The sequence below is a fragment of the Dioscorea cayenensis genome, chromosome 17 (genome assembly GCF_009730915.1).
Source record: "Dioscorea cayenensis subsp. rotundata cultivar TDr96_F1 chromosome 17, TDr96_F1_v2_PseudoChromosome.rev07_lg8_w22 25.fasta, whole genome shotgun sequence".
Classification (NCBI taxonomy): domain Eukaryota; kingdom Viridiplantae; phylum Streptophyta; class Magnoliopsida; order Dioscoreales; family Dioscoreaceae; genus Dioscorea; species Dioscorea cayenensis.
In genome coordinates this window covers 15,275,517-15,347,605 of record NC_052487.1, presented here as the reverse complement: position 1 = coordinate 15,347,605, position 72,089 = coordinate 15,275,517, and the positions used below count along the sequence as shown (strand labels likewise).

At 34.1% G+C, this 72,089-nt stretch overlaps 2 protein-coding genes, 1 non-coding gene and 1 pseudogene across 5 annotated transcripts; 1 reads left to right on the top strand and 3 right to left on the bottom strand.

The window, feature by feature from the left end:
- Positions 1-17,925: 17,925 nt before the first annotated feature.
- LOC120280579 (cyclic pyranopterin monophosphate synthase, mitochondrial-like) lies at positions 17,926-30,069 on the bottom strand. 3 transcript variants are annotated; one of them, XM_039287451.1, is made up of 5 exons: positions 29,780-30,069; positions 28,598-28,720; positions 28,039-28,117; positions 19,852-20,032; positions 17,926-18,643 (listed from the first exon to the last, which is right to left on the bottom strand). In XM_039287451.1, the coding sequence occupies exons 4-5, from the start codon at positions 19,951-19,953 to the stop codon at positions 18,062-18,064; spliced, it is 684 nt and encodes a 227-aa protein (XP_039143385.1). In that variant the 5' UTR covers positions 19,954-20,032; positions 28,039-28,117; positions 28,598-28,720; positions 29,780-30,069; the 3' UTR covers positions 17,926-18,061. The 3 variants fall into 3 exon arrangements, with proteins under 3 accessions (XP_039143385.1, XP_039143384.1, XP_039143386.1); XM_039287450.1 differs by lacking the exon at positions 28,598-28,720; XM_039287452.1 differs by lacking the exons at positions 19,852-20,032; positions 28,598-28,720.
- On the top strand, positions 22,567-24,680 carry LOC120280581 (annotated as a pseudogene).
- Positions 30,070-57,301: 27,232 nt separating the features above from the next.
- On the bottom strand, positions 57,302-59,076 carry LOC120280007 (uncharacterized acetyltransferase At3g50280-like). The gene is made up of 2 exons (XM_039286703.1): positions 57,594-59,076; positions 57,302-57,500 (listed from the first exon to the last, which is right to left on the bottom strand). The coding sequence occupies exon 1, from the start codon at positions 59,007-59,009 to the stop codon at positions 57,612-57,614; it is 1,398 nt and encodes a 465-aa protein (XP_039142637.1). The 5' UTR covers positions 59,010-59,076; the 3' UTR covers positions 57,302-57,500; positions 57,594-57,611.
- A 10,465-nt stretch (positions 59,077-69,541) lies between these two features.
- LOC120281506 lies at positions 69,542-69,648 on the bottom strand. Its single transcript, XR_005542645.1, has one exon. It is a non-coding gene; the product is annotated as a small nucleolar RNA R71 (small nucleolar RNA).
- Between the last annotated feature and the right edge of the window lie 2,441 nt (positions 69,649-72,089).

Sequence of the window (72,089 nt, the reverse complement as noted above, 5' to 3'; positions counted from 1 at the left end):
ACGGGCATCACATCTCCCATGGTGAGGCCGTTGTAGAGCTGATTGCTATAAATACCCTAGTTTTCTCTAAATTCAGGGAGATTCTTTTGCCAAAGAGTTAGGGCGGCCGAATTTCCGGAGAGCAAGAGCATTGGAGGCAATTTTCATTGATATTTCAGTAGATTCAGGCGAGTTTCTCAAGAGAAGATCATCGATCATCATTGGAGTATGGCGCGCGTGACACATGTCATTTGGACGAACTTGGGATCCAATAATTCCCAACCTTTGGAGAACTATTGGAAGAAGTTAGTCTAGGAACATATTGAATGTTTATTTATTCGTTATTTGGTCTTGTGGCTCTCTTTGTACTTTGATGTTTTATTTTCTTTAATCCATGAGAACCTAATTTGCGGGGAATTTTATATCTAGGTCCCTTGGTTATTGTTTATGAATATTGATTGATCAATATACATATCGTTCTAGTTTTCCTTGCATGCTTTAATTATTTATGTTTGTTGATTTGGAAGAGGAGGATATGCCCCCACATTAATGACACCAATGCCATGATAGATTTATGCATGTTCTAAGTTGTTAGGTATAGCTAAGTTTCCGGATTAAGGATTGATTAACCCTTAGACTTAGGGTTTGATTGATTTCTTCTCATAGGGTTCTAGTACTTAAGGCAAACATAGGAGACTGAGGTAGATTAGATTGCATCTAAGTGACGGGGTGGAGGGATTCCATCTTAAGTCCCTAGTGATTTAGACCTACTCGCCCTAGCTTATTGGGGCTAGTAGGCCTTTGAATTCTCCCTGTTCGATCCTAGAACATAATTAATACTTAACGCCTATCATAATTAGTAATCAAGATAACCTTCATACATACTCCCACTCTTTCTAAGTGTGCTTAATGGCATCTCCATTTGTATTGTATCCATAATTTGTACAATTAGACTAAAGAGAGAACTTAAACATTTAGTCTATTGATTAAGTGAAAAGAAAGTAATATGAGCCTCTCGCCGTTTCTTGGGAAATACAACCTTCGTGTTCATCCACGAGGTATTGCTTGACGACCAATACACTTACAGTATTATGAACTTTATTACGATATTTTATTATGTACTTGCATACTTATATATTCATATATTCATATTTTCACACACCCAACACTAATAGGAAAGTGTTCATCAACAGCCAAAAGTACGAAGATGATCATAAGATAGAGAATAAGAGAAAAAAAATGCTCATAAGGAGCAACAACAAGAAGAGTAGAAGAATGTGTTCTATTAATGAGATAGATGGATGTAAGAACCTCAGCCCAAAATTGTGTAGAAACAGAAGAGGCAAAAAAAAGGGCATAAGTGGTCTCAAGAATATGGCGATACTTGCGCTCAGCAACACCATTTTGAGCAGGTGTGTAAGGACAGGACTGATGAGAAAGGGTGCCGTAAGAGGAAAGTAAATCATGAAAAGATGTAGATAGATACTCTTTAGCTTCGTTAGTGCGAAGAACTTTTATCCGTTTGCCAAACTGAGTATAAACCATTTGTGTTAAGTGAGAATAGATGGTGAATACTTTAGATCGAGAATACATAAGGTAAAGACAGGTATATCTAGAAAAATCATCAATGAAGCTTATATAATAAAGAACCCAACAAGAGAAGAGGAAGGAGCAGGACCCCAAACATCAGAATGTACAAGATCAAAAGCAGAGACAGAAAAGGAGTCAATAGATGAAAAAGGAAGAACCGAGTATTTAGCAAATTTATAACCCATACAAGAAGATAATGAGTCTGAAGAGATAGAACCAAGACAACCTAAACTAGCTAATAGTTTCAAGTGATCATGAGATACATGACCTAAGTGAGAGAACCAACGATCTAAAGAACAAACATAAGCAACAATAACAGGAGTACATATAGAAGAAAAGGGTGATACATGTATGTGAAGAGACTCAATGTGATAAAACCCGCCAACTCTACATCCGATCCCAATCCTTTGGCTTATAAGATGGTTCTACACAAAACGATCAGAAGAAGAAAAGGTAACAGTCAAACATTGATCTGTAAGCTGACTGACAGAAATAAGATTTTAAGCTAAACCGAAAAATGGTGAACTATGGGAATAGTAAATAAAGAGGACTGAAGGTCACCAGACTCCGTGACAGAAAGAAGACTTCCGTTAACAGTATAACCATTAGAAAACAGGTGAGTGCTAAAACGATGAACTAGGGTAGTGGCATCCGCAGTAATATGATGAGTAGCACCAGAGTCTAAAATCCATATGGAGGAAGACATAACAAAAGCAGCAAACATAACAGAGAAGGAGCTGGAGTGCATGGCATGCAGTTGCTCTGTAAGCTAAGAAACCTAAGAAGCAAGATCCCTAAAAGAATCAGGAGTCAGAACTTCGACAGTAACAGCATGAGGTGAAAATGAAACACAAGAAAATCGCTTAGAAAGACGATGCTGCTGTTGTCGTTGCTAAAGCTTCAGACAGTGATTCTTACATGCCCTTGGCACTTGTGGTATCAACAAAAAGAAGAGGATCCAGTAGAGGAGGAGACTGGAGCACTGGGAGTAGAGATTTAAGAAGAGCAGAAAGAGGTCATAATTAGAACTGTGTCCGTAGAACTGGGGACGAGAGGATGAGAGTGCATGCAGCCTGGTCTCCTTAGCGATAACACTGCACACAACATCATTGAATGATGGAATAGGGTCCTGATTAAGTAATTTGCTACGAACAACCTCATAGTCAAGACGGAGATGCATCATAAACTCAAAGGTCCGCTATGTCTAGCAAGACTGAATGCAAGCCTTACAACACTCGCATGTCAAACAAGTGGATGTCTCCAAAGAGCCTTTTGTCTCTAAAGGACACGTTATGGGTGTGTAAATTATGTAATTATATAAGCATGCAAGTGTGAACTTAATACTACAATTTCTTATACTCTTTCTTTAGTTTACTTGTACAACACTACTAAACAATACAATTAGAGACGTCGTTGAACACAATTAGAAGAAGTTGGGGAGTATGTACTATAGTTATCTTGATTATTAATTATGCTAGGCGCTAAGTGTCAATCATGTTCTAGGATCGAACCCGGGGAATTCAAAGGCCTACTAACCTTAATAAGCCACAATGACTAGTCTAAATCACTAGGAACATAAGATGAAATCTCTTCCACCCCAGCCTCCTATGTTTGTCATAAGTGTGGGAATCCCACGAGAAGAGACCAATCAAACCCTAAGCCTAAGGGGTAATCAATCCCTAATCCGGAAACCTAGATATGCCTAACTTCTTAGAACATGCATAGATCTATCATGGCATGGGCGTCATCAACATGGGGGCATATCCTCCTCGTCCACATCAACAATACTAAGCAATTAAGAACATACAATGATTACGGAAATTAGAATAATTTGTATTAATCAATCAAGATTTATAAATAATAACCGAGGGACCTAAACATAAAATTCTCCTTGAAATAGGTTCTTATGGATCATAACAAGCAAAGTATCAAAGCACAAGAAAACCACAAAACCAAATAAAGAATACATAAGCTTTTAATATATTCCTAGACTAACTCCCTCCATTAGTTCTCCGAAGGTTAGGAATTTAGAGGATCCCAAGATTGTCAGGATGACATGTGGCACTCACGTCTTCTGATGATGATCTTTGAAGATGCATGTCACGGGCAATCCTCTCCGATAACGCTCGTTGACGTACTCTTGAGAAATCCTCCAGAATCTGTTGGAATATTAAAGAAGCACCGTCTCCCGCCGCTCAGATCTCCAGAAATCCAGCCACCCTACATTGTTTAACAAAAGAGTCTCCCCGAATTTAGAGAATACTGGGGTATTTATAGTAATCGGCCCCGCCACGGCCTCACTGCGGCATTTTAATGCCCGTTGTGAGTATGTTATTGCTTGGGTGTTATGTGTTTGAACAACAGCCGTTATGAAGTCCACAACAACCGTTGTGAGGTCATTGTGGCTTCTTTGTTGATATTGGCGAGTTCATGCTGTCATAACTTGATTACGGCAGTGGTAAGTATAGATAACGGGCATGATGAGTTTCCATAACACCAGTTGTGAGTCGTGGTGCAGCCTTAATTCAGCAACTTGATTCATTTTCCTTCAAAGCACCTTTGAATTCGCTTCTTTCTTCCTAAAATAGAGATAAGGGCCGTTGTGAACAAAAGAAATAAAATTTCTTACTAATGAGGTGCTAAACAAATATAATTTTATGCTAAATACAGTGTAAATGATATAGAAAATATGGTTAGTTTAGCACTTATCAGTCACCATAATGATCGCAACACAGTAACATATTCCCGGACAGAGAGCTCCCATTACTGGATATAAGTGAGATCCTACAAAATAGCATATAAACAAGCAAAATTGGACTGCTCAAACATATGACATAGTTAATCCCACATAGTAAGGGCAATCGGAAGATGCCCAATCTCCATGCCAATGTCAACCTCGCAGGACTGACAGATGAGGGTCATGGCGCAATGATCAACAGGAAACCATGAAGCAAATATACTATCAATCTCTTTGGGAAGGGGGATGTACCATCCACATTGCCAAGTAGTTTTAGTCTAAGTAGAATGATACATATAGTAGTGTACCCCTCTTTAAAATTGAAGCCCTTTAACTTGACATTAACTGGAGTAAGAAAATTTGGAGATGACGTAGAAGCCATGCGGGGAAGGTTATTTTTTGTTAATATATATATATATATATATATCAGCTAATGTGATGGAGAATATAATAAGGATAAAGTGGAATCACGTGAGCAATCATGGGAGTAATTTGTGGATCTGGCCGACTGAGTGGGTGGATTAATTGGAAAGGGTAATGTCTCCACTAATAGTTATCGGCCAAGTCATTTTAAGTAATTGTGGCTGGACGCCATTGACGAGGAATGTGGCTGGACGTCATGCTCTACAACAGCGAAGAAGACGTCGATCTCATCGATGATAGAGAACTCTTCGGTGATGGTCAAGGCCAGGACAATGTCGCTAATGGCAATAATGAAGAAGGGAAGGACGGCAGCGGTATTCGATCAGCAACGACAACAACGAGATCACCGATGTGGGAATAACCTCTTGGATAGGCTGGGGAAGCTAGTGAGGCAGTGTAGTGGGGAGGCTTAGGATTCGGTGTAGCCATTGGTAGGCGAGGTGGGAAAGACGCCGGAGTGAAAACTTCGAAGCTCTTGACAGAGAAAAAAAATGCCAATCAAGGCTCTAAAAGAAAATCCGGCCAAGTAGGCACAGATCCGGCTAATATCAAACAAAAGTTCACCAGAAAGACTTGCCGAAAAACCTCTTTAATACCATGATAGAGGTTGATAAGGAATGGGATAAGTTTCATTAAGACAAGAGGTCAATAAATAGATACAATTGGTATAGATACAAGACTAGATAGTATAAACATAGCATGTACAAAGTATAAGTATATGTATATACTAGTACTCTAACAACATCAAAATTAAATAGCATACGTTGTGATTAATTATGATTAATATAATAATTTTGTCCGTGTGGATTTTATCATAATTTTCATGATTAATCAGGATATAATTATGGATACAAATTTTTTTCTTTCATTTTGATGAATGAGGAAGTTGCAATAAATTTGCTAGATCCTATGGTGAGCTTTCCCCAAGTTTCTTCAATTAATTATATTTGCCAAAACCTTGAAATCTATTCATTTTCAACTTTTTTGGATAAATAAAGCCTTCATCTCTTTGTTCAACAAATCAATCATCTCTTCTAAGATCCAGGGTATGAAGACATAATAGCTTTGGTACCATTTCAAGGGAATATCAATAAAGATAGATTTATTTTGTTTATATATTAGCCTATAGGCAAATTTTGAAGATATTGATTCATGCGTTCTTTCGATATTACTAACATTGGTAAGTATATCAAATTCTTTTTATGCCTCAAGTTTAGTTTGATAACTATGTTGATTGTTTTCTTACAGTGATACAATCTATAGCTTTTGATTATAAATGTGATGTTCCTTTATTTAGAGGTGATAATTATACTATTTGGAAAGAAAGGATCCTTCTCTAATTAGATTACATGGATTTGATTATACAAGTAAAAAGAAGGGGCCACCTATGCCAACAAACACTAGTACTCTAGATGTTAATGCTTTGTATGAATAGTTGGAGCAATCTAATCACTTAAGCATGATGTTTGTTAAGACACATATCTACAAGTATCCATTGTTCTATTTTAGAATATGCATATGTAAGAGATTTGTTGAAGGAAATTGATGATTAAGATTGGCCTCCAAGATCTCTCTCTCTCTCTCTCTCTCTCTCTCTCTCTCTTTCGAAAAGGAACAAGCCGAGAGGAAAAAAATTGAATTTTAAAACATAAAAACCCCTAAAAGCTAACAACTGCCCAAAAAAATATTATTATTAAATTAAATAAAAATAATGATGTGGGTGATCTAACGGATCTCATTAAGTTAGTAGTCATGTCAAAGAAGGCCAAAACAATAATATTAAATAAAAATAAGGATGTGGGTGATCTAAGGGATCTCACTAAGGTGGCGTTTGGTTAACGGTAATGTGAAAATATTACCGGAAATCTGGTGGTAATGTGTTCAGATTACCATGTTTGTTTACTGTAACAGTGGTAATGTTGATGGTGATGTGAGATTACTAATAGTGAAATATTACCAAATAAGATGGCAATATGATTACCACCAAAATAGATGTCCATCCAGATTACCAAGTTGGTGGTAATGTGTAATGTTTTTTTTTCCAATTATGCCCTCACTCATTTAATCTAATTCCTTATTACACTCCCTAAATTTTATTTTTCCTTATTATTTTTTATATTATAATTTAATTATTTATTTATCTAAATACTTTAAATTAAATTTTTCAAATTTTTATATGTAGGGGTATTTTGGTAAATATAAAGAAATTTTAAAAAATTGTGAAAAAAATAATTTTATTTATTTATCTAAATACTTTAAATTAAGTTTTTCAAATCTTTATACATAAGGGTATTTTGGTAAATACACAGGTATTTTAAAAAATTATAAAAAAATAATTTTTAATATTATAATTTAATTATTTATATATCTAAATACTTTAAATTATATTTTTCAAAATTTTATATGTAAGGGTATTTTTTAGTAAATTTGATATATTACTGAAGTGATTACCATGACTAACCAAACATGGTAATGAAAGATTATCAGTAATATAAATTCTCAAACAAACATGGTAATCTTACATTACCACAACATTCCCAGTCATATAATATTCCTGATTACATTACCACGGTAATCTCATTACCATGGTAATATATCATTATTGTGAACCAAACGTCCCCTAAGTTCGTAGTTATATCAAAGAAAATACACTCTAAAAACACAACTTTATTAAATATAATAATAATAATAATAATAATAATAATAATAATAATAATAGCCAATGCCTAAATGGCAAGTTTTGTCAAAGAAGGTTGGAAGAGGCTAAAGGATGTGGGTGATCTAAGTGATCTCACTAATAATAATAATAATAATAATAATAATAATAATAATAATAATAATAATAATAGCCAATGCCTAAATGGCAAATTTTGTCAAAGAAAGTTGGAAAAGACTAAGACCCCATTTGGATGCAAGGAGTGATCCCCAATCCTTGGGGATGACTCCTTGTGGCATGTACAAGCCCATGATTGGGCATGTATAAGATGGCATGGGAAAGGAAAGAAGGGGAGATATATGCCAAACCCAGCATGCTGGCTCCCCTCATTTTGGTGGGTTTGAACAAGCATGGGTAAGGAAGTTACTAATATACCCCTAACAAATAAATAAATGACATTGTATATATTTAACTCTTGCCCACAATCCCTAGCCTCTTCCTCATCCAACCACTTTCAAAGAGCTTTCCTTATCCAGCGCACTTCAGAGATCTCCTTGTGGCACACTTCATCACCTCACCGGTGCTCCATCATGGTCATCACTTCATCGGTGCTAAATAGTCTTCCTCACTCCACTGAGTACATCCCTTTCTTTTGTTTTTTTTTCCCATTTGATATTTTTTCAGTGTGTGTGTGTGTGTGTTCTGAGGGCCTCTTGATACAAGGTTGATCTATCTTTTTAACCTCTACAATTCATAGATTTTATGAACCTATGAACTGTTTCTTTCTTTCTTTCTTTCTTTTTTTTGGTAGCTTTTGTTAGTGCATATTATCAGTAGGGCGCGTTCTTGTGGATCCTTATCTATGAGTTTAGTAAAAACTGAATATGGATAAAAAGGTATTTTATTTTTACAGAAATGTAACTGTGTGTGCACATGTGTATGGTCTAAACTAAACTAGAGAGAATTTTTTAAAGCAGTAAAACTACCCGGACTGGCAAGAGATTAGCAGAAATTTAAATTAAAACAATATAGATTTTATTAAAATTTATAAGTAGCACAAGTATTCAAAAACCACTACTGATTAGAAAAATATTTATGAAGATTTATATAGATTTAAAAATATAAAGAATAATTAAAAAATATTTAGATGAGTGGATTCCTAAAACTAGACTGAAAACAAAGAAGCATAACTTAGATTGCAAATGTAAGCCTAAAGTATCTGAGTTTGGCAGGTATTGTCACTAAAAACAAAAACAAAACAGCATGGTGTTGCTTAATTTCTTGTGTGTTGACATTGATTGTAGAAATCCAGTTTGGATTCTTCCATGGATTTTAGCAGTGAGATAAATCATAATTTCTACTACCTGAGCAATTTTCTTCTGTTCTTACCATTCCGTTTGATCTTTTGATGTATGTTAGCAACTGATGGTAGTGCTTTGGTTAAGGCTTGTAATGCTCAGCAGTTTCATGCTCAGTTCCTAGAATATCTTAATCATCTTCTGATGTGGTCTTTTGTGTGTTTGTGTGCAATTCAGTAGTATGGCATCATTACATGTACATGAATCATCATTTAATATAGCTTAGCTTTATTTTAAGTGTAATGAAAATATATATGTGTGTATATATGATTGATAAACCATATATACCTAATATTAATTAAACTTATTAACATTTAGAATAAACACTAGAGATTTGGACATGAACCATGAATCTGAAATAATTTCAGTTATCCAACTAACATATTCAGTTGATATTACACAACTACTTTGCACATCAAGTCATTATAAGTTTATTTAACTCTGTTAGCTTTTACACCTGTTGTTTATTCATTCCAAAATTAATGGATTGTTAATTTTCATTTTAGAAATGGACAACGATGATATGGATGAGTTGGAAGAGCTTCAACTATATTCAATGTTTATGTGCTACTTTTTTGTAGTAAATGTTATAATCATGGCATGTGCGATAAGGCATCGTGCTCGTAGAAATAGAGTGATTGAACATGAGATTGGGTCAATATCTATTAGGCGACACAAACAACTTGACTATCTTCACCGCGTAATTTACGAAAGTGATGTAAAATGCATTGATAAATTACGCATGGATCGACGTAGTTTTCATCGATTATGTCAACTACTAACTACGATTGGTGGACTACGAGGCATAAAAAATATCATGGTTGAAGAAATGATTGCGATGTTTCTCAATGTTCTGGCACACCATGTAAAAAACAGGGTAATCAAATTTGATTTTATCAGATCTGGTGAGACCGTTAGTAGACATTTCCATGCAGTTTTGAAGTCAATTATACTATGCTATGGTGTCTTGTTAAGAAAAGGAGAACCCATCCTAGAAAATTCAACTGATCCTACTTGGAAGTGGTTTAAGGTAATATTGAAGGCTATTATTTTTTAAATAATCATAATTATTTTTTAATAATAACATTTTATTTTTATTTAATATAGAATTGCCTTGGAGTATTAGATGGAACTCATATTAGAGTGAATGTGCCGAAATCCGATCGACCAAGATATAGATCACGAAAATCTGAAATAACTACCAATGTACTAGGTGTCTGTAGTCAAGATATGCAATTCATATATGTATTGTCTGGCTGGGAGGGTTCAGCTCATGATGGTCGAGTTCTTAGGGATGCGATAACAAAGCACAATGGACTAAAGGTTCTACATGGTAAATAAATTATAATCACATTGTTTTATGGCTGCTATTAGTTAGTCCTACAACCAATTCTTAACAAGAATTGTTTGTTTTTTAGGATTTTACTATTTGGTGGATTCTAGATATGTAAATTGCCCTGGATTTTTTGCACCTTTCCAAGGACAACGTTATCACTTGAGTTCTTGGGATGATGGACGTCAACCACGCACACCTCAAGAGTTCTTTAATATGAAACATGCAAGTGCTAGGAATGTAATTGAGAGGACCTTTGGTCTTCTTAAAATTCACTGGAAGATTCTATCTAGCCCAAGTTTTTATAATATAGCAACCCAACGACGTATCATTAATGCATGTTGCTTGTTGCATAACTTTATTAGAAGAGAGATGAGCGAAGATCCTGCAGAAAATGAACTTGATTCCCTAAATTCGGAGGAGAACATGCAAGATGATACTGAGAATATTACAGTTGTTGATCCTACAGATAAGTAGACCCAATTTAGAGTTGACATGGCTACAAATATGTTTAATTCTTGGAGATCAAACTAATTAAGTGATAGTGTCTAAGTTGTGAGAGTGTTTCTATATAAGTACTTCACTTTTGTATTAAAGTTTAGGTTAAGGTATGTTAAGGTATGTATCGCTACATTTTATTATTTGATGGTTTAATGGATATATGTAACTGATATCACTCTTTATCTTATTTCATGCAATAATGTAGAACCATAAAGAAGCGGCTGGACTTTATGGAAAATGTTTTCCATTTTTCAATGATCTTGCTCCAGTGTTTACAAGGGATAGAGCACAGGGAACTGCACGGGGTGATATTGGAGATGATGCAGGACAATATATGCAAGAAAACATTAGTTTGGATGAGGACATGGGCTTCTCTCAGTTGCCAACTGATGAGTTTTCCATGCCTATGCAGGAACCTGAATCATCTCAATCACATGTGGCATCAGAGGGTACTAGTACTGCAAAATCCAATCGAAAGCGAAAAAGTATTGCTAGGGACCCCTCTATGGACACATTGAATGAAAATTTCCGTAACTTTGTGGAAACAGTTGGACCTGGATTTAGGACAATGGCCGATGCAGCTACTAGAAAAGATGCTAACCGTGTAGAGCATGAAGAGAGGAGGAAATCACTACCTCAAATACTTCCATTGGTTGAAGGTCTCTCTATCCATGAAATGATGTTTATCTTGCAGGTTTTACCAAAACATGAAGATGAACTCAAAACTTTTATTGAGTTACCTGGCAGCATGAAGCTACCATTTTGCCATGTACTTCTAGCAAGATTGGGATATACACCACCAAATGTATGAACCATGCATATTACTAGAGTTTCATTTCAAGTCAATGTTGGATGCTTTATAAATTATGTGTAATGGTGTTATGTTCTTTGTTTTAATGCATGACAATGTAATGGATCCAACATGTTATGTTAAACTCACCATTTTCATTTTTCATGTAATATGTATATTTTCATGTGATATTGTGTTTCAGCTTGGAATTGGAGGTTATGTAGTATGAGTCTAGTAGGGGATTGATTCAAGCTTGGGATTTTTGTCTCCGTTGGTGGTTCAAATTTTCAGGCAATTCATGATGCTTCTAGCAGGGTATTGATTCATGGAGATGTCTCAGTTTTGGTTACCAATAAAGCAGTGAGTGCTTATTTACCTTACCATTGTATTAGCTCTTCTAAGAAGTCGAAAGGCTCTTGTTGGCAAATGATGTCATCAGCAGGTTTATGTTGTTCAGGTTTATCTTTCCCATGCAAATTACAATACTTTGACATGCATATTGAGTTTGAGTCAATCTTGCATATTTTGTTATAATTTCTAGCTAATCCATAAAGATCAAGGGAAGATATGAGTATTAACTTTTCTATGGAATATTGTATAAAGGAACAACTTGGCAATTCTGTTTATTGATCTAAGAATAAAATTCAAGTCAAATTATATGATTTGGACATTTGTTTATTTTAAGTAAAAATACTTAAATTATATTCTTCAATTAAAATGTATAAATTTTAAAAATATTTAATTATAAATACATCAATTACTTATGTTAAATATTTAATTAAAATATTTCATATACATAATCTTTAGTAAAAAAATAAATACATCAATAACTTAATATATATTATTTGATTAAAATAATAGAGGGTATAAAAATAATTTTATTAAAAAATTTCTCTATACCCTCTTCTATTTATATCTCCATTCCTTCCAACCAAACATTACTTTTAGGGTCCGTTTGGATGGGGGGTAATGAACCCCCATCAATGGGCATCATTACCCCCTTAAACCCATGCCCATGTTTGGATGTAGCCAACCAAAAATAAAGCTCCAAATTGAGGTTAATGGGATGCCTATCCGTACATTAATCACATGACTCCCAAATTTGGTGGGATTGGAAGGGCATAACATGGAAATTTCTTTTTTACCCTTGCTTTTCAATTTTTTTTCATTGATTATGACACAATCTCCTATGTTGCATGCAATAGTTTTATTGATTCATATATTTATTTTAGTTATTTTAAAAAAATGACATGGAATTTTTAGGTTTCATTGGATTCTGAAGAAATATTATGTAGTATGAGTAAATTGTTTAATTTAAATATTTTTATTATTGTGATCAAATTATATAATAACTAATTTTTAATTAATTAATTAATTAAAAATTAAAAAAATATAATTAACGGGAGATCCAAAAATTATTAAGTTAATTCTTACATTTAAATATTTAATTTTAATAATTAAATGAATAATTATATTCAAAATATTTTATAAATATCAATTTTTATTTTCTCTTAATCATAATGCATATTTTCACATATTTTTATATTATTTATTATTCTAAGGGTACAAAAGTAATTTCATAATAATCCTTACTCCACTTTTTCTTATTCCCAATACCCATTCCTTCCAACCAAACAACTTTTTCATTCATATCCCCATAATTCTCATTCCCATTAACATTACCTCATTTCCATTTTCATTCCCATTCACATTCCTATTCCGTGATCCAAACGGACCCTTATTTTCATCCCCAATCCATTTCACTATTTCTATCCCCATCCTCATATTCTCATTCCCTCCAACCAAACAGGCATGTGGGTGATCTAAGGCTCTCACTAAAACACAATTTATTACATAATAGTAAATCATCAAAACTTAAAAAATAAAATAAAATAAAATAAACGTCAAATGGCTCAAGAAGATTGGAAGGGGAAAAACTTTATTTAATGTATATATTATAATAATTTTAATAATCATACCTATCATCATTTTTCTATCAATATATATCCTTTATGGGATGACCACCAAACATATCAAATTTAAGAAAAAACATCACATTAATTTAAATCTCCACATTACCCTTCGCCCAAACGCCCCTTCTTTCTTTCTTTTTATTCATTCTGCTCATTTAAAATATCAAAAATAAAATAAAATGAGGATTAAGGAATAATCCGATGCATCTTTATTCCCAGTCCATATGCCTTCTGGAATATTTTCAAGCTTATAAATTAAAAATCTAATTAGCAAAAAGGTTTTAGTTTATTTTTATTAAATTAAAAAGGAAAAAAAAATTAATCATGTACCTTATCCTATTATTCTCCCAGTTTTAAGTTTTAAGTTTTAATTTTACCAATTGAATCTTAATTCTTTCAATTTATAAATTTGAAACCTTTTAACAACAAATTCTAGAATAAAGTACACACACATTGAAATTGTAAATTTATCAAAAATTTATATTTTCAATTTTGATTATACAAGAAGTCTAAAAATTAGAGATAGGGCATCTTTACATTAACAGGATGGTAATTATTCTGGTCCCAAGTGACAAGTTGACGGATCAACTCTTTTTTGCAAACTTTAATTGGAATTAGTGATTTGTCCACCTTCTCAAAAATATAAAAATAATGATAATAAATATTTTTGAATTAATTAATTAAAAATAATAATAATAAATACATTTACTATTGCGCTTGTTCCATGCGAAAAGCATATGGTCAGATGATCAATTCTTGACGATGCACATGCTTGTGACTATTGTGTCAAATTTGTAAAAAAAATAAAAAATAATTATTTTCCTTTTATACTGCGCATCTTGATAATTTGACAGAAAATTATAATAAATATGAAAATACAAGATTTAATTACGAAAAAAATTAAAACTGCCTGCGACATCTTTATTAGATGACAAACTATGAAAATGAAAATGATTAAAATATATTTTCTGATTTTTCTCAACAAAAAATAAAATAATTTCATGTCTTTACAAAAGGTTAACGGGTCGGGTTTAGTGGAATTCGGAGCTCCAACAAAAAATAAAATAATTTCATGTCTTTACAAAAGGTTAAAGGTTCTTCCTCTCAAGTTCCATTTTTCCTGATAGTTTCATAAGGTCAAAAACACTACAAGAAAATTACTGTTTAGAAACAGCAATTTCCATTTCTAATTCGTTCCTAAAGTGAATTAGCAACGGATTAGAAACGGAATTTATCTGTTTTGAATACCCTTGTTTCTAATTTGAATAGAAATGGAAAAATATTCCGTTTCTAAATTTAGAAACGGATTGGAAACGGAAAGCATTATATTTCTAATTTTTGAAAAATTAAAACGGAATAAGATGTGTTGTTAATCCGTTCTAAGTTACAAAAATAGAAACGGATTCCAAACGGAATATTTTTTGTTTCATTTTTGTTCCCCTGTTAGAAACAATAGCTTTTTTGTTCCTAATCCGTTCCTAAAGTTTTTTTAAAATTAAAAAACAATATTCAAACAAATAAATCCGTTTCTAATCCGTTTCTAACATTTAAGTCAATAATTAAAAAAAATATATATATCCATATTTTTTTTAAAACCTGCTACATAAATTTTTAACCTATAACACCAACAAATAAGATAAACTCATCAATTCATACAAAAAGAAATATTTAAGTATATATGTTCAACACAAAATAATAAGTATACGATAAATACAACTATAAAGCAACATCATGATCGTCAGTAACTAGTTGAGTCCTGTGTGGTAAACTGCGACTGCTGAAGAATCCTCCTCTCAAAACTCATCATCATGTCCTTCATTTGACGCATCATCTCCACACGATATTAGTCTCTCTCCTCTTTCATTTCAAACAAGCTTTGTTGAGAAACTGGTATCTAATTAGGTTTTCAATCCATCAAACAACTTGAGAGGAAAACAAAGGCAGGATGGGAACTAGGATTCTCAGCTCTTCAATAGAGAAATCAAGCACTAGGAATGAGAACCCTAAAATTCCCTCAATGATCGAACTCCTCAAAGATACTAGAGCTAGAGCCTAACTCGAAAAATCAAAATCAAACCATGTATTCACATTAAATTCGCTGAGATCTCTAACTCGGAAAATCAAAATCAAAGCATTGAAGAAGAAGAATAAGTACCAAGCTAGAGCCTCCGGATCGGAAGGGAACCAAGTGCTCGAGCGCGACCCGACGATCAGCGGATCCAAACCCCGTCGCACCCGGGACGAAGCCCAGCGACTCGATCGATCCTCCAACCCAAGACCGCCACCAACGCTAGATCTTGACCCGGGAAGTTCCTAAGCGTATCCTCGGGGACGAAGGAGCACGACAATGGCGAAGACGATCCCGATGGCACCGACAAAGAAGAACACGCGGAGATAAGCAAGGAGAGATGCGGCGCTGGCTCACGCTAGCGGCGCGGCGAGTACTTCAAGGGATCGATTGAAGAGAGGCAAAATGAAGAAGAGAAGCAAGCTTATCAAGCGGACATTATACTTATTTAAAATGAGAAGACATTTTTATTTGACATAAGATTAGCTTATCAAGCAGTTTTTTAAATTTATTTATTTATATATAATTTTGCACATAATTTTATATGACTCTACGAAAGAAAAAACTAAAGTTTATCAAATATCATAAATTTCAGGCTAAACTAATTATAATCATTTCAAATATTTCAATACTTTGAAATAAATAATTTCTCATGTGAACTGGATTGAATAAGTATTAATTATTTGAGATGATAACATGACATTAATAGCAAGCAATAATATATTAATTTTTAAATTCGTTTCTAGTCCCTTTTTATTAGAAACGGATTAGAAACGGATATTTTTTTAATATTTAATGATATTAAAATAATGTATTAATTTTTAAATCCGTTTCTAGTCCCTTTCTAATAGAAACAGATTGGAAACGGATTTTTTTTTATATTTAATGTTATTTAAATAATATATTAATTTTTAAATCCGTTTCTAGTCCCTTTTTATTATAAACGGATTAGAAACGAATATTTTTTTAATAATTAATGATATTTAAATAATATATTAATTTTTAAATCCGTTTCTAGTCCCTTTATTATAAACGGATTAGAAACGGATATTTTTTTAATATTTAATGATATTTAAATAATATATTAATTTTTAAATCCGTTTCTAGTCCCTTTCTAATAGAAACGGATTAGAAACGGATATTTTTTTAATATTTAATGATATTTAAATAATATATTAATTTTTAAATCCGTTTCTAGTCCCTTTTTATTAGAAACGGATATTTTTTTAATATTTAATGATATTTAAATAATATATTAATTTTTAAATCTGTTTCTAGTCCCTTTCTAATAGAAACGGATTAGAAACAGATATTTTTTTAATATTTAATGATATTTAAATAATATATTAATTTTTAAATCTGTTTCTAGTCCCTTTCTAATAGAAACGGAGTAGAAACGGATATTTTTTAATATTTAATGATATTTAAATAATGTATTAATTTTTAAATCCGTTTTTAGTCCCTTTCTAATAGAAACGGATTAGAAACGGATATTTTTTTAATATTTAATGATATTTAAATAATATATTAATTTTTAAATCCGTTTCTAGTCATTTCTAATAGAAACGGAGTAGAAACGGATATTTTTTAATATTTAATGATATTTAAATAATGTATCAATTTTTAAATCCGTTTCTAGTCCATTTCTAATAGAAATGAATTTAGAAACGGATATTTTTTAATATTTTAATAAATCATGTTTTTAAATGCCCGTTTATAAGCTTTTATGGGATTTACAATGTCTTGTTTCCAAGATTTAAGAAGATCATTGGCATTACAACTCAAGGAACCAGATGCTTGGAAGCAGATCAGGCAAAGCTATTGCTGAGGACATTTACAATGGATCAGCACATTGTTGAATCTAGGGAGATTAGAAAACCATATTTGATGGGTTCGATGTTTTTAAGAATCTAATAAATCACCAAATTCATCTTCGAACAAGCATTGATTACGCATGGTAATTGAGGAACAAGGGAAAATTACATGTGACTTTTGTTTTTTCATATGAACCACCATACTTGACTTTTATTATGTTATAACAAAAGTAATGACACAAAATCATGATTTAGTTCAAATAACTAGAGAGAATGGAGATTTTTTTGTCTTGATACCGGTTGTTGGGTCCTATAGCAAAAACAAACTATAGTGAAACAACATAATACCCACGGACAATCAACTAGCAGCAAATGACAAACCAATACTCCTAAACAATGAAAAATAATCAAAGTAGGCAATTACGTGGAAAAACTCTTTGTTCAAAGCTTTAAGATCCAGCAAATTGGAATAAAAATATAAAATTATATCTCGTTAAAAGCCAACAAACCAACCTCAAAAACGAACCTGATTTGCGATCTTCTTCTGTACCATTCTCTCCAGCTCCCTAATTTCTTTTTTCCATTAATCTGTATTGTTCTCTCCAATTCTCCGAACTAAGTCAAGATTTTGTCTTATATTTGTAAGAAGATGAAAACACCCTTTTGTCATGACATAATAAAAGGCAAGCATGATGACCATACATGAAGAAACAAAGGCTATATAAGTCATTATCAAAGAGACCAAAAGCTTCATGCATGAAGAAACAAAAATCTACAATGGTGGAAAGACAAATGCCTAACAATTCAAAGAGGAACTTCAACTATCCCAGATACAGATCTCATGAATTTTTGGACCAGTGACCGCTTTTTCCTCCACTTTTGTGCTTAAGATGGATATTTGTAATACTGATATCCTTTGAAACAGCTTTACACATATCATAAATTGTAAGACCAGCTACCGTGACTGCAGTCATTGCTTCCATCTCCACACCGGTTTTTCCTGTTATTGCAACTTCCCCTTCTATATCCACACTGCAGTCTTTCCCATTCAGAGTTAGATCAAGCTGAACATAAGTGAGGCCGATGTTATGACATAGTGGGATGAGGTTGCTAGTCTGCTTTGCTCCACTAATTCCAGCTATCTTTGCAACTGCGAGAACATCTCCTTTGGCAATCTGATTGGCTGCAACCAGATCAAATGCTTTTTTTCCCAAGAGAACTCTGCAACCAGCCACAGCTACTCTTTTGCTGTCAGCTTTGGAAGATATGTCGACCATACTAACTTGCCCACAGACATCAACATGGGATAGGCTTTGCTGGCTTTCATCTAATCTAGAAGTAGTAACTTGAGATTCTTGGGTTTGTGATGTTGAGTCCATGACACTAGACGGAGGAGTTTCACCGAAGATTAATTCCATTTCCTGCAATATATATTTTGTGTAGCATGAGATAAAATCGTGTGCTTGAGTTCAATAGTAAATATATAGCAAACTGTAAACAAGCTTAAAATAACAGATTTAGTTTGTATAATGTGCAAACATCAAAAAGATAATTACTTTAAATTTATATTACTCTTATCAGCATACTTGTTACCATATCTCTAGTTAGCTATATAAAGGGTGCACCCCTCTGCAAATGGAAATGGAGTTGCCGGTTCAAATCTGACATGTGGCATCCAATTTGGGGGACAAGAAAGGACCAATAATCAAGATAACTAAGCTATGAGCCACCAAGCAGAATCTTATACATATTGCCAACAATCCAACATTAATGTTTTCAATGAAGTATGATATATCCAGTTACAAATTAGAATAATTAGAAAACTCCAACTTTGAAACAAGGTATTATAAGACTCCCACACTCCCAAATCACAGAAGCATCTTTGGTAGAAATACATGGGATTTTAAAAATAGTCTTATCCACTAATTCTCTCTTTTGGTTTGTATCATCTTAATTTATTTCAACAATTCTAGTTCTTCTAGTTTTTTAAGTTAACCTTCAAATCTTTTTATTTGATTTTTGCATTTATAAATTCCAACCATCTAGGAATTACACAATATCAGGGAAGATTACTGTCGTTTAGCATCAAATATGCGAGCCCTATAATTTTAACACACAAGTCTCTCTAGGGGAAAATTAATTTTTTTCACTATAAAACAAACATGTATCTTAATTAACAGATATTAAATTTTTTTTAAAAAAACTCATAACAGTCACACAAATTTATCTAAATTCTATCAGAAACAGTAGCAACAAAGGCTCAGATGTTGAGCATATTAAAGAGAAAAATAAAATGGCAGCCAATTTTGTAAATGTACATGTTAAAATGGGGAAAAAAGACAAGTTTGCATTTAGTCAAGGCTGATTCCTTTAACAATTAACATAAGATATATTCTGCTTGGAAAAAAAAATCACAACTATAACAGATAATCTAGTATCTCCTTCAAAATGATTTCATTTGTGATTTGAATGTTGTAAGTACACAAAAAAAATTTAAGAAAAATTATAGCAGTTGCTTGTTAAATAAAAAAAAAGATCATAAAACAAACAAATCAAACAGATATAACAATGATGTAATTACACTGATCTAGCATATTCAAAATAACTAAACAAAAACAAAAATGTATACCTTATTTAGCTCAACAACAGCATGATCAATGACATCGTTACTGAAAAATCGTTTTCCAACAAAATAAGCAAATCTAGATCTTCTTAGAAGCATTTCAAGCATGAAAACTGCCAGATTTTCCCTTCTTTTTCTTACAGCTTAGCTCGATCTCGGAGAGATTGAGGCTTGATGAGGTTGCAGGCTGCGAGATTGAGGAGATAAAAAGAAAGTCAAAGAGAAGTCGGAGTGAGAAATTGAGGGAAAACAAAGCAAGTGACATAATTAGGGTTTTGGTTTGAGTGGTAGGGGATAAGCAGTATTTTCCAATAAAACACAATATAAACCTTGTTTTTAAACAGATTTAAGTATTTTACTAAATATATTTAATAATAACTTTTTAAAAAAATTATTAATTAAAAAAGAATTAATCCAAAATAATCAATGTTGATTATTAATTTAAACAAAAACACTTTAAAATGTTTAATTTTAATTTAGCGTGGATTATTTATTAATCAATTATTCAGCGCTACTTAGCCATAATACTTTACTTCACAACTGGCAAGACTTACTTCACCATCACCTTTCACCGCGATAGCTTGGCATCTTTACCAACCCAATGGTTAGAGACCACCTTTAATTGCTTACCATCAATCCTTGACAATAATTCTTCCCATAGGCTTACCTTTTCCTTTAGGGAGAAGGAATTAAACTATCATAAGCCTATTTAATGCAGAAGATTACAGAAAATAAATTACTTATCTATTCTACAAATATTTAAAGTAAACTAATTTTTATTGAGAAGAATGGCTGGATAATCACACTCAAAGATTCCAGAGAACTTGGGTTTTTGCTTGATATCTCAGCTTTTTCTAGAACTAACTCTTATATTGAAAAACAAACTCTTTTTCCATGACACAAATACCCTTACTTTATTTCACACTGAGTTTCTCTGAGTTATATGCTTAGCCATAGCAGGGATTGCAAAGCCCGTAAGTTCCTCTGAGTTGTGTTAATGTAAAAACTAAGAAACCCTACCCTAGAAATTACTCTATTTGTTCCTAAATACATGTCGTTTAAGGATGTTGTACAAAAATTAAGAATAGAATTAAATTATCTAAATTTTAACATAAAAAATAACCAAATTACTAAACTATCCCTTTCTTGAACCATGTATTTTTTTGGACTAAAAATATTACTCTTCATTTATACAACTTAAAAAATTGAAAATGGGTAAAATTGAAAAAAAAAAAAAAAAGAATAAATATTACCTTGATATTGTAAAACGACAAATATTTTGGAATAATTTTTTTTTATTAAAACATGTATTTAGGAACGGAGGGAGTAATATAAAAAAAATACTAATAAATCTGTATTATTACATGATGGAGCAATTTTAAAGAACAAGTTCAACTTTCCCGAGCACCGAAACCCAATTCCCAAAAAATCAATATACTGGCTTAGCTATGTACCCATTCGCTCTCCTTTGTCATTTAATTTGCCCATGAATCTTATGTTAGATTACCAAGAGAGAAATTACGTAGATAAACTATGAGCAAACAATTGTAACCCCTCTTTCCCAAAAATTCTCACCCAGTTCTGTGATTACCTCCATTCTAAAAATCTCAAAACACAATTAAATGATCCAAACTTGAAGCCAAAATCGCTTGATGCATTTCTCGAGCTCCAACATATCAATTAGATATTGGCTAGAGAGGTAAGTGATCTCAAGCAAAAAATTAGGAAAAAAATAGAAAAAGATTGGCAAAAAGAGAATTGAAATGGAAGTATTAAAAGAAGAATGGGAAAAAGAATTTATATAAAAAGAAGAAAAATATAAGAAATTCCCAAAGGTTTTAAGTCCAACAAAAACAATCATAATAAAGATAGTTTATTTTGAAAAGCATTCCAAACTTGTTATCTCATAGGAGAGCAGCTTAATTTAAAGATCCACTCAACAGTTAGTGTCATATATTATAAATCTCATATGTAAGAAACTCTTATTACTGAACCAAACTTAATTGAACACTTGAAAATTTGTTAAGCAGCCTGATATGAAACTACAGTTAGAGCATGTCAGTGAACTAGATGACGATTACCTAGAATATGCTATTGGAGCCATAGAAACTGATGGTCTTGATGATCTTGATGAAATTGGGCAAATATTGACAATGCAATGGAAGCTTGAAGCAAGAACTTTAGAGTACAATATCTAGAACCTAGTATGTAAACGTGTCCTAGCTTTTCAAGCTTCATTCTTATCTCAAGTCTAGAAGTTTGTAAACGTGTGCTAACTTTTAATGATTCGTTCTTATCTTCAGTCTAGAAAAGAAGAGATAAGTTCAAGTTTAAAATGAGCTAAGATGCTTATCCCCTACCACGCAAACCCTAACCCTAATTATGCCACTTGCCTTATTTTCCCTCAATTTCTCACCCTAGCTTCTCTTTGGCTTTCTTTATCTCAATCTCGCAGCCCGCGACCTCATCAAGCCTCCATCTCTCCGAGATCGAGCCGAGCTATAAAAAAAGAAAGAAAAATCTAGCAGTTTTCATGCTTGCAATGCTTCTAAAAAAACCTAGATTTGCTTATTTTGGTGGGAAATGATTTTTCAGTAACAATGTCTTTGATCATGCTGTTGCTGAGCTAAATAAGGTATATATTTTTGCTTTTGTTTAGTTATTTTGAATATGCTGGATCAGTGTGATTACATCATTGTTATATCTGCTTGATTTGTTTGTTTGATTTTTTTTTATTTAACAAGCAACCGCTATAAATTTTCTTAAAATTTTTTTTGTATACTTGCAGCATTCAAATGGAAAATGAAATCATTTTGAAGGAGATACTAGATTATCTGTCATAGTTGTGATTTTTTTTTTCTAACCAGAATGTATCTTATGTTAATTGTAAAAAGAATCAGCCTTGACTAAATGCAAACTTGCCTTTTTCCCTATTTTAACATGTACATTTACAAATTTGGCTGTCATTTTATTTCTCTTTAACATGCTCAATTTCTGAGCCATTGTTACTACTGCTTCTGATAAAATTTAGATAAATCTGTGTGACTGCTACAAGTTTTTTTTAAAAAAAAAATTAATATCTATTAATTAAGATACGTGTATGTTTTGTACTGAAAAAATTAATTTGTCTCTAGAGAGACTTGTGTGTTAAAATTATAGGGCTCGCCTATTTGATGTTAAAAGACGATAATCTTCCTTGAAACTGTGTAATTCCTAAATGGTTGTTGGAATTTATAAATGCAAAAACCAAATAAAAAGATTTGAAGGTTAACTAAAAAAAACTAGAAGAACTAGAATTGTTGAAATAAATTAAGATGATACAAACTAAAAGAGAGATAGTGGATAAGACTACTTTTAAAATCCCATGTATCAATACCAAAGATGCTTCTGTGCTATGGGAGTCTGGGAGTCTTATAATACCCTATTTCAAAGTTGGAGTTTTCCAATTATTCTAATATGTAACTGGATATATCATACTTCATTGAAAACATTAATGTTGGATTGTTGGCAATATGTATAAGATTCTATTTGGTGGCTCATAGCTTAGTTATCTTGATTATTGATCCTTTCTTGTCCCCCAAATTGGATGCCACATGTCAGATTTAAACCGGCAACTCTTCCATTTCCATTTCCATTTGCAAAAGGGTGCACCCTATATACAGCTAACTAGAGATATGGTAACACGTATGCTGATGAGAGTAATATAAATTTAAAGTAATTATCTGTATGAAGTTTGCACATCATACAAACTAAACCTGTTATTTCTAGCTTGTTTACAGTTTGCTATTTATTTACTATAGAACTCAAGCACACAATTTTATCTCTATAACGCAAGAGATGGAATTAATCTTCGGTGAAACTCCTCCGTCTAATGTCATGGACTCAACATCATGAACCCAAGAATCTCAAGTTACTACTTCTAGATTAGATGAAAGCCAGCAAAGCCTATCCCATGTTGATGTCTGTGGGCAAGCTAGTATGATCGACATCTCTTCCAAAGCTGACAACAAAAGAGTAGTTGTGGCTAGTTGTAGAGTTCTCTTGGGAAAGAAAATATTTGATCTGGTCGCCACCAATCAGATTGCCAAAGGAGATGTTTTCGCTGTTGCAAAGATAGCTGCAATTAGTGGAGCAAAGCAGACTAGCAACCTCATCCCACTTTGTCATAACATCGGCCTCACTCATGTTCAGTTTGATCTAACTCTGAATGAGAAAGACTGCAGTGTGGATATGGAAGAGAAGCTGCAACAACTGGAAAAACCGGTGTGAAGATGGAAGCAATGACTACAGTCACGATAGCTGGTCTTATAATATATGATGTGTAAAGCTATTTTAAAGGATATCAGTATTGCAGACATCCATCTTAAGCACAAAAAGTGGAGGAAAAAGCGATCACTAGTCCAAAAATTCATGAAATCTGTATCCAGGATAGTTGAAGTTCCCCTTTGAATTCTTAGGCATTTATCCTGCCACCATTGTGGATTTTTGTTTGTTCATGCATGAAGCTTATATAGCCTTTGGTTCTTCATGTGTAGACACCATGGTTACCGTTTATTATGTCATGACAAAATGGTGTTTTTATCTTCTTACAAAGATGAGACAAAATCCTAACTTGGTTCAGAAAATTTGAGAGAACAATACAGAAAAATGGAAATAAGAAATTAAGGAGCTGGAGAAAACAGTACAGAAGAAGATAGCAAATCAAGTTCGCTTTTGAGGTTGGTTTGTTGGCTTTTAACTTGATATAATTTTAAATTTTATTCCAATTTACTGAATCTTAAGCTTTGAACATGATTTTAAGTGGTTTAAAACACTATATTTGTTTCTTGCTTAGGGCTTGTTTGGCTACAAAATAAAAAAAAAATATGGCGCAATTTTATTACGTAAGAAATGCAAGTGATTATTGTATAAATTGTAACATATTTTATTCTTACAAAATGAGTGTTTGATTAACAAAATATAAAAAAATTACGCAGACATGCCTATCGGTGACCAAACCGCCGATAGACCGGTGACCAGTCACCGGAGGCCGACCGAACCACTAGTGGACTACTGGCGTCTCACCAGAGGCTAGCCAGCAAAATAGACGTACCATCGGTGGACCGGTGGCGTGTCACCGGAGGCCAGCCGACCGATGGTCGGACCACCGGTGTACAGGTGGCCGATCATGGAGGCCGACTGAACCACCTATAGACCGCCGACGCATAGTGGATCAGTGGTCGGCTGGTTGCCGCAGGCTGACCAGACTGGTTACCGTAAGTCAGCCGGACCACCAGTGAACCGGTAGCTAGTAGCTAGATTAAAAAAAAATATTTTACAATGAAAAAATATTCATGTAAGTGGAATACTTTTTTATGCCATAATATCTATATTATGCCATAATTTATACCCTAAAATAAGTACCCAAACAGCCAATATGGCATAATTCTCAAAAAATGTTAAATTATGGCATATTGTTTGGATTATGCCATAATTTTGTCCTATCCAAACAGGCCCTCAAAGTAGATCTATTATCTAGTTTATCCTATGGTCTTTCCTTTCACACGAGTTTTTCCACATGATTACCTGCTTTGATTATTTCCATTGTTTAAGAGTATTGGCTTGTCATTTGTTGCTAGTTGATTATCCGTGGGTATTATGTTGTTTCAATATAGTATGTTTTTGCTATAGGACCCCAACAGCCGATATCAAGAGAAAATCTCCATTACTCGTTCTCCATTCTCTCTAGTTATCTGAACTAAATCAGGATTTTGTGTCATTACTTTTCTTATAACATAATAAAAGTCAAGTATGGTGGTTACATATGAAGAAACAAAAATCACAAGTAATTTTCCCTTGTTCCTCAATTATCATGCGTAATCAATGCTAACTCGAATATGAATTTGGTGATCCACTATATTCTTATAAACATCGAACCCATCAAATATGGTTTTCTAATCTCCCTAGATTCAACAAGCTGCTGATCCATTCTAAATACCCTACAACAATAGCTTTGCCTGACCTGCCTCCAAGCATCTGGTTCCTTGAGTTGCAATGCCAATGATCTTCTAAAACCTTGAAAACAAGACATCCTAAATCCAAGAAAAACTCCTGCTAAGATTTTCAAATTTACCATTTCCTCAGAATTCTACATATGTAAATGTTTACCAAAGAAACATTTCCAACTAGTTGGCCCATAGTCAAAAAAAAAAAAAGATTGCACACAACTTACAAAGTACCGTATAGACTAAAAAAGACACCAAAATAAAGATGATTTTGTTTAAGTGAAATGAATGAGTCCATAAGTCAACATAAACAGAGAACAGTGAGTAAAAAAGCAACAACATCGCACATAATAGCATTCAATCACATGAAATTTTTTACACAAATATATAAATATATAATTTTGATCCTCTTTCAAGAGTATATATATAAAAAACAATCAAAATTTGATCTTTCGCTACAAATACAAGAAATAAACAACAAGATGCAATATGAAAGAAAAAAAAAGAAATCAATGCCATAAATCTAAAAGGATTATTATAATTTTTTCCTAATTAAATCATGTATTTTCATATTTATTATAATTTTCTGTCAAATTATCAAGATGCGCAGCATAAAAGGAAAATAATTCTTTTTAAAAATTTTTTTTCATAAATTTGACACAATAGTCAAGAGCATGTCATGTGTATAGTGATGGCGAGGAATGACTTTTGATCAATTACTCACCATTCCTGAACAAGATGGCTGGATGTATAGTGATGGCAAGCCAGCTACTTGTGTTGCTTTCATTCTAGAGATGTATAAAGAAGCTGGAATATTGGGGCCTATGTCCAACTCCATTCAGGTTACTGAATTCACTATAAGTACAAGCTATTCTTATTTGTCTCATGAAATTAGAGTTCTATCAATTCTTTCAATGATTCAAGACCTACCTATTTCAAATCTGAACTAAAAAATTTTATTTTGTTAAATGGTTATGATCTTCATTATTTGATGGATAAGTTCCTAAATAGTTTATGTGCTTGCTTCCAGATTCAAAACATGAATGCTTTAACTAGCTTAAATGGTTTTGATCTTCATTATTTTTAATTTTTATCTCCCTGAAAAATCTATGGCCAACTAGTCTTTCAATATTTTTAGCAAAAATTCAAACTAAATGAAATCTTTTATCAAATGTAATGGATTATTAAATATCCAAAAATAACTCTCACAAGGTGTCTTAGCATTCAGGGAGTTGATTCACTAATGTTCTTTATTTTGTATATGTTACTGCCGTGTACACTAAAATTTGTAGGACTACTGAATTGTTCAAAGAGCTATAGAGTGGCATGTCTAGTTCAATTGACCACCTGAAGCTAGTTGCAGTAAGTCCATCCTTGGCTTAGCAACATTACTCTAGTATAGATGAAGGCAATTTTTAAATTTAAACACTCTCATCAAAATTTAGTCCCTTTAGTCTAAATAATATATTTAATTTGGGATTTCATTACATAAATTTTATTTGTTTCATTTCTCAATCTGGGCATTGTCATATGTCTTTTTATGGGCCAGGTCAGTCTGCCAGATAATGGAGAATCAACTGTAGCTACCATGCATATGATTTACTCAATACTGAAGACTGATCTTGAATGCTACAATTTATGGCAGGCATGTTCATTGTTTCTTCTTAATAAGGAGAATGTTCTTTATCGATATTGCTCAGAATTTTCCTGGTGAATTCATTGTTTGTTTTTAATCTCGGCACATCGGGAGTCTCTTGCTTGTTTGTACTGAAAAGTTATCATCTGAGAACATACATTTCATAGTTGGATGGCCAGCTTATGAGCGGGGACATTGGTCAAGGTGCAACAAAAGAAATAGTCACATTCACTGCTCGTATAACATCTATGCAGGCCAGGCCTGACGGTTAGTATCTGCAATGTTAACCATTTGATGTTGAATGGTTTTCAATGTTCCTGCATTCTACTTATCAAATCAATAGGTTCATAGATTTGTTTTTTTTTTCATAGGGTTCTATCAGTTGGCTGGTGGCACTAATGCCTACACTATAGATTCCTTGAAGAAACTAGGGCTTTTCAGAGCAAAGAATGATCCTGGTAGCTTCTCTTAGACCTCTTTTATTTTTCTGACAAACATCATAAAATGTTGATAAAAGATGCACAATATAAAGAATGAAAGCTCATAACAAATTCATTTTTTTCAATGGCATACCTTCTTAACCTCGTGGCCTCCTCTAACCCAAATAATCTTCTTGATACAATAACATTGTGCTATTGGCCAGGTGTTGTCCCTTAATCAAAGGAAAACATTATTATTATCATCCTACTCTAAAAATAGAATAATATGATAAATAAGGATGAAAATTCTCCATTAAAACAAACCATGGTTGTCTACAGAATAAATTGACAACATATGAAAATGGAATCCAGAAAGATATATATTTCCATTAAAGAAGAATGTGAGAAGTTCATATCACATAGACGTATGAAAACAGTTTCAAAGAGCAAAAACACACAGGCAACACACAATCTCTACACACTCGAATCTAAGATCATCTTCCTGATTTATCTCATGTTTTAGTTTTGATAAAAAAAAAAAATACCAATAGAGTGTAAACGAAATATCTAAGCATGACAAAGAAAGGGAGAACCTTCAAACTGAAAAGTGGAAGCATTACCAATCTAAAAATCAATACATCACACAATAACACTTAGCAACAGCACAAGTAAAAAAACAAGCGAGCAAACTTCAATTATCCATAAAAACCTACCATCAACACCACTCCCAATAATTAAATCTATAAGGAGAAATGACGGCACAGTTATTTGATCACAGACTTGGACTTATCAAAGGTCTCCTCTTCCTCGTCCTCAACGTTGTTAAAATTCTCAGCCTATTTTGCAGAAATCAATTAAATTCAATAGGGTTTTAATTGATTTCTATTAATATATCAATGATTTGTTTAAGGCATCAATAAAATTCAGAATGAATATACAAAAGTGCATTATCAACTTGATATCCAAATTAAGTTAGCATACAAAAATTTCAAGCATATAGTACAAGATAAATACATCAAATAAAATGATCCTCTATTAATATATCAATGATTTGTTTAAGGCATCAATAGCATTCTCCATGCACATGAAAGACTAAAACAAGATTGAAAGAGAAAGGTGTTTTAACGATTTATTATGGTCAAAATTAAAATAATTGAGAGTATTAGAACCAGGATGCATGATGCCTGGTAAGTAAACAAGTGGAAGGACAAAACTCTGATTTTTTATCTCCAATAATGCAAATAAAAGGACAACAACCCTTTCAATTTCAGTTCTTTCCAGGCTGAACATGGACCTCATTAGATCCCATCACACATGTGACTCAATCTCCAGCCTAGTTTTACATGTAACTACTTTCCAAACATAAATAAAAAATAAAAAGAATTTTAAGCTCAATGAAGAAGGAAGGTAATCTATTTGGACATCCACTAGAAAAGAGCAGTTGATAATAAAGGTGGGGAAAAAAAAGAAAATAAAGATAAGAAAGAACTCAAGCACATGAATAATAATGCAGTATAATTGTTTCAAAGTAAAAAACAAAAAAAAAACTCTAAGGAAGCACTTGATCAGAAAGCATGGATTCCTCTTTTGCACAATAAATCAGTTCATTAGAAAAACCAAGATGGGAATCACTTGTTGATTAGAGAGCAGTGCACCAGCAACATGAGAATTCATTACTTAAAAAGGGAAAAGGGGAAAAATAAGGAAAGAAAGAAAAAGGCATCATTCAGAAAGCAAACTCTAATGGAAGACTGTAGAGGTAGACTTGCAAATGCATAGCAACCATGAGGTTGAGTCACTAAAGCACAGACGAGTTGGTGCGGTTCTTAAGTTTAAATTGCATACCAGATCAGTTTAGACAAAGAAACGAATGGCGGTTGGAGTGGAGGACATACCAGAGAAGGACGGCGGCAAGAGAGTTCGGGATGTGACGATGGAGTTCGGGAGGGCTGCAAGATCAGCTAGCTCGTCTAACTTAACGGCACTCGGCTATTCCACGTCTCCTCGGCGGGAATCAGCTTCAAGGCCGTCGTTCGGTGTGGTTTCTGGCGGCTGGAGACAGGAATCGATATATATATATATATATAAGAGAAAGGGTTTCGATGGAGATCGTTGAAATGGTTTCGGTGGTGGCTTGAATGTCTTTCAGGTAAGAAGCCCTAATCTTTTTTTATCCAGAATGTAAAGAAACAAAACATCCTGGAACAAATTAAGAAGATGATATATATATTTTTATATATATTTATAACTAAATATTGTAGATTAAAAAAAAAATTATTTATCTCCCCAACATTTATATTTATTAAAATAATTAAAAAAAATTGCATAAATTAGTATACATTACCATTTTTTAAACCATATTATAATTAAACAATATATTGTCCTATTTTAAATTATTTTTAAAAAAACTATAACTTCAGATAAAATATTAATAAAAATATTTATAAAATCCTAATCTAGCAATATATTTTTTAAACTATTGATAGAGAAATTTTATAATTATTTCTGATGTAATATATTTCCTAAATTTAAGAAAATAATATAAATATATATATATATATATATATATATATATATATATATATATATATTATTTATAAGTATTCTAATTATTAAATTACAAACATTGTAATTTGTAACGTTAATACCTAAATTATATCATTTAAAAGTAATTATATATTAAAAAATGGTTAATTATTAAAAATTTGTATAAATTACTATATGTTACCATTATTTCTCAACAAAATATAATTGAACAATATGTTGTCCTATTTTTTTAATTACTTCATAAAAAATTATAACTTCAAATAAAAATTCTTATGGATGTGATATTATAAAATATATTTTTAAAATCCTAATCTATGAAATAAAATACATTTTTCAAATTTAAAAAAATAATATTTAATCCAATTTTAAAAATGATCACTTCATAAAAGTTTGTAATAAGAAATGGACAATTATTCCAATTCTGATTTAGAAACGGTCCACCAGTCTGTTCCTAATTGCAAACTTAGAAACGGATCAATAGTCCGTTTCTATTTTTAGAAACAAATAACTGTTCCATTTCGGATTTAGAAACGAATCAGTTGTCCATTTCTAACGGACAGTTGCTAATCAAAAACAGATAACTGATTAGAAAACAGAAACGGAATTCTATCGGTTTCTAATCAGAAACGAACAACAAAATCCGTTTTAAATCAGAAACAAATCAATAGTTAGTTTCTTTTTTTTCTTTTTTTGAAACAAACAACTGTTCTGTTTTTAATGAGAAACAGTCTATTTCTGATTAAAAACGGAATGCGGTCCATTTCTAATCAGCAATGAACAATTTATCCAATTCTAATTATAAACGGACTACTACTAATCCGTTTCTAAATCAGAAACAAATTATTTATCTGTCTCTAATATATATATATTCATTATTTATATATAGATATAACTAAATATTTATTTTAATTATTAAATAAAGAGAAAGTAAATATTTGCAACTAATATATAAATTGCTATATATATATATATATATGAGGACCAATCCTCTATGGACGTCCATAGATAAGAAATCTATGGATGTCCATTATCAGCCGTTCGATTTCGATCCAACGGCTAACATTGATGAACGAAAAATACTACGAATATAAACATGGAATTATCGCTCGAACACTATAATGAACAGATGATCATCGTGTTTATCATCGTCGACCCATCGGATCATGATCCAACGGTCGATAATTGGACGTCCCATAGATTTCTTATCTATGGACGTCCATAGGGGATGTAAATTCTATATATATATATATATATATATATATATTTGTTTAATACATTTTTTCAACAATTTGTAAGTTGTTTATAAATTTTTAAAATGATTTTAAAAGCTAAAATACATTTAAAAATTTATAAAAATATCCGTTTTTCTTTATATTAACTTAAAAATAATTCTAGGATAATATTATCTAAATATATTATTGACAACAATTTAATAAATCACATTCTACCTAATATTATCTTATGTATATATAGATTAATTACCAATTTATTTGCATATTTTTAAGTAATATTATAGTTAAAATGAATTTATCAAAAAAAAATTGCTCTATAAGTCTAATTCAAGTTATTAATTTTACATAAAATTGAAAAAAATTCATCATACTACCCTCAAGAATTTCAAAACTTCCCAAAATGTACTTTCTATGAGTTTTTGAATACATCGATGACCCTTCTTTTATTGTTTACTTCCTTTTGCCCCTCACGATTATGAAATTCCATCATCGTTCTTAAACCTTTTTGCATACATTTTTTCATTCTTTTTCGATTCTTTTCGCATGTACTCATTTCTTAAATGAGAGAGCTCATTTTTAAAAAAGATAGCTCATTTTCAAACAAAGAACCCTCATTTTGTTAAATAAAACTCATTTTTAAACAGAAACATTGATATTTAAAATGTAAAAATCAATATTTACGTGACAAATTAATCCTAGGTATAAAAACCAATTAATCTCTGGCCACTCGTATATATTTAAATAGAAACAACGATATTTAAGCACTTTTTAAACGTGAAACGCAATATATTAAAATGAAAACATCGATAGTTAAACAAAGACAACCAAGCATAAAAGACCTGGTCATTCTTTATTATATGGAGATAACGATATTTTACATTAGAAATTTAATAAGTTTCAGTGAAAAGAATTTAGGTTAGCATGATTACATTATAACTACAAACAAAAGAATTTAGGTTAGCATGAAGAGTAATACATGTACTCATTTATTAAATAGAGAACTCATTTATTAAATAGAGAACTCATTTCTTAAACAGAGAGTTCATTTTTAAACAGAAACCCTCATTTCTAAATGAAACCCTAATGTAAATCTCATTTTTTTAAATAGAAACTCATTTTTAAACACCAAACTCATTTTCTAAAACGTAAACATTGATATTTAAACAAAAAACCAATATTTACATGACAAATTAATCATGGGTATAAAAACCAATTAATCTTGGCCACTCGTACATATTTAAATAGAAACAACAATATTTAAGCACTTTTTTAAACATAAACACAATATATTAAACGTAAACATCGATGAAGTTAAACAAAAAGACAACCAAGCAAAGACAATGCTCTTTATTATATGGAGTTAACGATATTTACATTAAAAATTTAATAAGTTTGTGAAAAAGAATTTAGGTAAGCATGATTACATTATAACTACAAACAAATTTATAACTACAAACAAAAGAATTTAGCTTAGCATGATTATATTATAACTACAAACAAATTTATAACTACAAACAAAAGAATTTAGGTTAGCATGAAGAGTAATACATGTACTCATTTCTTAAATAGAGAACTCATTTCTTAAACAGAGAACTCATTTCTTAAATAAAGAGCTCATTTTTTTAAACATAAATCTCATTTCTTAAATAGAAAACTCATTTCTTAAACAGAAACCTAACAGAAATCTAATTTCTTAAACAGAAAACTCATTTTTTTTAAACAACAAACTCATTTTTTAAACAGAAACATTGATATTTAAACAGAAAACCAATATTTATGTGACAAATTAATCCTGGGTATAAAAACCAATTAATCTTGGCCACTCGTACATATTTAAATAGAAACAACGATATTTAAACACTTTTTTAAACGTAAACGCAATATATTAAACAGAAACATCGATAGTTAAACAAAGATAAACAAGCATAAAGATGGTCGTTCTTTATTATATGGAGATAACGATATTTACATTAAAAATTTAATAAGTTTGTGGGAAAAATTTAGGTTAGCATGATTACATTATAACTACAAACAAAAGAATTTAGGTTAGCATGAAGAGTAATGCATGTACTCATTTCTTAAATAGAGAACTCATTTATTAAATAGAGAACTCATTTCTTAAACAGAGAGTTCATTTTTTAAACAGAAACCTCATTTCTTAAACAGAAAACTCATTTCTTAAACAGAAACCTAACAGAAATCTCATTTTTTAAACAGAAAATTCATTTCTTAAACAGAAAACTCATTTTTTTAAACAGCAAACTCATTTTCTAAACAGAAACATTGATATTTAAACAAAAAACCAATATTTACATGACAAATTAATCCTGGGTATAAAAACCAATTAATCTTGGCCACTCGTACATATTTAAATAGAAACAACGATATTTAAGCACTTTTTTAAACATAAACACAATATATTAAACAGAAACATCGATAGTTAAACAAAGACAACCAAGCATAAAGACAGTCGTTCTTTATTATATGGAGTTAACGATATTTACATTAAAAATTTAATAAGTTTGTGAAAAAGAATTTAGGTTAGCATGATTACATTATAACTACAAACAAATTTATAACTACAAACAAAAGAATTTAGCTTAGCATAATTACATTATAACTACAAACAAATTTATAACTACAAACAAAAGAATTTAGGTTAGCATGAAGAGTAATACATGTACTCATTTCTTAAACAGAGAACTCATTTCTTAAATAGAGAGCTCATTTTTTTAAACATAAACCTCATTTCTTAAACAGAAAACTCATTTCTTAAACAGAAACCTAACAGAAATCTAATTTCTTAAACAGAAAACTCATTTTTTTTAAACAGCAAACTCATTTTTTAAACAGAAACATTGATATTTAAACAGAAAAATCAATATTTACGTGACAAATTAATCCTAGGTATAAAAACCAATTAATCTTGGCCACTCGTACATATTTAAATAGAAACAACGATATTTAAGCACTTTTTTAAACGTAAACGCAATATATTAAACAGAAACATCGATAGTTAAACAAAGATAAACAAGCATAAAGATGGTCGTTCTTTATTATATGGAGATAACGATATTTACATTAAAAATTTAATAAGTTTGTGGGAAAAAATTTAGGTTAGCATGATTACATTATAACTACAAACAAAAGAATTTAGGTTATCATGAAGAGTAATGCATGTACTCATTTCTTAAACAGAAAACTTATTTTTTAAACAGAACCTTATATTTTAAATAGAAACCTCATATTTTAAACAAAAGCCTCATGTTTTAAATAGAAACTCATTGAACCCAAGGGCATTATACTCAAACCCTATCACACTTGCCACAACTTCCCACGCAAGGGACAATTTCGTCCAAAAAAATCCAAATTAACTTTATCAATCACTGTTAGATGCTTGGGGGTTTAAAAAATCATTGTATTCAAAAGGAAGGGGTTTTTATGGATATTCAAATTTAGGGGGAGAATATATGCATATTGCAAACTTTGGGGGTGTTTTTAGCAATTTCCACTAAAAAATACTTCAAATGGAATTACAATTTATTAAATAAGATTAGATTTAATAAATTAATAAATGTTAGAAATGTTATACAATGATTGTATGTATATTTTTTTAATAACCATTGTTATTAGTATTTAAATATATAAACCGAATAAGTATTATTTTTAAAAAAAAAATAATTTTTTTTGTATAATATGATGATATTATGAATTATATATAAAAATCATGTTTCAAATGATAAGATCTTGTTAGGACCCCTATAGAGGATAGGAGAATAAAAAAAACAAAAAGTAAAACATCAAGTAAAGAACAAGGAATTGAAAAAAGAAAAGACGGGCAAAATAATTTATAAAAATAGAATAAGTAAGAAGTACAACATTATTATTTCTGCAAGACAATTAATGAGGTAGGTGTGTGATTACCATCCCTTTATAACTCATAATACACCACAATAAGGATTTGGTTTTTTTCGGCTGATTTGATTTTATTGGCCGTAAGCCAAATCTCCTATTTGGTGTATTATGAGTTGTATTGGATTTAGAAATCTAATGAAGTAGACATTGGATTTCTACGGACCCAATACTTTGAGTTGCATGTAACTCTAAGTCCAACAAAACAAGCGTCCCCCAACAAAGTTCATGGCTTTACATAATGCCCTTTGCATAAACACCAGTTGTTATGTGCAATTTTTCAATAAGAGAATGCTAAAAACCTTCAATCGTTTTACATTTCATGGAAGTCCAAGATCAAGCTCTAATAACCTATTAAACAAGGGGTCATTCTCAATTTCACAACTCAATTAGGTAAATATATTCTAACAAGAAGTTCATGGTAGCTTGGATCAAGCACGTCATGTTTTGGTTTTAGATAAATAGCATTAGATGTTTTGAAAATCATGCACTCTGCATCCAAAACTTAGCCATTATTTTTCTGCAGAAGTATTAGAAGCTATGCTTCAGATTTGTCCTGTTAGAAATAGGCAGGCACTTGTGTAGCACTTAAGGTTTTGTCATGTTGCATAGCACAAATGATGGTTTTAGAATGCTGAATTCTAGGTGCATTTATTTGAAAATTTTTTTTGGAAGTTCAATTAATGAGAGATAGTGCAAATCAATTTGTACCTAGATATCGATGGCTCCCTCCCATTTAAGGGTGTTTTTTTTGACAAAATTGAAATCACTGAACCCAGAAGTGATCACTTTTATTTTGCGAAGGCTACTGAAATTCCACTTCAAAACAAATTCACACACTTTTTTCTAATTATTTTATTTTTAAAAATTATATGTATTGCTATAAAAAGGTTAAAAGTTATATATATATATATATATATAATATTTTGTGTGGTACATATTTTAGATATTTCAGTTTTGAATGTGACAAAAATAGTTTTACTAATAATAACTGTATAATCAAGGGAATCATAACCTAGAGACATCGACTCTACTGCATAATGAGGCGTTAGAATGGAGATTTACAAGCCTCTAGTTCAAGTCTCACTGGTGTTTCTAGCTGTGGGTATGGGGTTGCAATCCCAATTTTGTATCACCCGGTGAAGGCACGGGCTATACAATTAAATTTTTGGTCCATGCATACTCCTCTGACTGTATATGTGATTATTTTATTTATTAAAATAAGTCATATAAGAAAAAAAGGTTGAATTTTATTGGATGGGTTCATAATTATATTATTTATTGAGATAATGGAATATAATTTTTTGAAATATGCATATAATTTTCTCATATTTTTCATATTTTGATGAAATTTGGCCATCCAAACAATGTAAAATAATGGAAATACCACTTTTCTTTCTTCACCTCTTTAATTCACTAAGCACTCGTGACTATGGAAGTTTAAATTTATAACTGTCCCAATTTCGCTCAACACCTATAAACCTATAAGACCAAAAACATTTTATCAAAATATTATTTTTTAAAAAATTAATAGCTAAATGGGCTTTTGATACTGTTTTTTATTTTTGGTTTTTTGCTACCAAAAAATTATTATTATTATTTTATTTTTTAATATTTTAAAAACTGTTTAAAATATTTGTCTTGCATTTTTAAAAATTTGTATGCACATTAACAAATATGTGGTTAAAATATATGTAATACATTAAAATATATTATTTTAAAACTGGCAAATAGAAATAATAAGAACTCTTATCCAATATATATAAGACATAAGATGAGATTGCAAAGAGAAACCAACCGTCTCTTCGCCTATTGGTAGCTAGTAGGTCTTTTTGCATAAAGTGTTTGTTTCACGGAGAACTTGAGATGAAACCCCAAACCTATGCAAGGTGAGAGCACATGTGTGTGAGGTTAATTTGTTTAATAGGTTACTAAACTATGGTCTATTTTCACTTTGGTTATTAAACTTCAATTTGAATCAAAATGGTGTTTACCTCTAATTTGATTTCACCGACATGCAACTCAACACCCAGGTAACACGTCATCATGCTTATTTGGCTTATTCATATCATTCAATTTAATCCATGTTAGACAGGGTCCGCCATATCACTAGGAAATCCCTTCACATTAGTGCATCTCCTTCCTCTTTCGTTTCGGAGAGACACTAACACCATGAGAAACCAAGGGATGTCGACACCATGGTGAAAAGACTATGATTGTGGGAATGAGGTTACACAACCTTGAAAATTTAAAAAGAAATATCACAATTAATAAACAAGATAAACAAATTATGAAATAAATAAATAAATAAAACTTAAACAGTTTGTAGGGTATTATTGGATTACATTTATGAAACCCTTAATGAGCAAAATTACATACCCTAATAACCTTACTATCCTGACCATGTTGTGATAACCAGCATGCGTCGTTAAAATAAATAAATAAATTAAAAATAATAAAATAAAAAAAATTAGGTCACCATACACTAGAAACTTGTGTTCTAATGACATGCAATGTAATGACTATCATGTGTTCTAATGACATACAGTGTAATGACCATACTGTAATAACCAACATGCATATGCCATTTACTTTTTGTTTTTTGTTTTTTGTTTTTTTTTTGTTTTTCTTTTGAGCATTTAAATTTTTCAATAAAATTGAGACAACCATGTACGATATTAATTTTAATTTTTCTCATTATGTATTAACTACATCAGTCTATATTAACAATCAAAGTCAACAACAATTAAGCAGTTACCATCCTAAAAGAATCCATAGATAATAAAACTAGAATAACAATCAAAACAAAAAGAAAAACCACATCTTATATTTTCTCACTTTAAAGGCATATACTTTTTATTTATTTATTTATTTATTTTTATTTTTAGCTTTAATTTGTTTTAAGCAAAACTGAAACAATCATGCAAGTGATTAATTTAATTTGTTCTCTATCTAGAAACTACAATAACCTATACTAACAATCCAATACTAACTATCATGCAAGTGATTAATTTAATTTTGTTCTCTATCCGTAAACTAGATATATCATCAAACCTATACTAAAAATCCAATTTAACTAGGACACTGTCAAGTGAAAGAAATCCATACATCACCAAACTAGATATATCATCAAACTATATAGACTGTAAATAAATCAATTTATTTATATCATCAAACTAGGCAATAAAATCCCTTGTGTAACAAATTCAACAAGTAAAATTCAACAAATTGATTTAGTTTTCACATTAAACTGAAACAATTATGCAAAAATAATTTAATTTTTCTCTCAATGTGTCAAATGTACCAACATGAAGTAGCAATAAACACACAAAAAGTAACAATGAACACACAAATATCAACTGAATGCTTGAAGAAAAAAGAATTTTCCCTCATCAGTAGACAATTTTTTTTTTTTGGATGAAAAGAAGCTACAGAGTAGGTAATATATTGAAAGAAAAGGAAACTACCAGGAATACAAACGAGACTGAATACTACTAAAAAAAGAAAAAGCAAGAGAGGAACAGGAACAACAAATAAAAAATTAAAAAACAAAAAGGAAGAAGCACAATTAATTGAAACAATAATTTAACTTCTTTGCTTCTTTCATCAACCATCTTGAGAGATCATAACCTTGGTGATAAAGCGAAATGTCATGGCGTGATCTCCCGTGTGCAGTGAGCTTATCAGCTAAGTGATTCCAATCCCTTGGTATAACCTCCACTGCAATGTATCGAAGATCTTGATCATGCTTGATTGTTGCAAAATTAAGTTTCAAATTGTTTGGCACATCCAGTCTAGTTTGAGTGAAAAGGTGCTGAACATCAATGCAATCAATGAAAATGATAGCTATATTAAGGTTCCAAATCTTTGCCATCTTGAACCCGAGATCCACTGCAATTGATTCAGCTTCAATGCTAGTGACAGTAAGAATGGGGCTAGCACCAACCATGGAGATTTTGTTGTCATTGTTAAGCACATAGAGACCACCTCCACAAGAATTAGAACTTGCAATCCATGAAGCATTAGTGAAAAGATAATGTATAAAAGGATAACAACTATAAATATCAAGAAAGAAATTTTCCCTTTGAATACAATCACTCGTGATGTACTCTTTCACTTGTTGAATCACTGATTCAACCAGAAGGTGTCAATATTGTGCTTTTTATAAATAGCATTGCATCTTGCTTTCCAAATGTTCCAAATTGCAGCAACAACAATTGAAGCCTTCAATTTTGTCTTTAACGAGTCAATATTTTCCAACCATAACCCTGACATTATATTGAAATTCAAACAAAAATGTCCAAAAATAAACTCTTCAATATGTCTCCAAACCAAATGAGTTTTGGGGCAGAAATTTAAGAGATGATCATTATTCTTCTTCTAAAGTCCATAGAGAAGGCAAGTAGCATCCGAGACAAGGTTATAAGAATGTAGCAACTTGATATGTGCTTGTGTATTAGTAATATGAAGTATTCTTTTTTTACAATGAGCATTATTTTTCTTAGATTTTATCGCTTATACATGTGTATTTGTGTTCTTTTGTGCATGTAGAGTTGTGGAGACAAGTATAGAAGAAAGGAGCCAAAATAGATTATGAATGCACTTTGTTGATAAAATCTTGGAATGAACAAACGTGAAGACACAAGTTGTGCTCAAAGACATATGAGTGTGTGCCAACCTCCGTTGTGCTCAAGAGAACATGCAAATTGGAGAGGCACAAAGACAATCACACTCATATGTTCTGACTAGTGCAACGCTAGCAAGATCCTCTTCAAATGTGATGTTATTGAAGATGCAACGCAATCTACCTTATGGATATGTGCCCGTTCATGTGGCCTCGATGAAAAGTGTGGATTCGGGAGTTTTTTGGTGGAGCACTGTAGTAGTTTACTGCAGCAAAATTACTGTAGCAGTTACTTTTCACAGGCCACAAAAAATCAATTCCTGCAGATTCACATGGGCGTGTGGATGCCCGATTCCAGCCCTATTTAAATCTCGATTTTAGCCGTTTTGAAGAATCTTTTCCCAATCTTTTCCCATCTTTTGCCCATCTTTGGGGGTGCTCGCGGCTAGGGTTTGGAGAGGCTTTGGCTAGATTTTTGGAGTGGTTTGACGGCCTTCAACGCCGCGTTCCTTAGGAAGATAGTTATTGGGGAAGCTTTCCTCGGCACCGATTCAGTGAGATGTGCCCTAGGCTTGACGAGGGAACCCTTGGAGAAGACGCGGCTACTCCACAAGACCATCGACACGGACACCAAGGGGGTTTTACTTATGGATTGGATGCTTTTACTTTCAATTCCATTGTTGATTGTATCTTGCTCCATGGAGAGCTAAACCCCTAGTGGGTGCTTGGACTTGTAAACACTAGGATGATTTTGTTTCATTAACCTTTTATTATGCTTTCTTTAATTGATGTTTTAATTGAGTACCAAGCTTGAATGCTTGTTGAGTTGATTTTCCCTTAGAGTGATACTAGGGTTGAGAATCCATCTTGGTAATTCTTGTGGATGAGTGACACACCATGAGGGTTAGACAATGCTAGATTGGAGAGAGTTGAGAGGGTGAGTCAAGAGGTAGTGGAACGTCCCCTTTCTCCTCCGGTGTGATTTATCCTACCTCCACATTCCAAGAGTTCTTTGAGGTCACAATAGAGTGAAGTGCTAAGATACGAACTCCACTAGAGCTTAGTTGCGTAAGCAATAGAGTGAAGAGTTGAAGTAATCCTTAGTATCTGGGGCTTAATTATGATTAGGGGTCTTTCGTTTGGACAAAAGAGTTAGATCTATATTAGGGAATAGGGTTTATCACTTGGAGTCTTTAGAGCTTTAAGCGACTTTGTACAGTGTGAGGTGTTGAGATTGAGCGATTTATCCACCGGGACATAGTGTAGGGTTAGTCATGGTTGACCTCAGGTTTGGGACCGTGTGTTTAAGGATTTCCACGACTCATTAAATATCAGTTAGGAGACATAATGATTGGTCTTGCACTTGAAGCAATAATCCTAGGGTGAGCAATGTCCGGGTGCCCCGCTTTTCGTCGATTGCCTCTCCTATCATTTACTTACGCCTCCTTCGTCTTTTCTATTTGCATTCACTTTGTTCACATCACTATTAATTCATTTTCTTCATAGTTAATTAGCAATTCTTGTGTTTCTGATCACAATTCCTTGTGGATACAACTACCCACTCACCAAGGTAATTATTACTTCGACGACCTGTGCAATTGCGGTACACACACGCAAGAGGTGTGTCACAACTCTAAGGTTTTCACCTTACCATCAATGAAAAGCCAAGTGAAAAATTTTGCTCTAGGAGCAACATTAAAAACTCCACAGATTCTTCCAACCTCTCCAGAATTGATCTTCCAGATTTAAACTTTTCAAGGACTTGTACAAAATTCTCACAATATTGCGTCCCTTAGAACCTTGAGATCAAGTCCACTGATTCAAATTCTGAGTATCATTGATGCTCGAGTTCATCATAGAAGAATTCAAATGACTACCGTGTAAATTGAGAATTTGAGCACAGTTCCAGTCCGAACCAACTATAAAATCAGTAACATGAATTTCATTTTCAATAAGTCCATGTTCACAAAAGTAGGCTTGAGGTTTATAGGGAGTTTCAAAGATCTAAGGATCATTAAAAACTGAGACTGAATGTGGATTGATAGAGCTCATTTGAATATGATATTTAATATCATCAAGAGTCCTACAAAGAGACCCAAAGAACCAAGAGCATTTAGGAGGAATATTAAAATTCTAAAGATGCACACTGCCGTATTTTAGATAGAGAATATCAACCCAAATAGTATCTTTTTTATTTAGGAGTTTTAGAACATTTTTAGTTGCAAAGGCAGTGCGTGTGTGGCTTGGATTTCTAATAGCCAACCCCCCATCAGGCTTGTCAAGTGTAGCATTGCTCCAAGAAACTAATAGAAGACCACTTCGATTGCTACTTTTACTCCAAAGGAAATTTCTGGCTATTTTAACAAGTTTATCAAGGATATCATCCAGGAGAAAGTAGATAGCTAGAGTATAAGTGGGAATAGCCATAAGAATGCTATTAATTAGGATCACTTTTCTAGCATGTGAAATATGCAAATTTTGCCAATAAGAGACCAAGTTCTTGAAATGAGTAACAAGGGAGTGGAAATGGGCAGCAGGAATTTTCTTAGGGGAAATAGAGATACCTAGGTAAGTGAAAGGAAAGGAGCCTATAGAAAGACCTAGGATATTTCCAATACCCCTCATAAGCCTGACATTCAACCATTTAGGGAAGAAAATTGCTGATTTACCAAAGTTTGGATTTTTTCCCTGTAAAATTGGAGTACAAAGAGAGACAAAAACGAATGTTTCTAGCAACATTCTTGGAAGCCTTGGAAATTAAAATGAGATCAACAACATACATTAGGTGATTGAAATTATGATGCAATATGAGATCAAAACCAAGAATCATTTCGATAGTAAAGGCTCAATTGAGGATGGATGTGAGGTTCTGAGAGACAAGAATAAACAAAAATGAAGATAAAGGATCACCCTGTCTAACCCGCCCTGAAGCTTTTAATGTATCTGGTAGGATTACCATTAATTAGAAAGGCAAAACTAGAGGAGGAAATGCAGGCATGGATCCAGGAAATCCAAATAGAAGGAAATTTCATCAAAGTAAGAGTAGCAAGAATAGTCTTCCAATTAATAGTGTCATAGGTTTTTTTAATATTGATTTTAACAACCATCCTAGGGGGATTGCTATAGTCATTATCTAGAGTGTGAACCACTTCTTGGATAACTATAATATTATCAGCAGGAGATCTGCCTTGGACGAAACCAACCTGCTCTCTACCAACAAGGTTGGGAAGGGTTGATTTCAGTCTTCCAGCAAGGATCTTAGTAATAATTTTATAGCAAACATTAAACATAGAAATAGGACGATAATCTGAAGTGGTCTTGGGGCTAGATTTTTTTTTAATCAAAGCAATGTAAGTCAACCCCCAAGAAGTAGGCATATGAGCTCTCTCAAAGAAATACTGAATAGCATCACACAGTTCATTTTGAATATCATACCAGAAAAATTTGTAAAACTCAACATTAAAACCATTGGGACCCAGGATTTTTCTAGAGTCTAAGGACATTAAACTTTGAAAATTTCATTCCTGGAAACCTTTCTAACAAGATTTTGACGATCTTCAGTTGAAATGACAGGTAAATCAGAGGATAAAGAACAAAGATTATCGGAATAAGACTTTCTACTAGGATCTGACCAAAGATTACTATAATGATCAATAAAACCATTTTCAATGGCTTCCCTCTCCACACACAGATTACCATTCTGATCACAAATTTGAAAAATAGAGTTCTTATTTCTTTTCATGAGAGCACAACAATGAAAGAAATTTGAGCTCAAATCTCAATTATGTACCCACGTGAGTCTTGATCTCTGAGCCCTCTACTTTGTCTTAAAAAAGCAGAATGTTTGTTATAAAGATTTTTCTTTTCTAGTGCTGTATAGAGAAGCATCTACTGAATTAGAACAAGGAACATTTTGAATTTGGGTATCCAGGTTATTAATTTGGAGTTTAACATTTTTAATATCTTTATCGAGAGAGTATAGACCTCTAGATCTCCAACTAATAAGATTCTTTCTAGTCTTGCTAAGAAGATGAGTGAATCTATGGATGGCAGTGGAATGAGGGGATGAAATTCCAAGTGTTTCTAACAGTATTGTGACACTGAGGGTACTCTAACCAGTAATTCTCAAAGCGAAAAACCTTAGATATGGAAGAAGCCCGGGTGACAACCGAAATTAGAAGAGGAGAGTGATCTGAATAGATTCTAGGTAAATGAGAGACAATATAAGCACTAAATAAACGAGGCCAATAAATATTAATTAAGCAAGTCTAGTTCTTCCATTATGCCAAGTAAAATCTAGACCGTTATACTGAATTTGAAGAAGAGAATTTTTTGCAATAAAGTTATTGAAAAGACAAGATTTACGAGAATAGTAGTTGAATCTACCACCCACATGCTCAGAATTTAAATAGATACTATTGAAATCTCTTATAATGGACCAAGTAAATAATTATGATTTATGAGCATTAAAGTTGTTTAAGCTTATTACCAGTGTTGAATAGACATACAGGATCGTAAACTAAGAATGCCGGGATCAAGGTTTAGTATTTGTTACTCATTGGACCACCTGATAAGGTTTTTGGTGAGAAGCATAATTAGGTGGACCGAGTAGCTTATTCTGGTTGGGTCTTATTAAGTGTTAATCCAATCTAATCGATTTGATTAATTAAAATGGTTAAATAATCAAGTATAAAAGAGAGTCCTAATTTGATTAGGAGTGAAGGGTTTTTTTTTCATAAATTAGGGTTTTGGGTTTCCAATATAAATAGATAGTTTAACCCTAATATGAGGTAGAGGATATAGAGTGATTGAGAGATAGTCTCTTGAGAAACCCTAGCCATCACCCATCCCTCTTCTCCATTGGCCACTGCTGCCAATGCCCGCCGTCGGAGCCCGTCGCCAGAACCAGCCGTCATTGAGCTCACAACCCCTCTTTCTTTTCTTGTTGATCGATATCGGGTACTTGCTATTCGAACAGAGAAACCAGCGTTGTTTCTCGAGGTATTAGCATTCCTATTTGATTCCTAGAGGCGTTCGTGTGTACGTGTTTATAGAGAGGAGTTGCGATTCGCAGTCCCTTTTTTGATTTCGGGGAAACAAGGGTACGCTTAGAATCGTCATCAAAAGAAAGATAATAAAAACTTTTAATCCTAGTTCTAGCATGTAATAGGGTTTTATTATGTTTACTTGCCTTTAAATTTTGCTATCCGCTGCGTTTCAACATGTATATTTTTCGTATGATAATTCCCTTGTTTGTTGATAAGATCCTAACAGTGGTACTAGAGACATGTTTTTGCATGCCTATAGGATTAGATGTTAGATCTCTTCATAATCTTAATTTGATTGACATTGCATGATAATAAAATAAGATGATAGATCCATATTCTATTAATTTTGTTAATCTGATTAACTAGTTAATATTTCCTAATATGATTGTGAAATAATTAATCATGCTTAATTTTCGAAAGATTTTATTTCCTATTTGCAAATTGATAAGTGCTTGTGCGATAAGAATACGAAGTGTTCTTTCCTTGTGTTGAGCATTACTTTTCTCGGGTTTTAACGCTAATATGTGTGTATTTATGTTACTTTCATGCAGGTAGGGTTGTGAGACCGATTATGAGAGAAAGAAGCCAATGTGGGTTATAATACACCAATTTGGAGGAAATCTTGCTAAAGTTCAAACGTGAAGACATAGGTCGGGTTCGAGATACGGAAATGTGTGCTAACCTCCTCGTATTCGAGTTAGCACAACTATTTGGAGGGGCACAAGGGCAGACACATTCAAGCATTCCGACTTGTGCATATAGAACAAGATCTGCACCAACATGTCTGTTATTAAAGAAGCAAAACGATCCACGATGTAAACGTGTGCCTGTTTGCGTTACCTCGATGAAAGCATGGATTCGGGAATATTTCGGGCAGTTACTGTAGTAGGGTAATATAGCAAAAGCTACAGTAAAAATACTGTAGCAGCACTGTTTATAGTCGGCCTAGAAAACAGGAAAACAGAGAATCCACACGGGCGTGTGGAAATTTCACACACCCATGTGAAAAATCCATAGGGGTGCTCACACGGGCGTGTGAATTCCCGATAGCAGCCCTTTAAAAGCCGATTTTAGCCCCAATTTCAGCATTCTTTTCTCCATCTTTTCCCCAACTTGAGAGAGGGCGGCGGCTAGGGTTTTTAGAGGTATTGGCTAGGGCTTTGGAGAGGTTCTATGGCTCCGACATCGCGCGCCATTTGGAAGAAGGTTAGTGGGAGAGCTTTCGTCGGCACCTATCCGGCGAGGTGTATCCTAGGCCGGACAAAGGGACCCTTGCGATGAGTAGAGGACTCTCCACAAGACAATCGCCATGTCTAACGAGGGAGTTTTCTATGGATGCTTTGTTTTTACATTCGATTTCATTGATTGTATCTAGCTCCATGGAAAGCTAAACCCCTAGTGGGTACTTGGGTATTTGTGAACCCTAGGATGTATTCGTTTCATTGAATCTCTTTATTATGCTTTCAATTAATTGATGTTTATTGTGAGTTCCAATCTTGTGTGCTTGATTGTATGAATACTCCCCTAGAGTGACACTAGGGTTGAGAGTTCTTGTTGGTAATTCTTGTGAGTGAGTGACACACCATGAGAGTTAGACAAAGCTAGATTGGAGAGGATTGAGAGGGTGAGTCGAGAGGTAGCGGAGCGTCCTCTTTCTCCTCCGGTGTGATCTATCCTACCTCCACGTTCCAATAGTTCTTTGCGGCCATAGTAGAATGAATGGGCTAAGGGATGACCTTCCGCTTGGGCTTAGTTGCGAGTGCAATGGAGTGAAGCGTTGAGGTAATTTTAGCACCTAGGGCTTAATTGTGGCTAGGGATCTTCCACCTGGACTAAAGGATTAGGTCTATACATAAGAATAGGGTTTATCACTTGGAATCCCTAGAGCTCATTGCAATTCTATGCGAGTGCGAGGTTGAGAGGTTATTTAATCTCTCCTCCGGGACATGTATAGAGTTAGGCATGGTTGACCTTAGATTTGGGATCATGTAATTAAGGATTTCCATGACTCATTGTTGCATCAATTAGGAAGTATAATAGAGGGTTCTTGCACTTGAAACGATTGTCCTAGGCGGATCAATATCCGGGTACCCCATCTTTGTCGATTGCCTTACCTTCTCCTTTACTTGTGCTCTCTATCTTGTTGCTTTTATTTTTGTTATTTCATATTTTGTCACACTTATCATTATTCATCTTCCACATTAGTTAAGAAACAACATAAGTGTCTTTATTCCCTACTCTCTGTGGATACGATACCCACTCATCTGGGATTATTACTTTGACATCCTTGCACTTGTGGTTTACACGCATATACGGACGTGTCACAAATCTTGATTGGATTAGGATTTGGTACATTAGGAATTTAAAATATGTTATATATATATATATATGTGCTCTTATGGTATGTTTATTTTATTGCTTTTTGGTAAAATTGTTATGTCTTAAACATTAAAATTTCTTTATAAGGAATTGATTAGTTTTATTTATAGAACAAATCAACTAATAGTGATTTTGAGGGGTTTTAAGAACATTTCATTTGATGAAATAGATCAAAGGATTTGATCGTTTAGGTTAACACCCAAGCCCGTCACCGGTTTAGTTCTTAAAACCTAAACACACAATTCATGTATGGCTTAAATTAATAGTTAATTAAAATTCTGATTCCATGTCTTTCTTGCTTGGTTTATGTAATATGCATGTGTTAAATGTTGGTTGGTGCATTCATGGGTCTTAGCTGTTTAAATGACATGCATGTCATTTTATTTTATATGGCCTACGAGTCATTATATTTTTGTGTACGGTCTATGTGTCATCGTTAGTTTTGTCTTTTTATTTTATTTTGTATAAAATTGAAGACAAGGAAACTTGATGAAGATGAAGCCCCAAAGGTTGGTGGGAGAGCTCGTCGTGGCACAACCAGAAGAGCAACATGCCGGAGATAGTCTCTAGTCTTAGGTTTTTCTAGCCCATGAATGTCACATTTATTTCTAATTTTTATTTATTCCTTACATATGTTTCGATGAATGGAATTCCGCTATTTCCATTTAAGCTGTAATTAATCCCAACAATAGTAAATCATGAAAAATGCCTTCCCTTACTCAAAACTTGGTAAGGCATTGATCGGCGAAAAGCGGGTCATGCCAAAGTTGAGTGTGTTAGATTATCTTTGTGAGGCAAATGTTGGGATATTGGTTATTTCTAATACTTGAGTAAAGGTTTGACTTAACATGGATAGTGGGACAGTCCTAACTCTAGGCATTGAAAAGATTGGGGGTGTGCTTTAACACTAAATGTTAACCCCATTATATCCAAGAATAACATGTGATGTGATTGGAAAGAGTTCTACCTAAATAACCTAGTATTGGGTGTACAGACTCAGCTTGACCTAGATGAAGTCAAATATGGATCTTGTCCCACAATAAATCACTAACAATGAATTATTTACATTGAGATATTAATTTGTAATTGTGGGAAACTTTATAAGACCTCATAAATGAATCTTGCCTTTAATTCTGTGTAGATCATAATGACAACCAATAATGAAAATCCACAAAATTTTTTGTTGTGATCTGTCCTTGAGAAGGACAAGCTCAATGAAACCAATTTCCTTGATTGATCTCGAAACTTGAGAATTGTTCTTAGGCAAGAACGGAAACTGGAATCCATTGAGAAACCATGGCCTGAAGCATTAGCAAGAAACGCTACTACTGCTGTTAAAGAGGCATTCGACAATGCAAAGAATGACTCTAATGATATTACTTGCCTCATATTGGGCACCATGAGTCCTGAATTGCAAAAGCAGTTCATGGATATGGAGGTTTATGATATTATGGTGCATCTTAAGGAAATGTTCCAAGAACAAGCCAAGCATTAAAGGTTCATGACCACAAAAGCGTTAACCTCCTTGTAGGATGCCTCAGGGTACTTCGGTGAGTACCCATGTGCTCAAGATGAAGGGGTATATTAATGCGCTCGAGAAACTTGATGCACAGATCCGAAAGAAACTTACGGTGGACCTTATCTTAGGGTACTTGCCAGATAGTTATGATCAGTTTGTCATTAACTATAACATGCATGGTATGGATAAGACACTTACCAAGCTGCATGGGATGCTTAAAAATGCTGAGCAGAGTATCAAGAAATCCATCCCGGTGCTTATGGTAAGAAAGGACAAGTGCAAGAGTGGAAAGAGGAAGGGTAAAGCCAAGTCCAAGTCCAAGGAGAAGGTTGGACCTTATTCCAAAGGCAAGGAGGCTAAGAAACCCAAGCACGAACCCCAGGAGGAGGGTATGTGTTTTCACTATAGTGAAGCTGGTCATTGGAAGAGAAACTGTCTACTCTACTTGGAAGAGTTGAAGAAGAAAGGCAAGGCCTCTACTTCAGGTATCTATCTATTTCTATATCATGGGCATTGGATACCGGATGTGGCTCTCACATTTGTTCAAATGTCCAGGGACTTAGAAATAGGAGGCGTTTGACTAAAGGCAAAGTTGACCTAAGAGTAAGGAACAGAATAAGGGTTGTTGCCATAGAGATAGGAGACTATCCATTAACTTTGCCTTTTGGACTTGTTTTGAATTTAATAAATTGTTATTATGTGCCTGCTATGAGCAGAAACATTATTTCAGTTTCTTGTTTGGATAATGATGGTTATAACTTCATTATTGAGAATAATGTTATTTTCATTTTTTGTGAGGACATTCTGTATGGCAATTCTATGCTTAGTAGTGGGCTTTAAGTTCTAGACTTAGAAAACTACAAGTCCATTTATAACATAGATACTAAAAAGGTTAAATTGAACGAGTCAAACCCGTCATACTTTTGGCATTGTCATTTGGGTCACGTAAATGAGAAACATATCTGAAGACTTCATAGGGATGGATTTCTTAGCTCATTTGATTTAGAATCATTTGGGGCTTGTGAATCTTGTCTCCATGGCAAAATGACTAAAAGACCCTTTAACAAACAAGGTGAAAGGCAGGTGATTTATTGGGACTAATACATTCTGATGTATGTGGACCATTGAGCACACATGCTAGAGGTGGTTTTACGTACTTTGTTACATTCATGGATGACTTCAGTAGATATGGCTACTTCTATCTTATGAAGCACAAGTCCGAGACTTTTGAAAGATTCAAGGAGTTTAAGAATGAAGTGCAAAACTAACTTGGCAAAAATATTTAAGCCATTCGATGGAATCGAGGTGGTGAATACTTAAGCCGAGAGTTTAACCATTATTTGAAAGAGTGTGGAATAGTTTCATAACTCACTCCTCCTAGAACACTTCAGTAGAATGGTGTGTCAGAAAGGAGGAATTGGACTTTATTGGATATGGTTCTATCAATGATGATTCAAGCTGATCTTCCAATGTCCTTTTGGGGATATACCCTTGAGCCTGTTGTATTCCTGCTAAATAGAACTCTAACTAAGGAAATTTAAAGGACACCATATGAGATGTGGACTAGGCGAAAGCCTAATATGACTTTTCTATAGATTTAGGGTTGCTTGTCACATGTTAAAAGGTTAACATCGGACAAGCTCTCATCCAAGACCAACAAGTGCCTATTTATGGGGTATCCCAAGGAAACTAAGGGATACTATTTCTACAACTCTAATGAGAACAAAGTGTTTCTTGATTGGAATGTTGTTTTCTTAGAGAAGGAGTCTTTTCTCAAGAAGAATAGTGGGAGTAGATTACAACTTGAGGAGGTTCAAGTACCATAAATTCCTATAGAGGATAGTTTGGAATTGGAAACGGATTCACAAGGAATTGTGGAACCCGAACCATTATACAAGAACCAAGAAGGTATTGTAGGATTCATCACAAGGCTAAGAGATATGGTTTTCTCATTACTAACGATCAAAGCTTAGAGCTAGTGGATCAAGATAAGCCAACCACCTACCAAGAGGCAATTGAGAGTTCTGATTCGGATAAATAGCTTGGTGCTATGAAATCCAAAATGTAACCGATGTATGATAACCAAGTATGGACTTTAGTTTATCCATCAGAAGGTGCTAAGATCATTGAGTGCAAATGGATTTTTCAAAAGTCAGGCCGATAACACCTTCAAAGGTAGACTAGTGGCGAAAGGTTTTTGATAGACTCATGGTATTGACTATGACGAAACCTATTCACCGGTAGTCATACCTAAATCCATTAGGATTTTTCTTGCCATAGCAGCATATTATGACTCTGAGATATGGCAAATGCATGTCAAAATGACTTTCCTTAATGGAAACCTCCTTGAGGATATGTATATGACATAGCTTGAGGGTTTTGTCGGTCAGAAGAACCCCAACAAGGTGTGCAAGCTGCTGAGGTCTATTTATAGACTCAAGCAAGCATCCCAAAGTTGCAACCTCCATTTCAATGAGGCATTCAAGGGGTTTGGCTTTCTCAAAATTGAGGATAAGCCTTGTGTGTACAAGAAGGATAGTGGGAGCATAGTCATTTTTCTTGTGTTATATGTTGATGACATCTTGCTTATTGGAAACGACATCCCAACATTGTTAAATGTTAAGTAATGGTTAGGGAAGTGTTTCTTAATGAAGGACATAGATGAAGCCAAGATTATACTAGGTATAAAGATCTATAGGGATAGATCACAATGGCTTTTTGGACTAAGCCAAGAAAAGTACATAGATACGATACTGAAACGGTTCAATATATCTAACTCTAAGAAAGTGTTTTTACCCATGTCTCAGGGAGTTGTTTTAAGTAAAGGGGATTGTCCTCAGACTAAAGAACAAAGGGAAGACATGAGTAAGATCCCTTACGCTTCTGCTATTGGATCTATCATGTATACCATGCTATATACTAGGCTGGATGTCGCGCATGCACTAAGCATGACTAGCAGATTCCAACAGGATCTAGGGGAAAACCATTGGTCTATTGTCATGAGTATTCCTAAGTAGTTACGAAGGACTAAAGATTACATCTTAGTGTACGATGGTGAGAATGAGCTCATTGTAATGTGTTACATTGATGTTGCATTTCAAACCAATGCCGATGACAGTAAATCGCAATCTGGTTATGTAGTTTGCTTGAATGAAGGTGATGTAAGCTGGAAAAGCTCAAAATAGGACATCGTCGCTGATTCTACCACAGAGTCTGAGAATATAGCTGCATCGGATGCTGCTAAGGAAGTCGTATGGCTTAAGAGGTTTTTTTATTGGGTCAGTAGTTGTCCCAAGCATCCTAGATCCAGTAAACCTCTTTTGTGACAACAATGGGGCCATACCATAGGCCAAGGAGCCCTGGTCACACCATAAGTCCAAACACATACTTAGGAGATTCCATCTCATTTGGAAAATCATCGATGGAGAATACGTGAAAGTTTGCAAGATTGCTGGAGAAGACAATGTAGATGATCCTTTGACCAAGCAATTGGCCAAGCCAAAACATGATTATCATATTAGGTCTTTTTGTCTTAGAGTTATGCCTGATTGGGACTAGTGTTAGTGGGAGATTGTTAGTGTAAGCCCTAACCCCAATACATTGTATGAACTCTTATTATTTGGATAATTATTATGAGGCATCATTTTATTTATTATTATCTCTATGCATAGTTAATAAGATAAAACATCCTTGAATATTGGCTCTGCTAAAGTTATCAAATCCTTGATTTGGATAGTAAAGCCTTGGAGCATAGACTAGAACAATATTCTAAATGTCCCTAGTCGAATATTTTTATGGGAATGAAAATAAATTAAGACTAGTATGTCTTTTGTGAGATGGCCTTGATTTACGGGTCATAAGATATGGGATATCAATCAAAGGACATAGATACATGTTAGGGAACAATGTACCTGAATCGATCCGCTCTTGAGAACACTACATGGTTGTAAAATCATAAATGTTTTTCTCAAGCAATTCTTGTACTCGAATCTTTTGACCTGAAATCACTATGGATCTCAGATGAATCCTTACATGCTTTGACTTACGCCTAATGTCATTCATAACTGAGTGACAAGTACATGTATATCTGGGTATGTCACGGTTCATGTTGAGAAACATGAGTGAAGTGAAGGGATTGCCCTTCTCTATAGAGAGAGTGAATATCACCAGCCACTTGATTAGTAAGGCTGAGTAGTGCATGGCCACGCCCAAGGGAAATGATAAGAGTTATCATTTGCTTGACCTAGTCAGTTCACTAAGAGATCAAGAAATTAATTAGCATTAAAATAAGGGTGACTCACTCCATGCCTTATGCTAATTAAGATATTTAGTGGCAAAAGATTATATGAGGTTGCGACAGGTTCGTTAATTTTCGAAATTGACCTTTGTTTAATATTGGGTAATCGTATTATATTGCTAGAGAATAATTATGATTTATGATTGTTAAAATTGTTTAAGCTCATTTCCAATGTTGAATATATCTACAGGATTATACACTAAGAATGCCAAGATCAAGGTTCAATATTTGTTTCTCATTGGACCACCTGATTAGGGTTTTGGTGAGAAACATAAATAGGTGGACCAAATAGCTTATTTCTGTTGGGTCTTATTAACTATTAATCTAATCTAATCCATTTGGTTAATTAAAATGGTTTAATTAGTTAAGTATAGAAGAGAGTCCTAATTTGATTAGGAGTGAAGGGTTTTCATTTCATAAATTAGAATTTGGGTTTCCAATATAAATAGATGGTTTAATCCTAAAATGAGGTAGAGGATATAGAGTGATTGAGAGATAGTATCTTAAGAAACCCTAGCCGTCATCCATCTCTCTTCTCCCTTGGCCACCGCCACCGTTGCCTGCCGTCGGAGCCCGCCACCGGAACCCGCCGTCACAGCGCTCACAGTCCCTCTTTCTCTTCTCGTTCATCGATATCGGCTTGCTATTCAAACCAAAAACCAAGTGTTGTTTCTCGACGTACTAGCATACTTACTTGATTCCCGAGACGTTCGTGTGTACATGATTGTAGAGGTGAGTCGCGATTCGCAGTCTCTTTTTCAATTTCGGGGAAACAATGGTACTTTCAGAATCGTCATAAAAAAAAGGTAAAAAAAAAACTTTTAATCCTAGTTTTGGCATGCAGTAAGGTTTTATTATGTTTACTTGCCGTTTAATTTTGCTATTCGCTGTGTTTTGGCATGTATATTTTTCGCATGATAATTCCCTTGTTTGTTGATAAGATGCTAACATAAAGCACCATTTTTAAAGTGAAGGCCACGATTGAATGCAAAGAACTCCACACAAATCATGGTTCAACAACGTGACACGCCTTTTCTAATGAATCATAGGCTACATTGCCCTAAACATTGGAGATCTACTCATGAACTGCTCATAAGAAAATGCGGCAACACACACCTGTGATCCCTCTCTAATCCTACGCTTTGAACAAAAGAAAGTATCTTCTCCTATACAGAAGTAGGATCAAGATAGCGGAGTAGAGATCACATGCTAGGACTTCCTTATTTTAAATTTATGGCTTGTTCGTCACCAACTACAAAAGGTGACAAGGTTTCGGTAAGATGTGGTTGGGAGTTTGATCAAAAAAGATAATGTTAACTCTAACAGCTTAACAAAGTGATAGGACCATAAAAATGTTTAATATTTCACATTTGTGGGGTCCGCATTGGTGGCCTTTTCCTATTTGAAATGATCATCAATTTGTCTGGCCGATTTTATCTAAAGAAGACTAGTTTTTAAAGACTTATTACTTGATAATTAATACTTATTCCCCATTTATGGAATTCTCCATATAAAAAATTTTAAAAAAAATTGTTAACAATTTTCATTCAGAAAATTTAATATTTTTTAGAACTTTTTCTTTATTTTATTGTAATTTATTATTATTATTATTATTATTATTATTATTATTATTGTTTTTTAATTTTTGATGTATAACTTTAAAAAAACTTGGGCCTAACTAGCTTGGCAACATTGCAAGGTGGGTAGGCACATTGAGTCTATGTCATGTCTGCAACATGGCGTGTTGACATCTTGAATGGAAAATATTCCATCCAAACTACAGTGGTTTTTTACCCAACTTCATTTAGGTCGTGCATATTTATGTTAATATCTTTTTAGCAATCTAAATTACCGAATTTCCTTCTAATTGGGTATCAGAGAGAGGATTCATAACACATAGAGTGCAAGTTCACCCAAGGTACTATGGAGAAGAATATGACTCTCATAAGAAATTTAGGGTGCATTTGGTTCATGTAATAGAAATAGAATGGAAATGAGAAGGGGAATGATAATGAGACACTGTAGGAATAGAAATGGGAATAAAAACAAATATATTTCATTAAGAATAGATAAAATAGTAATAAGGGAACGAGAGAAATTCCTTTATACCCTTGATGCACATAAATCCGATTACATGTAATTAATGATAAATAAATTTTTTATTTAAAAATACTTGAATATTATTATTAAAAATAATTATTATAATTAAATATTCATATTAAATATCTTATTTTAATTATTTATTAGTGTTATATGCAAAAATGTCATATTATTCATTATTATAATTATATATAATATTTTTATTTTAATTACTATTTAATTTAATTATTTTAGATAATTATTTAATTTTATTAATTTTATTTAATTAAATATTCAAATGGACAAAAATATCATTTCAAAGGTTAACACTATTCATTCCTCCCCAAATAGTGATATTCCTCTCAATTTTGGGAGTAATACATATGCCTCTACATTACCACTATTCATTCATTACACATCATATTCCCATTATAATAGTTATGCATCCAAACATAGGTATAAAATACAATTGATAATGATACTTATTCTAATATTGTTTATTATCTCTATCCAAACACACCCTTAGGCTGAATAAATAAAAGATTTATTTTCCTGTAAAGACTTGGATGATCTGGGGGGGGGGGTATTGATGTGAAGCTACAGGACATGTTTGATATAGATTGACAAATGTTAGATGTAAAGCCGCTGGTAATGATGTAAAGCTACAGGACATGTGAGACCTATTTTCCTGTAGACAGCTTGTCTCATTTTTGCCTAATTCATTCTGCATTTCTTTTTTGGAAAAGTACCAAAAAAACAAAACTTATGAATGTAATTCATATCATGTTTTCTTACACTCAATTTATGCTTTTGCTTTCCTTTTAGCACATCTTTGTATATATTCGGTGCTATTCTGGGTATGTTTGTTAGTGATGCAGGAATTGAGAAGCTCGACTCAATTAGAAGTGAATTTGGTTACCAAACAAGAGAAGACAGAAGGAATGCTAAGTGTTCAAGCTTAGCATGGCCAGACCACAGTCGTGCTCTGTCCCCCTGAATCTCCTAGTCTTTTGCGAATTAAGTAAAGAGTCTTACAGGGGAGTAACACCAGAGTGAACACGGTTGAAGCACGCTCGTATCCCTCCCCCTGAATATCTCAGGCAGAAGTTGTTGTTCTACTCATTAGGGGAAGCACTGCTAGAGGCTCCTAGCACAATTATGTTCATGGAAGCACGCGTCAAGCATGACCGCGCTTCCTCCCACTGAAAATGTTAACAATTTTCATTCAGAAAATTTAATATTTTTAGAACTTTTTTCTTTATTTTATTGTAATATATATATATGAGTTTATTTTTCTCTCCCAAAATTCCAATAAATGAAAAAACTTAAATCTCATAAATCAAATAAAATCATGTTAAAAAATCATGTTTTTTTATGCCAAATGACGGTTTTTACATAAATGGACAATTTTGCTCTATCAACAATAAAAAAGTTAACACTGTTAATGGTGTTTTTCAAATCTAAGAAAGCACACATCATAGATTCGGAAAAATCTTCATTCTTTAGTTTGCATAACTTCGAAAAAAACACAATTTTTGCAAGTACCAAAATTTTTGTATTTTAAACACAAAAACTAAAATAGCATCTAAATAATGAAAATATGTGCATTCATACACTTATCACTTACCATTGCCAGCTAAAAATTTAATAGTTTTAGTTTAATTACATTTAATTCTTTTTATTTTGTTTATTCATATTTAGATTTGTCCGCATAACCTATAGTATTATGTGATAATAATTAAAACAGACAGAATACTTAAAAGAGATGACTAGTCCGATCTAAGCCACCAACGACTCCTCTCTGAACATTAATATCATGCATGAAGAGATGACTTGTTCAACTAATGTTCAAAAATCTCTGCTATTGGCATTTATGAGCAGATTAATAAATGTTATCCAAAACGACTAGATGACATCCTAACATGTGAAATGAAACAAACATGAAGTTCGATATTTTATAAAGGCAAACTAAGCGAAACCTAACTTATATTTGGTGACGGTATCACCGAAGTCAGATTCGCTTCTCTCTTCCAACTATTGCAACCGAACTCCCAATTCCTAATTATTCCAACCAAGTACAATCATAATTTTTAAATGACCTGAGAAGTCTGAACGTGCAGAGAAACAAACGGTGAAACAGCAGCCAAAAACTCCGGGTCAGCCTCAAGAGCAGCCATCGACTTTGCCGGGAGGCAAACCTCCAAGTCAACACTACCACCTCCTTCCCACCCTGGGTACGATGACACCTTTCCATCGCTCTTATTCGCACTCCCACTCCGTAACGCCACGGCCTTTCCCCATCCAAAATCACACCCATACATATCAAACCTCGGTGAACTCCCCATCACCACACTAAAATCATCAAACATGCTCAACCTGTAAACCACCGGCGCTTCAACCCATTTTTTCACCATCCCACGTATGGCATCATTGGTATGTGACACAATTCCTTCATGAATCACCCACGCCGCCCACCCAAAATCATTCTCAAGTAGCTCTCCTGCTGTCGCTGTTATGCGGAGTGAGTAAATGGAGTTACCGAAATAGTTGGGAGATTGAGAAGGTTGTAATCTAGCCCTGTTCTGAATAGCCACCCGGCAGCTGGTCACTTGCTCGGCCGGGAATCGACGGGCGCGGGTGATACACCGCCACATCAGCGCACTGAGCGACTGGAATGATGATATCTTGTTTGTCCCACGCTCTTTATTGGCTTTTGCTTTCAGTTTTGCTATGGCTTCTGAGGAGAAGTGAAACATCTTTTCTCGGAGAGGTGGAGGGAAGTACCTTTCAATGAACTGAGACTCATGAGTGAAAGGTAGTTTCAGTGGAGGTTTAGCTCCGTCCAAAAAGCAGCGGTCATGAACGGGAGGTCTAGAGGGAATAACATTGGTGTTTTTGGAGCGGCAGATCTCTGCCCATGTGGTGAAGAAATGCCAGAATGAAGTGCCATCTCCAACCACATGATTAAAAGAGCAACCGAGAAAAACACCATCCGCCAACACTGTTAGCTGCAGTGCGACAAGAGGAATAGAGTGACCATCGTGATTAGTAGCACCATCATAAGGAAAGAAGGATTGGATAAAAGCAGGGACGTCAGAGAAAGGTGCAAGAACATCCTCCACTGATATTGATTGAGCATCAGCTTGAACAAACTCTGCTCCTTCATTGTTGCAGTCGATGAACACAAAGGTACCGGTGATGTTACCATCATTGTCAACTTCATGTTGGGTAGCAAGACGGCCTGCGAGAGGGTAGAAGTGGTGAAGGGTGGAGGAGAGTGAGGTTTTGAGATTGTTGATGATGTCATCGATGGAGAAGGTGGGAGGGAGATTGGTGAACAGGTGGCCTTTCTGGATATACTGTGGGGAGAGCATGGCCAGATCCCATGGAGTCAAATGGCATTTCTTGTTAGCAAGGAGCTTTGGTGGTGGTTCGGCTTTCACCGTGCATTTGGAAATGACGGTAACCATTGCGGGAGATGAAGGCATAGGATCTTTATATGTAGGGTTTGGATATATGTTCTTATATATATATGTTCCAGCATATATAAAATATATGTTCCCATCTTCTTTTCAATGCACTCCCATCTTCTTTTCAATGCACTACCATCATCTTTTCCAAAAATATATGTTCCAGCGAGCCTAAATGCGCGGTCCAGTCCAAGTGGCGGCTGTTGCTTAGTCCAAGCTGACCGTTTGGTGTCCGTGAAATTTCTGGGAAATTGTAGTCTGAACTTGTATTTTTTTAACAGGAAGGAAACAGCTGGTATTTAAAATCATTTTAAGTGTTTGGTAGAACTTGACTCAGTCTCGCTCTGACAGTCTGGCTTGGCAAACAAGCAACTAAGTTTTGCAATGACCTGCTTGGTTCATGCCCCTCTCTCTCTCTCTCTCTCTCCAAGAATTAAATTTTAAAATATAGATTTTTCTTTTTTTTTCTCTCTCCATAAGAATTTAATTTAAAATAAAGCTTTTTTTTTTTGTTTAAAGTGAAGCAATGATTTAAAAATTACCTATTAGCATTTGTTGTTCCTAAATGGCCAATAAACCCTTTTTTTTACATATTATTGGCAATCATAAGTCTAGAGTAAAACAAATTTAGAATTTCTTTTCTTTCTCTAACCTCAAAAGATATTTTATTTATAGATTGAATTCCGTTAAGTAAACTAAAATTGCAAGTTAAGTGCAGAATATCCAAGTTTTTACAAGGGATGATAAAATAAAAGTAAATTAGTACTTTTGGATTTACATATAAAATATTTTATTTATAGATGAAATTTAGTTAAGTGCAGTGACTATGACTCTGTGTAGAACTATAATTCATCATACCAAAATAAATAAATAAATAGATAGACATATAATATATAGGATAAAATGAGAAAAGTTTAATAAGGTGAATCATTGGTAAAATACAAAGTATCTCAATGATAATAAAAAATAAAATAAATTTTTTGTGGTTCGATCCAAGGTCTGCTAATGGAGTGTTAGCATCTGTTCTGGCCTCTATTGCGGTAGTTAAGGTATGTATCTCTCAAAGGTGGATGGTAATTTGAACTCCAAGATGTTCAATGATGTGGACTAGGGGGTATATTTCATCTAATTGCTATGGGTGTTGAGAGATAGCCCTGTGTTGGGATGACTAAAGAAAGGATATCTTATGGGACATCGTACCCCGTACCCTCTTGACTTGCTCCTGGTTTGCCTGCTCATTGTCATTAGTATACTCAAGTTCCAGTTCTAGTGCTTGAGCCAATATGTAATATTCTAAAAAAAGAAATAGATTCAAGAAGTTAAATCTCACCATTACAGTTACATGCCATCGAGAGAGATGCAAGAGCCTTTAAATAAAGTGGTTTTGGGCAGGTTTGAACCATTAACTGAGAGACCCTAGTTGGAGTAGGCATAGACCAGGAGATGCACTCGATGAGTTCTATCAACAGTTGGGAACGATTATTAGAGATCATAGACCTCCTATAGAGAGCTCACCTATAGTGAAAGATGCGATCAGCTGAATTTTAAAAGACTTAGGGGATAAATTTCTCCTCAATGAACTGAAGAAGTAATAGTTTCACCTCCTTTACATACATTAATTTGACTACTGCTATTTGTGTGGTTAATCATGTACATTAGGGATAATATACAATTTAAGTGTATGGGAGAGGTGTCACGCCATGAACTCGGTGCGCTGACAAATGACTGTAGGCCCACAGGGCGGGGAGCCCAGTGAACTTACAAGGCCTCAAAACATAAACACAGACTGAGAGTAGAAAATAAACTGACAAAAATACCAAATATGAGTACAACTTAAGGTTTACAACCAAGCTAAAATACAAAGAAAATGAAATACAAAATGACCTACTAGGAGGTTCTTAAACAACCATACGACTGATACAACAACATAAAATACAACTTCAAAGGAAAAGATCTACTAGAAGTCTTCTAAGATCCCTGGGTCTACTTCTCCTGATTTGAAAAGGATTTAAAATAATCCATGAGCTCACTACCCAAGTAAGTAATCCAAAAACAAACTGAAAGCAAAAGTTCAAGTTTGAAACTTGCACAAAAATCAATAACACAAAATAGTTTAAACAAAACCTAAGGGTAAAGCAATAAATAACATATTCCAAAGTATGTCTCCAAATTCACTGTAAATGCTAGAGATCATTTGTTTATCCTCGGTGACCCGAGCCAGAATAACAGAAGTCATTTATTTATCCTCGGTGACCCGAGACTGAATATCAGGTGGCCGTTGATTATTTCACCGAACGGACACGGTGCGAAACTGCAGTCTCATTTTTCCAAAATTACTTGTCGACAAGGTTAGGATTTAACCCCCCCCCCTGACAGGGTTGCATATCACTTATTTGGAGACCCAAAATATTCAAACAGATTTCAAAGCGAAGAATACAAAAATATTCATAAGTATCTTCCAAAAATTCATGTAATAAGATAAGGTAAATAAATAAATGAATAATAATTAATTAAATAATTAAATAAACGCAAAGAATATACCAACTTTTTCCAAACCTTAACCTGGCTACTATTTTGAAGAAATAGTAACAACAATTTAATATTTATTTTGCCAAAAACAATGTCATGTAATAACAAAGAGCAATTAAATAATTAAAATAAATAAATAAATAAATACCCAAAGATTCCTAACTTCCAATTCTTGCCATACTCCCACTTTAAGAGGTAATGAAAAGTAAATTTCCACTAAAAGCAAACATCTTATAAAAGAAAAAAATGATAAAATAATAATAAATAAATAATTACCCAAAATCTACCAACCCTCTAATTATGTTTGAATGACTAAGATTTTAATTCCAAATCATCATGTTTGCATGATTGGATGGTTGGAAAGGAATATTATTATACCATTTGGTTGATAAGAAAACATAAACAAATATAAACAAATATAGATATTGGTAAGGTAAAAATCAAGGTTCCAACTAAGTCTAAGAGTTATTTAAATAGAACATAAATAATAGAATGTGATGGCATTTCCAAAATAAGTTTCAAAGAATAATCATAATTAATTTTCAAAAAATTTATATAAATTAAATTCAAAACAATAAAATTTTAAATACAAGAGATTAAGGGATTACTTACTTGATGATCTTCTAAATTCAAAAGAAATACAAGATTATTGCTCAACGTGGTCCTATAATCCAAGGGAAAACCAACCAAATAGACATGAATACTTGGAAGAGTTCAAGCACAAAGGCTAATGATAAGCTAGTCTAAAATACCAACACTCTTCAACAAAAGCATGGTCTTTCTAACCACAAATTAGAACTCAAGGATTCAAAGGAAGCAACAAAAGCAAAACATCAAGAGCTATAATTAATTGAACACAACTCATGCTCTACCAACATAGTGGTTTACTATGCCAATACATGATATATAATTTCTCATTACCACAACCATGATGCATGCCACTTAAGCACTATTATAATGTTTATAAACTATATATATATGTGTATATATATAAGGGTAGGTGTATGTATGTAAAACCCATACACCAATGCATGGATCATGCAAGCTAACATTCAAGGGTGTAAACAAATAGTTTCATGCAAATGAGAACATGGTTTCAAGCACAATAAATAACCATGGTCTCATGCATGCAAATATATATATATATATATATATAGCTCCATGCAATGATAAGGCAAAAACAAATCAAAAGGGTGAAGCTCCACAAGCACACATCATCATCATAGACAACCATGGACACATGAGAGTATAAAATCACCCACTAAATCACGTGCAACTAAACCAATGTGGCATAAAAAGGTTTCAAGTTCCAAGGAGTAAGAAAAAGATAACAAGCTATAAGGACCTCAAGGGTTGCATGAGTATAAGCACAAGCAACTAGGAGCTTCAAAACATGCATCTCTTTAGAAAATAACCTATAACCATGCTTAAGATTTCACATACAACAAGCTTCTCCCAAAACTCTAGCATCAAGCCCTACCACCAACAAGAGAGCAAGACACCTAACTAGACTTCGGGAGAGCACCAGCGGTTCGTTTATCTCCTTAGCCTCGCCTCCGGCCATCAAGATCTCCGGTAGGAAAATGAGCTCCGGCGATAGTATTAGCTTCTCATGAAATGTCCCAAGAGAGCAAGGTGGAGTGGGAGAATGGAGAGGAAAGAGAGAGATGGAAAAATGAAGGAGGAAGATGGTCATGGGGTGTAAAGGCTCGGACAAGAGGGAGACAACGATGGGATGGGCGTCCGGGAATCCCTCCGGAATTTTCTCTCTCCGCAAAACTCTCCAAGCAAGGTGACAAGAAGAAAAAGAAGGGGTTAAGGGAAAAGCAAGCAGGTTTAGCAACTTAACTAGGTTTTAATGAAAAGGGGGGTAGGTCCACAAGTGTTGGCGGGGTCCACAAGAGGTGTAGAACTTTGAAATTGTTTGTTTTAGTCGCTTGCATACTTAGTGTGTATGGTAACTAGAATTTGTTGGGAGACTCATAGTCTAGCCAATGACATGTGTTAAATATGCATTTTATGCTTTAATTACTATTTTTATTAAATTCTTGGCTTTGTCACTTGCATTTGTTCACCAACTCATCCTACATAGCACTCTGGATATCAAAAGTAAGTTTTTTAAACCAAAGGCATAGATGATTTTTATTGAATGTTTATAACTTTTGAAAATTGTTGATTTAAAAAAAGTTGTGTATTATTATAATTAGTAGACAATCTTTCTTTTAAAGTGTGAAAGCTACTTTTGGAAAGTCAGTATACTTATATGCGTTAAAGATATAAAGGGCTATTTCAAAAGATGAATACATGTTAATATGGTAGAAAAAACTACTACCTCTCGTGTGTGCAGCTGCTCTCTGAAATTGGTTTCCTTTCTTGTGAGAAAGGGGCATCACAGATTATGTGTGAAAATTACTACCCGTTTTGAGTGTCAAAGGCAACAAGTCCCAGATTACATGATCAAGTCTAATCTAAGGAAAGGTGAAGTAAAGAGAGAGAGAGAGAGAGAGAGAGAGAGAGAGAGAGAGAGAGAGACACACACACACACACACACACGTGAAGGTCTTGAATCGAGTAGACTTGCTTTCTTTTTGAGCTTTCATCTGTACTTTAATATCTTCAAACTTTGTTTAGGCTTTTAAGACACTTCATCATTGATGCCTAGGTCAAGTACTTATTCTTCCTTTGTTTTAGTTGTTCCGATTGCTTAAGGACAAACAAACACTTAAGTATTCAAGGAGTTTGATAAGTGCTTGAATGAACAAATTTGATTATTACATTCAACACACTTTGCATATATTTTTTCGAGTTATAGATGAACTTTGTACTATTTTTTTTCTATTTTACTTTTAGAGATAAATAAGGATAGATAGAGCTATAGAAGAGAATTAGAGATATTTTGAACCAAAGAAGTGCAAAATATGGACTTATCAGATATGTTTATGGCCAAGGTTAAGACTACAACCCAGATGGTAAGAATAAGATTAACGGAATCAATACTCGATAAAGAGATGGTGTTCACAAAGGATCTTATGCTTAATCTTATGAGCTAGTTTACTCCTATAAGATCCTCTCGTGCTAGCAAGCATCGGGGAGTAACTGGCCTTATGGTTGTTGAGAAGTGCTTGAACATGCATATTTCATATATCATTTGCACTATCTGCATGTTATTTCATATATTTAGCGCCAAACAAGTACAAAATTGCATTCTTTTGATTACTAATGGCTATTATTGAATTTTAAGGCTAAAAGAGCGATTATGTAGGCGATTTGAGGTAGATCGGACCAAAATACAAGTTTCAAAATACCACCACAGCCTCACCACGACGGTGGTCCAATCATGCCAATGCACTGAACTCACAGGGCAGCATCACAGGAGGCACAGTAGCCTTGGCAATAACCATTGTATACATAACACCCATGGTCATAATGTACAACGCGTAGAGCCAAACCGAGTCAAAGTGCAACTTATGGCGCGAGAAAAGATTTGAGATCACAACAGGCCACACAACAGCCATTGTAACCCCATGGCGGACTCAGGCTATAAATAACCCTAGATGTTCTTATTTTCAGAGAAAGATTTTTTTTTTGCTGAATTTGGTTAGAGGTGACCGGACTTTTGGAGTGTAGCACTGTTGGAGACGAGGTAAAACTTAATTTCAGTGTATTCCGTTGAATTTCTCAAGAGGGAGTAAGCACATATCTTAAGTTACTAGTGCTTTAGACCTGGTTGGTAAAAGATTGGGATCAGTAGGCTTTTGAATTCTCCCGGTACAACACTAGATAACATTGCCATATCCTATTTTATATCATAAGTACAAATTGAGGAAGCCCCAAATGGGTACCCACTCCTTCCAATTCCACCTTAAATTCCTCAATTGTATTTTAGTAGTTAATTTATAGAAATAGATTTACTTTGCTAGATTAATCACCATAGACATTAGGCTATTAATTAAGCAAAAAAGAAGTAATAGGAGCCTTTCACTGTTCACTGAGGGATACGACCCCCGTGCTTATCCATGGGGTATTACTTGGTGACCCGTATACTTGTGCAATTACGTGCATTAGACCATTCGTGTGGTTTGTATGTGTTAGTTGTAAGGATCGTGATAATTTCCAGAATTGCCTTTTGAGCAAAAGACTGAGACTTGTTAAGGTTTAGGAGTACTTTCCGTGCATTCTTCTCATTCTCTTGGCTTATAGATGGAGAGAATTCCTAAGGCATTAGAGGAGATATTTTCATCAAAGTAGGATGTTACACTGTAAGGAACTCATGAAGAAAGTCACTTGAAGAGATTAGAGGTGGCGTACCTCATCTCAAGCTAAGCCATAATTGTGTCTTTCGGATAGAGAGAATTAATTTTATGTTTTCTTTATCTTTTGTGATGTTTTCCTTAATTATAAAGAACTAAATTTCCTAGGGTATTAGACATTGATGAACCCTAGGTTTTGATCTTTTGTAGACATTAGATTTTGGATTTTATATTGATTATATTTTGATTCAATTGTGTACACTTGCGAAACCATGTTTTCTACTATATTGAGAGCTCAATATCATGTTTGATTGCATGTGTGAGATCAAAAGATCCTTCATGTATAGACTTAGCATAATTAAAGAGATTTGTGAATAGATTTAGGATAAGACTTTTGATGAACTCTCTGCAAGTGCACAAATCGTTACCAGTAATAAAATGGTACCCCACAAGGGGGTAGGATTGTAGAACCTCAGGGACTGGACTTCTAGTACTAGTTGATCCTCTAATGTCTAGTCAAACTAAAAGGGTGATAAAGGAATTAACTACTAAACAAGACTAAGAGCAATGTGGTGAAAGAACCAAGCAGACTAGGGTTGAGTTTCAATAACAAGAGAGCAATGCCCCAGGATGATTCCTATGTGGTCAAGATATTGACTTGGTTCTAATGCCTACTAAGGTACATTCTAAGATCCTTGTGGGTGCTCAAAAGCTTTTTTGCATCTACGGGTATCAACTATGCTAAGCTCTACATGTGTAACTACGGTCTTCATACATGCCAAGTTTGCAACTACACTAGGTAATCATAACTATGGTAATTCACACACATCAAGTTTATACAAGCATCTATGCAAATCAAGCACATCAAGTTACTTAACACATGAATTACACAAGAAAGCAATAGAACTCCATAGACATTAGAACTCAAGTAATCAAAGTATAAGAGACAACATAGTTTACAATCCTGTGGCACTGTAGAATGGTTAGCCCCTTATGAATTCATACAAATGAGATAAGAAGATGAACATAAGGAAAAGAGACATCTAGACTTCCCCCTTTCACAAGATCTCTTCAAATGTACTTCAAGAGCTCTATGGAATGGATAACTCTAGTTCTCTGGTATCTTTGACTCACCCTTGATCTCCTTAGCTCGAGTGGTGACGACTGATCATCGTTCTCATGAGAGCTCCCCCCCCCCGGAGAAAAATACTCACGAATAGAAGATATCGAGAAACCCTAAATCTAGGAATTAAAAAGGAACTTTTGGGCTTAATACAGTATGAGCATGGTCGTGCTCAGACCGTGATCTTCTTGGATCTTGATAAGTGCTTGTGTATTAGCAATGCAAAATATTCTTTTCTTACATTTAGCATCACTTTTATCATATTTTATCACTTATGCATGTGTATTTGTGTTCTTTTGTGCATTTAGGGTTATGGAGACAATTGTGGAAGAAACAAAGCAAAAGTAGATCGTTGATGCATTTATTGATGAAGTTCTTGGATTGGACAAACACAAAGACATAAGTCATGCTCAAAGACATATGGGTGTGTGCCAACCTCCCTTATGCTCAAGTGAATACACAAAGTGGATGGGCACAAAGGGAGTTACACTCATGTGTTCCGACCTGTGCAATACTAGCAACATCTTCATCAATGTGGTTTCAATGAAGACACAACATGATCTATAACATGAATGTGTGCCCATTCATGTGGCCTTATTGAAAAGAATGGAATCGGGAGCATTTTGGTGAAGTACTATAGCAAGTTACTGTAGTAAATGAATGTGTCAAAATTACTGTAGCAGTTACTGTTCCCAACTCATAGGAAACAAGTTCTGGGAATCTATACATCCGTATGGATACCCGATTCCAACTCCTATAAATACCGCGATTTGAGTATTCTTGAGAGATCTTTTTCCCATCTTTTGCCCACCTTAAGAAGCGCTTGTGGCTAGGGTTTGTAGAGGCTTTCCCTAGGTCTTTGGAGTGGTTCTACGGCCTTCGACATCAAGTCTCTTTGGAAGAGAGCTATTGGGGGAGCTTTCGTCGCCATCGATTTGGTGAGGTGTGCCCTAGGCTTTACGAGGGAACCCTTGGAGAAGACAAGGTGACTCTATAAGACCATCGATACGGACTACAAGGGGGTTTTACATATGGATTGCATGCTTTTATATTTGATTTCATTGTTGATTGTATATTGCTCTATGGAAAGCTAAACCCCTAGTGGGTGATTGAACTTGTAAACCCTAGGATGATGCTATTTCATTGGCTCTTGTTTTGCTTTTTTAATTGATGTTTTAATTGAGTTCCAACCTTGAATGTTTATTTCATTGATTTTCCTTTAGAGTGACACTAGAGTTGAGAATCCATCTTGGTAATCTTTATGGATGAGTGACACACCATGAGGGTTAGACAAAGTAAGATTGGAGAGGGTTGGAGGGTTAGTTAAGAGGTACCATAACATCCCCTTTCCCTTCCGATGTGATTTATCTTACCTCTATGTTCCAAGAGTTCTTTGCGGTAATGATAGAGTGAAATGCAAGCAATAGAGTGAATCATTGAAGTAATCCTTAGTACTGAGGCTTAATTGTGACTAGGGTTTTTTGCTTGGACCAAAGGGTTAGATCTATACTAGAAAATAAGATTTATCACTTGGAATCCCCAGAGCTTCATGCAACCCCACACAGTGCGAGGTGTCGAGAGTATCTTTTCCACTGGGCCATAGTATGAGCATTAGTCATGGTTGGCCTTAGGTTTTGGACCATGTGTCTTTGGATTTCCATGACTCATTAAATGTCAATTAGGAGGCCGAACTAGTAGTCTTGCACTTGAAACACTAGTCCTAGGGTGAGCAATGTCCGAATATCCCATTCTCTTATCGATTGTCTCTCCTTATCCCTATTGCGCTTCTCTTTCTTTTCTTTATTTCTACTTGCATTGATCTTGTTCACTCATCATAACTTGGTTTTCATCCTAGCTAAATAGCATTACTTCTTGCTTTCAATCACTATTCCCTGTGGATATGACTACCCACTCACCGGGGTACTTTATTATTTTAATAACCCGTGTACTTGCGGGGCACTCATGCAAGGGGTGTGTTAAAGTTTTTGCGCCATTGTCGGGGAATAGGCGTTTTGAAAGTTTTTGCACTTTGCTATTTTAGCTATTCATCCCTTGTTGTATTTCACACGTTCTTATTCTTCCATCATTTGGATTTGTTTTTCTTTCTTTGGTTGCAACTCCAGGTTATGACCCGAGAAAACCCTTCAACTTTAGTTAAAGGTGATCCAAAATTTAGAAGAAGAAATCATAGACGGGGAAAAGAACCTGTGCAAGAACAGTCAAATCAAGTTGAGATAGAAGGTGAATGGTCTGATAATATGGTAAAACAGTATGAGCAGTGGAGGACACTCTCTGATTATTCCAGATCCGTAGTTCTTCTCACACAGTCAAGTATTGTATGGCCACCGATTATAGCTCAGAGTTTTGAGCTCAAGCCAGGCTTCATCCAAATGTTACAGTAGTCAGCACAGTTTAATGGTTTGGTTGATGAGAATCCAAACAATCACATAGAGAACTTCTTGGAAGTGTGCGATATGCTCAAGATTAATGGTGTTACGGATTATGCTATCAAGTTGAGGGCTTTCCCATTTTCCTTGAAGTGGAGAGCAAAGCAACGACTACATTCATTACCTAGAGCATCGATCACTACATGTGAGGAGATGTTAGAAGCTTTTCTTGCCCGATATTTCCCTCCCTGAAAATTTGTGAAGCTTAGGAATAAAATATCCTCTTTTGTACCAACAAAATTGGAGTCTCTTTTCGAGACATGGGATAGGTTTAAGCATCTCCTGTAGAAATTTTCTCAACATGGGTTCCCCGTGTGGATGATAATTCAAACTTTCTACAATGTTTGAACCCAAGCACAAAGCAATTACTTGATGCTGCAGCAGGAGGTACCTTAGGAAGCAAGACCCCTGAAGAAGCCTGACATCTTATTGAATAAATGACTATGAGAAGTTATCAGTGGAACACACAAGATAGAAAGAAAGTAGCTGGACTTCATGAGATTGATGCAGTCACATCATTGGCTGTCTAGGTTATGTCGTTAAGCAAGAAGTTAGACACTCTAACTTCTCCAAGAGGAGCGGCAATGATGAGTTGCACTGGGTGTGGTGGAGGACATGCTCCATCTGATTGCCGATTTCTATTGGTGGTACATCCTTAGTAGAACAGGTTGATTTTGTAGGCAATGCAATGAAAGGTCAAGGAAATCCTTATATGAATATCTACAATCCGGGTTGGAGGAGCCACCCAAACCTTTCTTGGAGTAATCAAGGACAACAGAAGACTATGGCACCACCAGGTTTCCAACAACAACAAGCCCCAAATATAGAGAATAGAGTTTCAGGGTTGGAGAACAGGATGACCGACTTAGAGAAGGCTTTGACCAAGTTCATTCAATCATCGGATACAAGATTTCAATCGGTTGAAGCCACACTTCACAACCACACCTCATCATTGCATAACCTAGAGAATTATGTGAGCAAATTGCGAAGTCACTCTCGAAAAGACCTCAAGGGAGTTTGCCTAGCAACACAGAAACCAATCCAAGAGAGCGTGTGAAGGCGATCACTTTGAGAAGTGGTCGTGACGTTGAGAGTAGGCTCCCTAATGAGAAGACAAATGTTGAGTCACCCAAGGTCGTGGAGGTTGAGGAGAGAACCAAAGAGAAGGAGGTACTACCCCCACCTTACAAGCCATGAAACCCTTATCTTTCAAGATTGAAGAATGACCAAAATGATGAACAATACAAGAAGTTCTTGGGTCTATTCAAGCAGTTGCACATCAATATCCCGTTTGTGGAGGCGTTGTCTCAAATGCCTCACTATGTAAAGTTTCTCAAGGACCTCTTGACCAACAAGAGGAAGTTAGATGAGAGTGCATCTGTGTAACCAGATGCTTCATGTTTGGCGGTGTTGCAAAAGAATATGCCAAACTAGAAGAAAGACCTCGGAAGCTTCATCATCCCATGCAACATTGGCAGTTTGGGTGAAGAGAAAGCATTGGCGGACTCATTGGCTAGCATCAACGTCATGCCTTACACTTTCTTTCAGAAGCTAGGCTTGGGAGAGCCTAGACCTACTCAGATGACACTTCAATTGGGTGATTGAACAGTTAGACATCCGAGGGGCATCATTGAAAACGTACTTGTGAAGGTTGACAAGTACATATTTCCTGTGGACTTTGTGGTGTTGGATGTTGATGAGGATGCCGAGGTTCTATTGATACTTGGGAGGCTATTCTTGCACACTGCCAAGGCTTTCATTGATATGGACGGTGGGGAGTTGACATTACGAGTTGGTGATGACAAGTTGACATGTCGCCTTGCCGAAGCCATGCATATTCATTTAATTTTGATGATACTTTGTATTTTTTTGACACCACTGTTGAATGAATTGATGAATATGTGCAAGAAATGATGTTTCTGAACCCATTTGAGGGGTTGCTAGATCAAGAAGTGGAGAATGAAGAAGTCTTATCACTTGGTCTAGAGGATAAGTTACAACCAACTCCGGGGATCATGAAGAAGATGGTCCAAAAGATGAAAAAAGCAAGGAGACATCACAAGAAGCACCCCAATTCTAGTGGGGATATGCAAGCACGGAGTAAGGGTGACGGACCCTTGTGTGGTATCAAGCTTGATAATTCTTCCTCTACCTTGAAACAATTATGTGCATCATGTTTTCATATTGTAGGTAAGAGGGCAACCTTTATCTATGAGTCCCCGTGAGGTAAGATCAGGTATGTTAAGCTTAGCGATGTTAAACAAGCGCTTCTTGGGAGCAACCCAAGCATTTAATGTTTTTCTAGATCTTAGTTTAATTTTTGCATGAATAAAAGCTTGAAGTGTTGGTGTCTTGACTTTTACATGCTATTGATGTGTTTTTCTCATGGATCGTTAGTCTTTTAGTGTGCTTCATTGTGATTGGCAAAGTTTCTAGTTTATTTGAGCATGTTTTCATGATTCTCTGGTCAGTTCTTTATTCTATATGCAGTCTCTATATATGTATGAGTGTGCAAAAATTTTCTGCAGAGTCTGTAATTTTTCTGAGTCATCCAGAGAAGACACACGGCCATGTGGAATTTCCACACGAGCGTGTGTTTCTGGTCAGAGTTCATCCCGAGAGGACACAGGGTCATGTTAATGCCCCTGTGGATGACCTTGTGCCGGTCACGCACTCGTGGGTAATTTCTACAAGGGTATGTGAATCTCTGCAGAGTGTTCAGTCTCCACCATCGGAAAACACAGGGGCA

Bases quoted from the DNA above. Each gene is read 5' to 3' on its own strand.
- LOC120280579 (XM_039287451.1), bottom strand. From the start codon at position 19,953: ATGCTTGAAATGCTTCTAAGAAGATCTAGATTTGCTTATTTTGTTGGA. The intron at 18,644-19,851 runs GTATACATTTTT...TATATATTGCAG, and splicing joins CTGTTGTTGAGCTAAATAAG to GAAATGGAATTAATCTTCGG.
- LOC120280007 (XM_039286703.1), bottom strand. From the start codon at position 59,009: ATGCCTTCATCTCCCGCAATGGTTACCGTCATTTCCAAATGCACGGTG.